Genomic DNA, 72,089 nt, shown 5'->3' with positions numbered 1-72,089 from the left:
CCAACAGTGAACTTCACTGTGTACACCACATACACTCAGCTATAAATACACCCAGCTACCCTCTCCCTCTCCACACACACTCAACACCCTCAACCAAGGCAAACACCCCACCCACTCAGTTACTCCGCTCTGCCGGCTACACGCATAGTGTCGCTTCACCTCCAGTCCACCCTCCTGGTAAGCACCTCCGCTCCACCACCAGTAATATCACAACACCACATGACACAGATTCTACTCAAGACTCTACCCATCCATATATCGCTATTCTGACCACTATACTAAATATTTGTTGGTATAGTTGTTGTTTTGTATGTTTGCTTGTTCATGTTGCATAGTTATCGGAGCGTTCATGTCGTCTCGTGGAGGCCAGATCTGCATGTCTACACCAGACGGTGGAGCCAGAAGCCAGTTCCGCGAGCTCTCCTTCCCCCTTCGCCGGATAAGCACGGCAAGCTCACTGGATCCCTTTGATGCATAAATTACCTATGTTTTTCAACCACAACCCTCATCCTGTTATTTTATGCATGATATGATTTTGAGATAAGTTATTATGGCCACCCAAGCCGCTTGCCGCAATCAATCCTTAATATATTTGTTACAAATGATTTGAGAAAGGGTGTGAGTTTTCAAAAGAAAATGCTTTTCAAAATGTGTATGATGAAGGGTTTTCACCCTTATCACCTTGTGAGTGGGATAATTAGGGACTCCCTGGTTTATGGGAGGGCCTAAGGTGATGGCTCAGCTGGTTTAGGCGTGAGCAGAAGGATTGTCCCCTCGTATAAGGACCGGTTTGTCATCTTTCACTACCTGTACTCATGATAAGTACAACCACTCGAGACTGTGTGGGCAGTCACTCAATCTGAACTCGTACGGTCCAACCCCAGGGTTATGAAGGCTGGGGAGCACCGGGAGGATAAGGAGGGGAATGTTTTGTCCGGTTTGGATATGGCGGTGGCCTGACTCCTTCCGGTATAACCGTTAAGGTTAGGACGTGCGAGGAAAGAAAGAGATTCGGATTCGGGTCTCACTAGCTACGAGATCGTAGAGCCGGACTAGTGGGTAAAGTGTACACCTCTGCGCAGAGTTTGAAAACCTATTCGAATAGTCTGTGTCCACAGGAATGGACGAGTCTGGTATGGTATGGCAATTAATGTTTTGTTTTCAAAAAAGGGTGTGTTTGAGAAAAATGGTTTTTAAAAGGTTCGGCGGTTGAGCCGTTTGCTATGGTGGACGGGAAGTCCACTAGCTGTTTTTGAAAATGAAAACCAGTGGGAAACTGCTGAGATACCTGGATGGTTTAGTCCAGGGGATTTTGTTCTATATTGAAAAACTTCCTGCTCTTTTGGGAGAGGATGCGCTTTGCAAAATACAAAATGTTTTACAAAACAACCTTGCATAAAATATTGTTGTTTCTGCAAAATATCCTGAGCTCCAGATATTCCATGCATTATATCTGATTTCCCCTTTCCGCGGGTGAAGGTGGGCTGCTGAGTACGTTTGTACTCACCCTTGCTTATTTGTTGTTTTTCAGAAAAAGGAGATCGGGTAAGAGTTACGACTATTCCCAACCTTGCCTGTGGCTGTTGGACCGCTAATTTGCTTCGATGCGTATATCGGGCTGCTTCAGCCCCACTCTGATGATATGTCCCGAGTTGTGGACCAACTCTTAAAGTTGTTCGCCACCTTTATAGGTTTGTCTCGTTTAAGCAAATCTGGAATCATCTTATGTATAAATGTGTTTACTAGCCTCCTGGGACTAGTAATTGTATCACATTTGAGTCCCAGAGGATGGGGACGCTTCAATTGCCAAGCCCATGACCTCGCTTCTGGAGAAGGGAAGAGAGTTTAAGTGGGATGAGAAGTGCCAAGATAGCTTTGATCAATTAAAGAAGAGATTGATGTTGCCACCAGTGTTGGTTATGCCAGATCTACAGAAGGGATTTGACATTTATTGTGATGCATGTGGCCAAGGCTTGGGATGTGTGCTCATGCAAGAAGGACATGTGATTGCCTACGCGTCTCGTCAGTTACGGAAACATGAATTGAACTACCCCACACATGACCTAGAACTGGCAGCCGTTGTGCATGCGCTTAAGATTTGGAGACATTATATTATGGGAACCAAGTGCCAAGTGTACACGGATCATAAGAGTTTGAAATATATATTCACACAGAAGGATCTCAACCTTAGGCAACGCCGATGGTTGGAGCTTATTAAGGATTATGATTTGGAGATTCACTATCACCCGGGCAAGGCGAACTTGGTTGCAGATGCCTTGAGTCGAAAAGAGCATGTTCATTCAGCTATAGTTGCCCAGCTACCCGATGAGATTGTTGAGGATTTCAAGAGACTTAACCTGGGATAGTTGCTCACACTAAAGGAGTTACTATTGATGTGGAACCTACTTTGGAGCAAGAAATTCGCAAAGGACAAATTGGCGATGCTAAAATACAAGAGATTAAGGATATGATTACTGAAGGTCGAGGTCCGGAATTCACGGAGGATGAGCAAGGCACCGTATGGTTCAAGGATAGGATATGTGTTCCTGATATTGAAAGCCTTCGTGAGACTATTTTAAAGGAGGCCCATGACTCAGACTATTCTATTCATCCTGGTAGTACCAAGATGTATCAGGATTTGAAACAGAAATACTGGTGGTATGGATTGAAGAGAGATGTGGCTGCACATGTGGCTATGTGCGATGTGTGTCAAAGAGTTAAGGCTGAACACTAGAGGTCAGCTTGACTACTGCACCCACTGAAGATACCCGAGTGGAAGTGGGAAGAGATTGGTATGGATTTCATTACTGGATTGCCTCGCACCCAGAAAGGATATGATGCTATATGGGTGATTGTGGATAGATTGACTAAAGTGGCCCACTTCATTCCTATCAAGACTACTTATAAAGGCTCATAGCTGGCATAGTTATATATGGCTCGGATTGTGTGTTTACATGGAGTACCAAAGAAGATCGTGTCTGATCGAGGTTCACAGTTTACCTTAAGATTCTGGAGAAGCTTCCATGAGAATATGATTACAAAGTTGAACTTTAGTACAACCTATCACCCTCAGACTGATGGACAGACTGAAAGGACTAATCAAGTACTGGAAGATATGTTGAGAGCTTGTGCCCTTCAGCATGGAGGAAGTTGGGATAAAAGTCTACCATTTGCTGAGTTCTCATAATAATAGCTATCAGGTCAGTCTGAAGATGTCACCATTCGAAGCTTTATATGGGAGGAAGTGCAGGACTCCTCTATACTGGGATCAGACTAGAGAAAGACAGTTCTTTGGGCCTGAACTGATTCAAGAGGCAGAAGAACAAGTCCGTATAATTCGAGAAAATTTGAGGGTAGCTCAGACCAGGCAAAAGAGCTATGCTGATAATAGAAGAAGACCACTGGAATTTGAGGAAGGAGATCATGTATACCTCAAGGCATCACCACTTCGTGGAATTTGAGGGTACCCAATTTGTAAACAATCTGAAGAGAGTAGATCTCATTATGTGTTTTTGCCCCCATACTCATTGTAACCTGGTAATAACCATATATAAAGGGAACAAATAATTAATAACACATAAAATAAACCATTGCATCATATTGGATCTTTGTTTATGCATTTAAAACAATAATAATATGAATAAAAATAAAATATAGTGAGAAGACGATTTGAGGAAAAAGGAGAAAAAGAGAAATGATATGAAAATAAATAAATAATATGTATGTAATTATATTTCTAAAATTGGTACTTCTAATTTCATAATATAATGTGAGGATAATTTGGCACAAGATTTGAATTCAAATTGGAATCTGGAAATAAAGAAAGAGAAAATAAAATACAAAAAGAAAAGGGAAAAAGACCTAACTGGGCCTAAGACACCCTATTCGGCCCAATAGCCATTTACCCGCGCGCGCGCAGCCCACTAGCTTGACTCAATCGCGTGACTGACCTGGGTGCAACTGGCGTACCAGGCCTGCCCGCCCTTCACTCGCGCGCCTGGTGAGACTGGCCTACGGGCCCGTGTGGTCGGCGTACCGCGAAGCGGAGACAACCCATGGGTTCTTGCGCGGAGATAACCCATGGGTTCTCGTTGTAGTACCCAAATTGTAATTGTTATGAGATAATGAAAAAGGGGACACAATTTCACTTCATCGATATGTGAGTTTGACTTTTATGCATCATCACATGTGAACACCATCTTTAAAAACAAGTAATAAAAATATATACTACTAAAATATGCATCATGCTGGATATTGTTTTTGTGTGTGCATTTTGTGATAAGGAATATAGTAAAAAAAAGGGGTCCAAAGTGGAATTCAAAACTTAAAAGAGATTCTAAAATTTAGAAAAGAGAAGCAAATAAATATTATGTGATATAGAAATATAAATAATATATAAATATATCTCCAAATGGGAATTTTCATAGCACAATATAATATAAGGATAAAATTGTCACAAGTTTGAATTGAAACTAGAATTTAAATTTGAATTTGGAAAAGATGGAAAGGAAAAATGAAAATATAAAAGAAAAATAAAAAGAAAAACGAATAGGAAGCATGACTGGGCCTTGACGTTGAATTCGGCCCACCTGAAGGAATCCCTCGCGCGGCCCACTCTATTCCCTTTCCCTTTTTCTTTTTCCACCGCGGCGGGTGCTCCTCCCGTCTCGCTGTTCTGTGGACCCGTGCTCTGTGTGACTGGCGTATGGGACCGTCCCGTCAGCAGCGTCACCCACCTCCCGTGATACTCGCGCGCGACCCGCTTCCAGAACTTGGCCATGCGCTTCGCTGGTCAACGGACTGCCGCGAGCTCTGCGAGCGCCGTTAGCCTCGCTACTGCCCCGACCGCGCGTATGGCGCTGATGGTGCACCTGCTCGCGTGAAGACCCGCGCGACTCGCTTGTGCAGACTCCAGTCGCAGGGAAGCTCCAACAACCCGCGCGGGTTTTCCTCTCCTCATACACGCACCGTGGAATAGCCATGGGAATCCAGCCGTGGCGGTTTGGAATCGGTCTGGGGAGTATAAAGACCAAGCCCCGGTCGTGAATATCGCACGTCGCCATGAACTCCGAGCTCGGTTCAACTCAACCCGACGTTGCCGCTGGGAATTTCTCCGAATCCGCCTGCGAAAAGTTCGCCGGTCGTTGCGTGATTGACTCCGCTCCCTTGCGAATATAAAACCGGGCTCCCGTGGCCGCCATCCCCCATCACCTGTGCGCTCATCGGAAGCCCCGGTGTGCGGCGAACCTGCGGTATGGCCTCTCCCTAATCTACCGTTTCTCCTTTCGACGTCCATCCATGCGAAGCCGGGGAAGAGTCTATGGTCGCTCGGTTTATGGCGGTGTCGATGTGTAGGGCCTGGACTGTGCCGGCCGGTAGCTGGGATTGGCTTGGTGTTGCGCATCGCGGCCGACTGGGCGTTCGGGTTGGGCAAATGGTGCCAGGTATACGCGTAGCGTTGGAGAAGAAGATGGGTTGGCCGTTGGATTGGCAACGGAGGGCTGTAATCAGGCGTGCGCATCGTGGGAGCAGGAGTGAATCGGGGCCTTTGGTCTCCGATCCTGTGGATCTGGGCGAGTTTTAATCTGGGCCGTTGATGGATCATCCTGTGGCCCTCACTGCATACCGGTTCGGGTTGATCGGATTTAATCTGGGACGTCCGTTTCTAATCTGACGGCCCATATCAACAGATACCCCTTCGCGGTGTAACATTTTCTAAAGAGACCCCGGAAGAGAGTCAAATCAACCCGCAGTCCTGGCAGAAGTATTCGGAGTCTTAGGAATTCTTCTGTTTTGGCCCCTGTCCTTCCTGGTAAATGAGGCCCAGTCCAGAACCCATTTAATTTGAATAAAAGAAATAGAAAATGGATTTTTAATATGAAAATAACTACTAGAACTTGATAAATTCATAGAAACTTCATACTTGCTCCAAATTAATCCATTCCACTTTCTAAAATTTTGTAATTTTATTATCTATCACTTAGAGCCTCTGTTTTGTCATGAAAACAGTAAGAAAATTTATTTCTCATTTAATTCCATTTCAAACACATAAAACCTTTAAAAATTCATATATTAAAATCTATAACTCCAAAATTAATGATTCCTGTTCCTATAATCTTATTTTAATGTGTAGATTATTATTATGTATTTTGTTTGCATGTTTGGTGTGATGTTAATATTGCCTATACATTGCCTGTTTGTATTGCTACGACTAGCGTGAGGTCGCGAGTCATCTGAAGATCATCCTGGTACCTGGAATCTCAAGTCCCAGGCAAGTTGTGCCCTTGATCACTTCTTTTTACCTACTCATGTTCTGATTAATCATAATGATCTGCATAGGTTAATTTTGATGGGACCCAATAGGTTACCCTAGTTTGATTATCTTTATACCTTGTTTACCACTGAACTTTTTGGGTAGTGCTTGCTAGTGCTTTATGTGGTTTTGGGTATGAAGATACATTATTCATGATCACACTTTTATTATCTGTTTATTATTACTGTTCATGATAAGATCATTATGTTAATTGGAACATGGAGCGACCACCCGGGAAAACAGTGCTACCACAAGGGTTTAATGGGACGCCCTTGGCTGATTAATTAGGAAAGCTAGTGGAAGACTACCTTACCCGAAAGGGGCAAGGGCAGTAGGGGAGTGGTCAGTGTAGGGAGGCCCTCGGGAGGATTTTGCTGCGATGGCGGTCCTGCAAGGGATTCCTGCATTGGAACTTCCTATAAACTGTAGCGGGTTTTCTGAAGCTAGTGGAACTTTGTAAAGGCCTCGTAGTGTTACCCTGCCTCGCCTCCTCGGTAGAGGTGTATGGGAAGTCGCGATCCCTTGGCAGATGGGTAACATGACTTGTGGGTAAAGATGCGCAACCTCTGCAGAGTGTAAAACTGGTATACTAGCCGTGCTCACGGTCATGAGCAGCTCGGACCCTCACATGATTAATCTATGGAACTTAAATTCAATTTGTCATATGCATTGCATCGCAGGTGATGTTGTTACTTCTGTTCTACTATTTAATTGGGTTGGTATTTACTTATACTTAGTAATGGCTAATAAAATTTTGACCAACTTTAAAAGCAATGCTCAGCTTCAGCCATCCTCTTTGGTAAGCCTTACACTTCACGTGAGCTCCCACCTTTGGCGGGTTCATGCACATTATTCCCCACAACTTGTTGAGCGATGAACGTATGTGAGCTCACTCTTGCTGTCTCACACCCCCACAGGTCAAGATCAGGTACCGCAGGATGAGGCGCATGAAGGATGCTGTGACGAGTTCGTGAGAGGTCTAGGTCGTCGTCTCCCAGTCAACTTTGGGTTGCTGGATCATTTCCTCATATGATGTAATTATTTAATTATTTTGTACAGAACTCCTGTTATATAGTAAAGATGTGACATTCGATCCTGTGCCACTATGCATCATATGTGTGAGACTTGGTCCCAGCACACCTGGTGTTTATGTTCGCACCCGGGTTTTGGACCCCTAAAATCCGGGTGTGACAGAAGTGGTATCAGAGGAATGTTGACTGTAGGACGAAACCTAGATAGAACTGGACAACCAATACTTACTTACCTTTGCTACTCTGATTCTTTTCTAAACTTTTCTTAATCTTTTCTCATCTATTTCCGCTTTACTCTGATTATTCTTACCTTTTCCTTCTAAAGACAAAAGTGGATTTCACACTTTGAAATCCCGTGCCTAAAGTGACCTTTAGGAATAGGAGACCTAATCTTAGGAACAAAAACAAAACTATTTTTATGGTTATCTATGCACTTGAATGTTTGTTCTTATGATACTTGTCTGATTTGAATCTTTGATTGAGTATGATGGGTTGTGGAGTAATGTCCACAATTACAACTATATATGCATATATAAAAAAATATACTCAAACAAACTAGATTATCCCTCATTAAAGGATCTAGCCTAACAATATACATCTCATCTTAAAAGATTCTATCCTACACTCATAGGTCCATCTTATCTTAAAAAGATACTCATCTTATCTTGAAAAGATTTTATGTCATGCTAATAGATCTAACTGACCTCAAAAGATTCTATCTTATCTTTATGGATCCATCTTATCCTAATAAGCATACTTATCACCCTAGTTTAACAACCATGATCTAATGCAAATTAATTAGATCTTATCTAGTCAAACTAGTCATACCAATCTAATCTAGATCTCATCTAATCTAATATGATCTAATCTAATGTGGTCTACTTAAACAAATTAGCGATACTGGTAGAAGAGATTATACCCTATTACCAGGCATTAACTTAACCTCGCACATTAGACCAACTCAACCATGAGCAAAAAGATCTAACTCAACCACTAGAGTCATGATGAATTACATAACTGGACTATCCAAACTTTTGACCTACATCATGTAGTCCATCTCACCCATAACTATTCTAACCATTTTTCCCCAACTCCGATAATATACACTAACCTCGAATCAATGAGCTCAAGACCGAAAAAGGAAAAGATCAACCCCGTCAAGGAAGGAGAGAAGTCAAACTCGATCTTTGGATGCACTACCACCCATCACGGAGTTCTTTCTCACCATAAACTTTCTTACTCAAACGATTCTTGCCCTAACCTACCCATCTTTTATCCTACATAAATAGGTGGCTATAAATATATATATATACCTATGCATTCTTAATCACCGGCTAATTGTGTTAAGGACTTGAAAAAAAAAATCTTTTGGTATTAAAACCAACTAGATCATAGACTTCAAACCAATCTCTCTGTATCCCTTAGTAATCTCGGGGACGAGATTATTTTTAAGGGGGGTAGGATTTGTAGTACCCAAATTGTAATTGTTATGAGATAATGAAAAAGGGGACACAATTTCACTTCATCGATATGTGAGTTTGACTTTTATGCATCATCACATGTGAACACCATCTTTAAAAACAAGTAATAAAAATATATACTACTAAAATATGCATCATGCTAGATATTGTTTTTGTGTGTGCATTTTGTGATAAGGAATATAGTAAAAAAAAAGGGGTCCAAAGTGGAATTCAAAACTTAAAAGAGATTCTAAAATTTAGAAAAGAGAAGCAAATAAATATTATGTGATATAGAAATATAAATAATATATAAATATATCTCCAAATGGGAATTTTCATAGCACAATATAATATAAGGATAAAATTGTCACAAGTTTGAATTGAAACTAGAATTTAAATTTGAATTTGGAAAAGATGGAAAGGAAAAATGAAAATATAAAAGAAAAATAAAAAGAAAAACGAATAGGAAGCATGACTGGGCCTTGACGTTGAATTCGGCCCACCTGAAGGAATCCCTCGCGCGGCCCACTCTATTCCCTTTCCCTTTTTCTTTTTCCACCGCGGCGGGTGCTCCTCCCGTCTCGCTGTTCTGTGGACCCGTGCTCTGTGTGACTGGCGTATGGGACCGTCCCGTCAGCAGCGTCACCCACCTCCCGTGATACTCGCGCGCGACCCGCTTCCAGAACTTGGCCATGCGCTTCGCTGGTCAACGGACTGCCGCGAGCTCTGCGAGCGCCGTTAGCCTCGCTACTGCCCCGACCGCGCGTATGGCGCTGATGGTGCACCTGCTCGCGTGAAGACCCGCGCGACTCGCTTGTGCAGACTCCAGTCGCAGGGAAGCTCCAACAACCCGCGCGGGTTTTCCTCTCCTCATACACGCACCGTGGAATAGCCATGGGAATCCAGCCGTGGCGGTTTGGAATCGGTCTGGGGAGTATAAAGACCAAGCCCCGGTCGTGAATATCGCACGTCGCCATGAACTCCGAGCTCGGTTCAACTCAACCCGACGTTGCCGCTGGGAATTTCTCCGAATCCGCCTGCGAAAAGTTCGCCGGTCGTTGCGTGATTGACTCCGCTCCCTTGCGAATATAAAACCGGGCTCCCGTGGCCGCCATCCCCCATCACCTGTGCGCTCATCGGAAGCCCCGGTGTGCGGCGAACCTGCGGTATGGCCTCTCCCTAATCTACCGTTTCTCCTTTCGACGTCCATCCATGCGAAGCCGGGGAAGAGTCTATGGTCGCTCGGTTTATGGCGGTGTCGATGTGTAGGGCCTGGACTGTGCCGGCCGGTAGCTGGGATTGGCTTGGTGTTGCGCATCGCGGCCGACTGGGCGTTCGGGTTGGGCAAATGGTGCCAGGTATACGCGTAGCGTTGGAGAAGAAGATGGGTTGGCCGTTGGATTGGCAACGGAGGGCTGTAATCAGGCGTGCGCATCGTGGGAGCAGGAGTGAATCGGGGCCTTTGGTCTCCGATCCTGTGGATCTGGGCGAGTTTTAATCTGGGCCGTTGATGGATCATCCTGTGGCCCTCACTGCATACCGGTTCGGGTTGATCGGATTTAATCTGGGACGTCCGTTTCTAATCTGACGGCCCATATCAACAGATACCCCTTCGCGGTGTAACATTTTCTAAAGAGACCCCGGAAGAGAGTCAAATCAACCCGCAGTCCTGGCAGAAGTATTCGGAGTCTTAGGAATTCTTCTGTTTTGGCCCCTGTCCTTCCTGGTAAATGAGGCCCAGTCCAGAACCCATTTAATTTGAATAAAAGAAATAGAAAATGGATTTTTAATATGAAAATAACTACTAGAACTTGATAAATTCATAGAAACTTCATACTTGCTCCAAATTAATCCATTCCACTTTCTAAAATTTTGTAATTTTATTATCTATCACTTAGAGCCTCTGTTTTGTCATGAAAACAGTAAGAAAATTTATTTCTCATTTAATTCCATTTCAAACACATAAAACCTTTAAAAATTCATATATTAAAATCTATAACTCCAAAATTAATGATTCCTGTTCCTATAATCTTATTTTAATGTGTAGATTATTATTATGTATTTTGTTTGCATGTTTGGTGTGATGTTAATATTGCCTATACATTGCCTGTTTGTATTGCTACGACTAGCGTGAGGTCGCGAGTCATCTGAAGATCATCCTGGTACCTGGAATCTCAAGTCCCAGGCAAGTTGTGCCCTTGATCACTTCTTTTTACCTACTCATGTTCTGATTAATCATAATGATCTGCATAGGTTAATTTTGATGGGACCCAATAGGTTACCCTAGTTTGATTATCTTTATACCTTGTTTACCACTGAACTTTTTGGGTAGTGCTTGCTAGTGCTTTATGTGGTTTTGGGTATGAAGATACATTATTCATGATCACACTTTTATTATCTGTTTATTATTACTGTTCATGATAAGATCATTATGTTAATTGGAACATGGAGCGACCACCCGGGAAAACAGTGCTACCACAAGGGTTTAATGGGACGCCCTTGGCTGATTAATTAGGAAAGCTAGTGGAAGACTACCTTACCCGAAAGGGGCAAGGGCAGTAGGGGAGTGGTCAGTGTAGGGAGGCCCTCGGGAGGATTTTGCTGCGATGGCGGTCCTGCAAGGGATTCCTGCATTGGAACTTCCTATAAACTGTAGCGGGTTTTCTGAAGCTAGTGGAACTTTGTAAAGGCCTCGTAGTGTTACCCTGCCTCGCCTCCTCGGTAGAGGTGTATGGGAAGTCGCGATCCCTTGGCAGATGGGTAACATGACTTGTGGGTAAAGATGCGCAACCTCTGCAGAGTGTAAAACTGGTATACTAGCCGTGCTCACGGTCATGAGCAGCTCGGACCCTCACATGATTAATCTATGGAACTTAAATTCAATTTGTCATATGCATTGCATCGCAGGTGATGTTGTTACTTCTGTTCTACTATTTAATTGGGTTGGTATTTACTTATACTTAGTAATGGCTAATAAAATTTTGACCAACTTTAAAAGCAATGCTCAGCTTCAGCCATCCTCTTTGGTAAGCCTTACACTTCACGTGAGCTCCCACCTTTGGCGGGTTCATGCACATTATTCCCCACAACTTGTTGAGCGATGAACGTATGTGAGCTCACTCTTGCTGTCTCACACCCCCACAGGTCAAGATCAGGTACCGCAGGATGAGGCGCATGAAGGATGCTGTGACGAGTTCGTGAGAGGTCTAGGTCGTCGTCTCCCAGTCAACTTTGGGTTGCTGGATCATTTCCTCATATGATGTAATTATTTAATTATTTTGTACAGAACTCCTGTTATATAGTAAAGATGTGACATTCGATCCTGTGCCACTATGCATCATATGTGTGAGACTTGGTCCCAGCACACCTGGTGTTTATGTTCGCACCCGGGTTTTGGACCCCTAAAATCCGGGTGTGACACTCGTGGCACGTGCGGGCACTCGGGTAGTACCAATGACAAGCGGGCCCGTGTGCTAGGTCTTCTCCCTCCTCACGATTATCCCGCTGGAATCGCGCGCAGCTAAAAAAATCCTCCGCTCGAATCGCAGAGTCCGTTGTAGCTAAACAGCAAAATCCAGGCGGGCTGGGATCCTCGGCTCGCGGTTTGTTAGGCTCGAGCAATCAGGGGGATAAATACCAGGGGGGTGACCTTGTTGCCGCCGTTACCTTGTCGTGGCCAGTTCTCTCCTTCGCCCAGCCGTTGTAGTGCGTCAATCTGTTCTGGTGTTCTCCGGTGAGGACATCCTCAAGGATCCAACCACGTACTCACCCCTTTCCTTCTGTTGACTTGGCCGATGATGCACTGACGTCCTCCTGGGCCTCGCCCTCTCTGTACTCTCTCCGTCTCTCTTGCCACTCCACCGTCCACCGTCGTCAGGGGGCTACGTGACTTCATTGCCGGTAATAATACCTCCTCAACACTCGCAATGATATACACTTCAAGTTGCACTTGTCAATTTTAGTAATCAAACCTCAACGAGCAAAGTGCGGCATGCGTCGTCGGCGCTCCACCGTAGATTTGGGCGGCGGCGCCGCGTCCGACCGGGGAAAGGGTTGGCGTGCGCAGGGCCGTTGATGTTAGGAGGAGCGCGAGGATTAGAAGTTGGGGGCCAGATCCTATCTCCACCGTTGGATCTGCTACCGACGCGTGTGATTAGATGGTGGGGTAACCATTCGATGTGTTTAGCGCGGGTCGCCGATCAACGGATTGATGGTCCATTACACTCGGTTCTTATCGACCCTAGATCCTAAATCTAACGACCGCCGATGGAGTCCAGTTTGCTTTTAATCATCGTCGTACATCATGGATCCGACGGATCCAGTCATCAGATACCCCTTCGGCCGATACAAATTGCATATGAGCCCCTGCCTTCTTGTTTAAACAACCCGCGGTCCGGGGGAACAGTACACTGTGTCTTTGGAATTTTACCCTGAGACCCCTGGACTTTACAGAAATTGAGGCCCAATCCAGAATAGTATTAAACCCGAGAATTTAAGTTATAAATGGATTTTTATTATATAAATAAGTGCTAGAACTTGTAAAATTCATAGAAATTTCATTTTTAGTCCAAATCAATCCATTCCAGTTTCTAAAATTTTATAATATTATTATCTATCACTTAGAGTCTCTGTTTTGGCATGAAAATAGTAAGGAAATTAATTTCTCACTTAATCCTATTTTAAGCACATGAAACCTTTAGAAATTCACAATTTAATCTTCATAACTCCAAAATTTATGTTTCCTGTTTCTAGGATTTTATTTTAATGTGTAGATTATTTTTATGTATTTTGTTTACATGTTTGGTGTGATGTTAATTTTCTCTATATATTGTGCTTGCTTGTATTGTGGCGAGTAGAAGAGCCTGTGACTGAGGATCCTAGTGACCAGCAGATAGAAGTAGCTGAGCAGGAGCTCATTGAAGGCAAGTTGTGCCCTTGACCACTTTTTATCCAATAATGTTCTTTATAATCATTTACCATGCATAGGCTTAATTTTGATGGGACCCAATAGGTCACCCTAGCTTGTTTATCTCTTTACCTTGTTATCCCTGAACCACTTGGGTAGTTTTCCTATTGCTTTACATGGTTTTGGGATAATATTTCATTATATCCATGTTCCAGTTATTTTGTTATTCTATTTATGTTCATGTCAAGATCATTAATGTTAATTGGAACATGGAGCTTGACTTGAGAAACACGTGCCACCACAAGGGTAGTATGGGATGCCCTTGGTTGACTAATTAGGAAAGCTAGTGGAAGACTACCTTACCCGAAAGGGGCAAGGGCAGTAGGGGAGTTGCATGCAAGGAGGTTCTCGGGTTGATTTTGTTGCGATGGCGGTCAGACGGGGGATTCTTGCAAGTGCTCTTCCCATAAACTGTAGCGGGTTTTTGGAAGCTAGTGGAACTTTGTAAAGGCCTTGTAGTGTTGCCCTGCCTCGCTTCCTTGGTAGAGGTGTATAGGAGTCGCGATCCCTTGGCAGATGGGTAACATGACTTGTGGGTACAGGGTACAACCTCTGCAGAGTGTAAAACTGGTATACTAGTCGTGCTCGCGGTCATGAGCAGCTCAGGACTCTCGCATGATTAATTTATGTAACTTAAATTCAATTTTGTCATTTGCATATGCATGGGATTATTTATTAATTTTGTTCTATTACTTTTATTAAGGTTTGGTATTTAATTACATCTAGTAACTGCTAATAAAATTTTGACCAACTAATTAAAAGCAATGCTCAGCTTCAAGCCATGTTGTTGATTAGCCTTACACATCACATGAACTGCCACCTTTGCTGACTTCATGCCCACTGGTTTCCCCACAACTTGTTGAGCTATGATCATGTGTGAGTGAAAGTTCCCTTTGCCCGGGAACAGGATCTGGATGTCGCCTAGAGGGGGGTGAATAGGCGAATAAAAATTATCACTTTAAAACTTTAGTTCTTACTCTACTCAAAGACCAGATCGCAGTGGAATGAAAGATCCTTCGAGTAGGTTGCAGCGGAATAGAAGATCCTGTCTCAAAATGCCCTGCACTTCAAATATAACTTGTACCACAGATAAGTGTTGAAGTGCAGATATAAAAAGTGAGTAAGACAGAGAGTTAGCACACAATATAGAGCGAAGCACACAGACGCAAGAATTTATCCCGAGGTTCGGCCAAGCCTGAAATGCTTGCCTAGTCCTTGTTGGAGTTAGCCACACCTGGGCTTGGAGTCTATTTCAACTCCTTCCTCCGTTTGCTCAGATCTGTCAGTATGACAGATAAAGCCTTCCACTATGTTGAGTTGGGTTACAACAAAGCCGCGGCTGCTTACAATCTTCTTGACAGCACTCCGGCAGAGTAACAATGTGCTCTAGACTTTGCTCTAGCTCTTTGCAGCACCTCTTCACTCTCTAAATGCTTATAACTTTGCCTTCACACAAACTAGAGAGATATACACGAGAGTGAGAGAGAGAATCGATCCGAGTGATGTATACAATTGTTGGCTGCACTTGTTTTTTTGTTGGAGGTGCCTAGGAGTCCCTTTTATAGACCCAAGGGGCCTAGGAGCCGTTGGAATTCATTTTGGAAGGCAATATTTGCTTTCTGTTGGGTGGCACACCGGACAGTCCGGTGCACCACCGGACAGTCCGGTGCACCACCGGACAGGTCCTGTAGCATGTCCGGTGCGCGATCTCCTTCCAAATCGGGCTCAGCTGACCGTTGGAGCAACGGTCGTCTTGGCTCACCGGACAGTCCAGTCCGCCAACTATTCGTTGGCCCAGGCCACGCGTCGCCCGCTGATCACTCTGCCGACCGTTGGCACAGTCGACCGTTGGCTCACCGGACAGTCCGGTGCACCACCGGACAGTCCGGTGAATTATAGTCGTACGTCGCCAAACTTCTCCCGAGAGCGGCCTGTTCACCGGAGTTCAGCCTGGCACACCGGACACTGTTCGGTGCACCACCGGACAGTCCGGTGAGCCAGAATGAGCAGAGTTTTGGCTGCACCGAGCCAAGACTTTTTGCAATTCTTTTCTCGCTGTTTCTAGCACTTAGACCGAATATGTTAGTGTACTCAAAAACAATTTCACCAAGTCTAGAAACACACCTTGTTCTTGTTTTGCACTTCTTTAGTATTTGGCATGATGGAGATTGATGTTGGACTCATAAACCATCAAGTCAACTTGACTTGATCTAGATTGACATTTCTGAGCTCCAACATCCTGCAAAGGTCACATAGAATATCTCCAAACATAGGAACAACCCAAACTAAAGATCAAGGTGCACTTAGCTCTTTTGGGATGCTTCCAGTTCTGATTTTGACATTGGTTCTCCTTCCAGTGACCTTGTTCACTTTTTGAGTTTGGTCTTGAGCCTTATGACTTACACCACATAATTGTAGATGTTACCTCACTGGTTGTAAGTCATGTCCTTATGTAGTGTTCCTTGATGCACCATAACTTTTCTTAACTCGATCAACCTTGATTCCGCAAGTCTTCTTCTTCACCCCTGGCCTTGGGTTCCTGGTCTCCTTGACTTTCTCCCATGCACTCGGTACCTCGAAGCTCTTCTTGCTTCCATCCTTGGCTTGATCGGTTGTCTCTGAGTTATGCACATCGAGTCACACTTAAGCAATGCCCATCCTTCTTGTGATGTCCATTATCTATAAATAATTCAGTCTTTGGACCATCACACTTGTTCACTTGTGTTGAACCATATTAGCTTTACATAAAGCACCTGTTCAACACTTAGCACACTTGTTAGTCCTTTCATTGGGTTGTCATCCAAACACCAAAACCCACAAGAGAGCTTTCAATCTCCCCCTTTTTGGTGATTGATGGCAACACAATTTAAGCTTACATAAGAGTGAAATTTAAAGCACAAGTTTTGAATTCTAAGTTTATAGAATGCTCCCCCTAAATATGTGCTTACATTTAAAATCTTAACTTTGGCCTTATATGCCAAATTGCACGTACTTAGGCTAATTCGAAGCATTACTACACCTTAGCACCTGTGGGATGCATTGTCGATAATTAAACACATGCACAGAATTAGAGTTAAACACCAATCAATTGAGTGAATATCAATTTAGTGAATATCAATTAGGATACCAATTTAAAACAAATTTAAATCACCATAACCACATGAATATCTATTACATGATAAACAAAGTAGCTACTAATTGATTCATATCAACGGAAGCACTAATCTTGCATTATCAACATATAATACAACAAGAAGCATATGATAAGAATTATCAATACAACACATTCCTTCCTTAAGATCAAAGGAACTCAAGGAAACCTAAGCTTTAATGCACAAAATTTGTACTTTCCATTTTGAGAGGTTAATCTCTAGGAAACTCCTTCACACTTGTGCCTGATCCTTTATCCTGACCTTTTCTTGTTGCTAAGACACCAGACTTAGAACAAGTTATAGTATTGTGGCACAATATGGAGCTTCTATTCTAGTGATTACCAAAAGATATCAATTGAAGCACACTACCACGACTACCAATTGAAAAATCATTACTGTTATAGTTCCATGATAAGCATTTAGTATCACCAAATATTATAGAGCATGAGCAATCTATAAAGATGCAATTACTCACAACTTAAGATACCAAATACTTGACTTATGGAGGTACCCAAATCCTGATTGCTCCATTTCTTGCTCATCTTCCCTTTTTCACCTTGAGACTATACAAGATTACTCAAGAAACAATTAGTCTCAAAAGATACAAGTTATGTGTGCTCCCCCTGAAGTTGTGCATCAAGTATTTGAATGACTTGCACTTTGCACATTCTAGCTTCCTCAGAACTAGAGGGGATCACAACATACCTTGGTCTAGGCATAATATATTCACAAAAAGATACCAATTGAATAGTTGACTTAATACAACAATGCATGCCTCAAGGAGTATAACATTTTACAAGCAACCTAGGCATGCTTCATACATGATAATCATTGCACCACATATACCAATTGAAAACGATAAGATCATGCATATAAGGCGCAATGTCTAAGTACACCATGATTAAGAAGGTTCCTTAGGTACCCCAAAAGAAACAACATTTTAAAGTAAGGAGCACCTAAGCCAAGATACTACCAATTCAAAGGCAAGAACATAGTTGTGATCACAATCAATGGAACTTCAAGATATGAGATTGCATAGTTCCATTCTCCATACCTTTGCCTTTTACCTGAATACCATGAGATCCATTCTTTTAGGTAGTGTAGAGTGAGAGCACCTGTTGTCACCAATTTAGGGCTCCTTTTGCTCATGCACCTCATAACTCAAGAAGGTGCATTAGTGGCACAACATGGATTTGGTATACACATAGTATCAAAATTGGGTAATTATGTGAACATGTACTAAACAAGATGTCATGCTTGCACATAGGTTAATCATTAAAGACAATAGCATGTTTTACAAAAGGTTACAGGTTTATCCATTAACACAAAAAGAGTTAATCATAGTGAATATATCGATTGAAAAGCTACCCATTGAATGATTCAAAAGATATAACATATAGAACACACAATCATGATTAAGCAAGCATCATTATGAACCATTGATAACACAGGCAATCTCAAAAGCATAACTACTCCAAGGATAGGTAGCACAACAAACCAACTTAAGAGCAATACTGATTTGCAATAATGTACTTAAGATACCCGGGTACCATCCTTTGGAGAGCAAGTTGCATATTCTCATCAAGGTCCTTTGCTTGATTCACCAATAATGATTCAAGACCTCTACAACTTATTTAACTTGAGATGAACATGGGATTAGAAATGCACAATTATTCAATCTTGGGTCAATGAATAGACAATAAAAATCAACAGCTTAAGCATAGAGTTTGAATTAACCATCTTAAGCTCTCCCATGGTCTCCAGTCCATCTCGAGGCACCTGCATGGTCTAGTTGGCACAGTTTGGTACCCATCTCGGGATGGGTCCATAATGATCATCCAAAAGAGCCATTGGTACCCAAATAGCAATTGTGCTAGTTCTAGGTGATCTCATTACTGATCTAGCACAAGTGTATGGTTTGAGTCTCCTAAGCGAATAAGATTGAGACAAATTTACTTGCTTAGGAACCTTACCTTTATTACATACCTTAGGTGGATGACCATGCTCACCACACATGTAGCAGAAACGTCGCTCAACCCGACATGACGCTTGTTGTTTATCATTTTCCTTGGTGAGGGTCATCTTGGAGGGTGCACGTCCTTGATTCTTTATGACCGGACATGAGGTGATCATGTGGTCCTTTTCATTGCATCCAAAACATCTCCTTATCCCTTCGTCCTTGTCTTTGTATGGACAAGAAGCAATGAGGTGACCTAATCTCTTGCACTTGAAGCACCTCCTTTTTCCTCTTCTATTTTTGCTTTTGGATGACATAGAGAGATTATTAGTGCAAATAACATGACTAATTGAATCATTACCTTTTTCTTGTCTCTTGTTGATTGCTTCACTTATTGCTTTAGGAACATCTTTCTCAAGGAGTTCGACCCTTGCTGCGGTTTCTCCTTCTCAAGCTTCTTCACCACGTGTTCGTAGATATCTTGAGGAAGTCGAGCAAGGCATCTTCTCCTTAATTGTCTTTGTTTCTTGTTTCCAAGCAATTTCCTTTTTGACCCTACAACTTGTTGCTCATTCAAACATTCGCTTCCTTTTGAGCGACTGGGGTTAGCACATGGTGATATATTATCCAAATGTGCACTTGTGCAAGAATGAGGTTCACATCAATTTAAGTTTGTAATTACAACCTCATGAGCAACATCAAGCATGATATGGTCATCAACTAGTTTACTATGAGAATACGACAACATATCATACTTTTCACCTAGAGCAAGTTTTTCTAAATTTATCATTTCTACTTGACTCTTAAGCATAGAATTCTCAGTTTTAGGTTGAGCAACATCAGATAATACATCATGATTATTTCTTTGCTCAAATAAAACAGATTCATACCGTTGGACCAAATTATCATGAGAGCACATTAGCTCCTCATGTTCTTTGGTCATCTTCTCTAGGCTGTCGTTGGTTTTGATGAGAGTCTCCTCTAGCCTGAGAAGCATCTCGCCTTGTTCCTTGTTCCTCCTCAACAGCTTAACCAAGAGCACTTTGTCTTCTTTGTTGAGATGGGTGTAGAACCGACAAATCTCCTCTTCTTCCACATCGACGGTCTCATTTTCCCTGTCATTATTATCAGTGGAAGCAATATAGGAAAATGTACCTTGTGGTGATGAGGACTCATCCTCGCTATCCTCCTCATATTCCTCCTCAAGATCGCTTTCGTCTCCACCATCATTGTTAGCGATAAGACATTTATTGCCAGTAGAAAACAAACCTGCCGGTGAGGTAGATTCATCGTTTGGTAGCCATCTCTCTCGTTCTTCTCCCTTGGACAAGTTAGTACTACCAGCAATAGAGGGAGCAGAAGCAGTGCATATCGACATAAAAAATTTTAACTTAATTTTGGTCCATAGATCATGAGCATCAACAAATAAATCACTATCACTACTCATGATTGCAAAATAGGCACTTCTAGAAAGTGAGTCAACTAAGATGTTGCAAGCATGGTGATTGAGAGATAGACATCTAAGTTCATCATTAGAAGGATTTTGACTAATATTAGAGGGAAAAATACTTCTGCTAAAGATATGTCTCAACTTAGGATCAACATGCATGAAAGCATTATAAATAGAGCAGACCAAGATTTATAATTAGAACCATCGCCTAGTAGAAGTTCTACAGTTACCTCTTGTGACGACATCGTCATCTTCGGACGGCTAAGCCCACACTGGAGAGGCCTAGCTCCGATACCAATTGAAAGTTCCCTTTGCCCGGAAACAGGATCTGGATGTCGCCTAAAGGGGGGGTGAATAGGCGAATAAAAATTATCACTTTAAAACTTTAGTTCTTATTCTACTCAAAGACCAGATCGTAGTGGAATGAAAGATCCTTCGAGTAGGTTGCAGCGGAATAGAAGATCCTGTCTCAAAATGCCCTGCACTTCAAATATAACTTGTACCACAGATAAGTGTTGAAGTGCAGATATAAAAAGTGAGTAAGACAGAGAGTCAGCACACAATATAGAGCGAAGCACACAGACGCAAGAATTTATCCCGAGGTTCGGCCAAGCCTGAAATGCTTGCCTAGTCCTCGTTGGAGTTAGCCACACCTGGGCTTGGAGTCTATTTCAACTCCTTCCTTCGTTTGCTCAGATCTGTCAGTATGACAGATAGAGCCTTCCACTATGTTGAGTTGGATTACAACAAAGTCGCGGCTGCTTACAATCTTCTTGACAGCACTCCGGCAGAGTAACAATGCGCTCAAGACTTTGCTCTAGCTCTTTGCAGCACCTCTTCACTCTCTAAATGCTTATAACTTTGCCTTCACACAAACTAGAGAGATATACACGAGAGTGAGAGAGAGAATCGATCCGAGTGATGTATACAATTGTTGGCTGCACTTGTTTTTTTGTTGGAGACGCCTAAGAGTCCCTTTTATAGACCCAAGGGGCCTAGGAGCCATTGGAATTCATTTTGGAAGGCAATATTTTCTTTCTGTCGGGCGGCGCACCGGACAGTCCGGTGCACCACCGGACAGGTCCTGTAGCATGTCCGGTGCGCGATCTCCTTCCAAATCGGGCTCAGCTGACCGTTGGAGCAACGGTCGTCTTGGCTCACCGGACACTGTCCGATGCACACCGGACAGTCCGGTGCGCCAACTATCCGTTGGCCTAGGCCACGCGTCGCCCGCTGATCGCTCTGCCGACCGTTGGCACAGTCGACCGTTGGCTCACCGGACAGTCCGGTGCACCATCAGACAGTCCGGTAAATTATAGTCGTACGCCGCCAAACTTCTCCCGAGAGCGGCCTGTTCACCGGAGTTCAGCCTGGCACACCGGACACTGTCCGGTGCACCACCGGACAGTCCGGTGAGCCAGACTGAGTAGAGTTTTGGCTGCACCGAGCCAAGACTTTTTGCAATTCTTTTCTCGCTGTTTCTAGCACTTAGACAGAATATGTTAGTGTACTCAAAAACAATTCACCAAGTCTAGAAACACACCTTGTTCTTGTTTTGCACTTCTTTAGTATTTGGCATGATGGAGATTGATGTTGGACTCATAAACCATCAAGTCAACTTGACTTGATCTAGATTGACATTTCTGAGCTCCAACATCCTGCAAAGGTCACATAGAATATCTCCAAACATAGGAACAACCCAAACTAAAGATCAAGGTGCACTTAGCTCTTTTGGGATGCTTCCAGTTCTGATTTTGACATTGGTTCTCCTTCCAGTGACCTTGTTCACTTTTTGAGTTTGGTCTTGAGCCTTATGACTTACACCACATAATTGTAGATGTTACCTCACTGGTTGTAAGTCATGTCCTTATGTAGTGTTCCTTGATGCACCATAACTTTTCTTAACTCGATCAACCTTGATTCCGCAAGTCTTCTTCTTCACCCCTGGCCTTGGGTTCCTGGTCTCCTTGACTTTCTCCCATGCACTCGGTACCTCGAAGCTCTTCTTGCTTCCATCCTTGGCTTGATCGGTTGTCTCTGAGTTATGCACATCGAGTCACACTTAAGCAATGCCCATCCTTCTTGTGATGTCCATTATCTATAAATAATTCAGTCTTTGGACCATCACACTTGTTCACTTGTGTTGAACCATATTAGCTTTACATAAAGCACCTGTTCAACACTTAGCACACTTGTTAGTCCTTTCATTGGGTTGTCATCCAAACACCAAAACCCACAAGAGAGCTTTCAATGAGCTCACCCTTGCTGTCTCACACCCCCATAGGAGAAGAACAGGTGGTTCAGGAGGAGCCACAAAGTGAGGAGTTTGATCTGATCTAGGTGGCCTTTCCCAGTTGAATTTGGCTCCAAGGATGATCCTTAGTTTGTTTTTATTTATCTTTTATTTTGTAATAAGACTTCCGCTACGTAATAAATACTCTGATGTTATTGTGACATTTATCTCTATACACTCTGTTATTATATATGTTGTCTTCTTGGCGCATGTATGAGATGCACCCGGCTTTGTTCCTTAAAGCCCGGGTGTGACACCTTAGGTTGATCATGGTATGCGGGATAATGAATTATAAAGTAAGTAGGACATAATGGGTTAGAGGACACTTGCCTTCATCAGGTTCCTGCTCAGGGAAGTCTCCTACAACACACTCGGGAACCACAGACTGCTTGTTGTCTACGCAAAGCAATCATTCATTCAACACACTTGGGGAATAACAAAGAACATTGCACTAAACAAATGCAACAGATCAAACACATGTTCAGTAGAAGAGTACGGATACATAAGTGAACTCCATGTTCTAGGGTAGATCACTATGTTTAAGGTTATATTGTTCTTTAACTAATTTTATCTCAGTAGATTACTTCCCTAACTAGGTCTATCTTAATAAATTACTTACTTAACTAAAGTTATTCCACGAATGGGATTATACATTAAATGAGTTTAAGTTTACAAAATCAAGCACTTAAACATTCATTAGGGCTTTACCTTTTATTTAATTCTTAAATAAATATTCTATTACTTTAAGTTAACCTAGAGTCTAGCCACAAAATTAAGACATGAATACAGTGGGTGAATATAATTTAAACAGATAGAGAATAACATTATGAACATTTTGCAATTTGAACCAACTAATTTGGAGGTCATATGCAAAAGATATGAAACACACAAGTTTTGGAATTTAAAACCCTAAATTAGACACCTTTTAATCAAACTAAAGCCCAGGACTCTTTTTGCAGAAGTCTAGGGGCTCGACTGAAAGAAAAAAGGATGGCGGGTTCTAATACCCGAAAACCGAGGGTTCTTTTTACAAAATGGCAAACTAAAGGGGTATCAGATCTCCTCGGCTGTAAGATCTCGGATCAACGACCGAGATTAGAACTGGCGAGCGGGAGCGCGGGCACGGGCGCCTGATAGGTGGGGCTCAAGGCGGGGCGGGACACTGATGCGCGGGGCCCACGGGACAGCGGTGCACCAAAGGCGCGGGGCACTCTGGTCGCTAGATCTTAGATTAACGGCCTTGGTTAAACGAACCACGCGAACTGTTATCCGAAAGCCTGGGCCATCGGATAAGGGGTGGACGGCTTCGAGGGACGAAGGCCTTTAACGTTTGATGAATGTGTTGCCTTGTTCTTGATTCACAGCGATTGAAAACAAGTGACCAACATCGGTTTTTTAGGAATCAACCCACCATCCTGTTTTCTTGCGCCCGAGCTCCTGGTTTCTTGCAGAGATACTCATGGACTTTATTTTAATCACATAAATAGGTTTAAATTAGGGTTTTGAATCCCAAAACTTGTAAATTTCATAACTTTGTCATATGAACTCCAAATAGAATGGTTCAAATTGCAAAATGTTCATCATAATATTTTCTATCTATTTAAATTATGACCATTCACCGTTTCTATAACACCCTGAATTTGGGGTATAAAATTTCTTTCTAATTATCTACCAAATTTAGGTGTTACTCTTGTATCTCTCTCTAGACTTTCTCCCTCTTTTTTTCTTTTAGCTAGAATTGAGTTAATTAGGTGGTAGATTAATTACTTATTTTGTCAAAACAATACGAGTCATGAAATTTTGCATCATGCTGAGCTTCAAATATTATTTGAATTGTTGCACATGTTTGAATTAGTTTGAATTTGAAATTTTGTTTGAAATTGAATTGAAAACCCTAGGGAAAATAAAATAGAAAAGCATTATAAATTCCAGAAAAAAGGGAAAAGCCATTTCGGCCCAAGCCAGCCCAGTCAGCCCAGCCCGCGCGCGCGCCGACGCGCCTGCTTGCCCTGACCAACGCCCCCCGCCTGTCAGCCTATCCCACACGCGCCCCCTCTCCCTCTCTCTTTCGCTGCTCTGTGGGGATGGCCTGTCGGCGCTGATACCCTCGCGCACACACTTGTCCTCTCTCTGCCCCATGGACCCCACTCGTTAGGCCCCTTGTCCCTAACCTCCCGCCCATGCACTCTCGCCATGGACGCGCCCACATCCGCGCATTTCCTGGCCACCTTCGCATGCCCTCGACCTCTTTAGAGCCTGCACCCCGCTCGCCCACTCCCCCTGCTCATTTGCGCCCTCAGCCGAGCACTCTCGCTCTCTCTCACCCTACGCGTGCGCCCAGGAAGTTTCGCCGCTCGCCGTGGTTCTGCCACCATTCTACGGTCGCCGTCGAGTCCCCCACCGTGTCCGTTGCCCCGGTAAGCTCCGCATTATCACCAGCCACCTGAAACGCCCCTCGGTTCATCCTCTCCCCCTCTGATTCGCCTGGTCCGCGCTCACCGGAGTGGTTCTTGCGCAGTCGGAGAGCCGTCGCTGTCGACCTACATCCTCGTTGCGCCCTAGACGCCGTTCGTGAGCCCCTGAGTCTCCACTTGAGGTAACCGTCCTAACCCTACCCTTATTTTCCCCTGCCTTGCACTTTCTCGCCCGCGATTGCTCGCCGGAGTGCCCCCGGTCCACCGAGGACCTCCCCTCCATTGTCCAATTGCCTCACCCCTGTTCCTGGTACCCCAATCTCGCCATGGTGTTCGTCGGGTCCTCCCTAACCTCCCTGGTTACTCAGACCACCCCTAGCGCCCCTAGGAGCCCCAGTCCACTTCGCCGCCAGCGGCTGCGCCGTTGCGGGTGCGTAAGGCACCGCCCATGGCCGACCGGAGAGGACAAAGTCCCTAGCGCCCGATCCTAATCGTCCAGTCTTCATCGGATGGCTCGGATGTGCGGATAATGTTTCGCGTAGACCGTGGAGCCAGAACTATTGATCGACGATGTAGCGGCCATCGCGCCCCGCGCTCTAAGCACCCCGCTGACCCATGGGCCCCATGCGCTAGTGCCTCAGCCCTTCCATGCCCACCTGTCAGTCACGCCCACGTGCTCGCTCGTGGGATTTGATCTTAACCATTTGCTTGTGATCGTGCTGTCAAGATTACCCGATACCCGTTCGCGTGGCAGTTTTACTTAAGAGACCCTCGGGTTTCTGACAATCAACCCACTGTCCTGCGATTTAGCGTGCAGGCCCATGACTTCTTTTAAACAGACCCCTGATCTTTTAAATAATCACAGATTTGGGCTTAGTTTCATATTTTAAACTTCAAAACTTGTTTATTTCATATCTTTTTTCATATGAACTCCAAATTTAGTGGTTCAAATTGCAAAATGTTCATAGAAATATTCTCTGTCCAAATAAATTATGTTCATCCACAGTCTGAGTACTCTAATTTTTGGTCTAAGCTATAGGCTAGTTTATGAGTTGATTGATTTATTTAAGAAAATAAATAAAAAGGAAATGCTAATGGTACTTAAATGTTTAATTTTGTGAGATTAATAAAATGTTGTGTATGAATTGATCCTTGGTATAATTTTGTGTGTCACTAAAATTAGTGGCACTAAACTATATAGTCCATACTATCTAGGGAATCACTAATCTCTATATATATTAATCCCTAGCATCTAAGTCTACCCTTTATGTTCATAGTGTCTTATCAAACTTGTGTTTACTTGATTGTACATGTTTGGTGTGCTGTTCATTTGTAGTTTCCAAATGTATTGAATGTATGATCGCTTTATTTAGACAACGAGTAGCACGTGGTTCCTGAGTGTGTTGCCGAAGATCTTCCTGAGCAACAACCTGGTGAAGGCAAGTGTCCTCTAACCTATTATGTCCTACATACTTTATAATTCACTGTCCCGTATTACATTATTGAAACCTAAGGATTGACTAGTCTGTATTTACTTATCCTTGTTTACCTTTTGGGTTATCATGGTTAGCTCTATGCTATTGCTTTAACTTAATCAATGAACATGATGTGAATATTTATGATACAATGATGTTATCCCGATGATGTTCTTTGATACTTTAGGGGACTCAGGCCATTTTCCTAAGTACCTCTCCGTAAGGACCTGTTTGGGGAGTGACAACCCGGGATAACAGTGCAACCACGAGGGTGGAATGGGACGCCCTTAGCTGATTAATTAGAGGAACCAGAGGAGTAATTGACTTCGCTGTAGGGCCATCAATGGGGTTCGGGCACAGTACTTGCTCTGCCGAGGCTGGTTGTAGAGGTTCTTGATTTGGTTTTGTTAGTCACCCTTCCTTTGGGAAGAGGTACTGTGTTTATCAAACTGGAGAAACCTAACGGGCGGCTATGACCTCTGGGAAATCTTTGTAAAGGCTACGTAGTGATACCCTGCCAGGCCACCTAGGTAGTGGTCAATGGAGATTGGCTCTTGGTATAATTATGATCTCTGGTATTTCCTCTTGGAGGGAGTACATTTGGGTAATAACTTGGTTTATTACTAAAACTTGGCTCTACTTATAGTAATAAATACTTGACCAACTAAAAGCAACTACTTAACCTTAACTCCACATACAGCTAGTCCACTTTAGCCAAATGGGACATTTGCTGAGTACGTTGATGTGTACTCACCCTTGCTTTACAAACCACCCCACCCCAGGTTGTCCCCACTGTACTCGATGCTCAGGAGGAGATGCTGGCAACATGGAGGATTTTGAGGAGTTTCAGGACTACGATGAGTTCTAGTTTATCTTAGTGGCAAACCCCCAGTCATCTGCCTGTGAAGGCCTTATCTTCTACGTTTTGTATTTCCGCACTTTGATGATATTAATGTTAATGACTATGTTATAGACTCAGTGGATGTCTTGGACATCTTGTTGTAATAAAGTACTTTTCCTCTATTTACTTTGAGCAATGTGTGATGATGTCCAATTATGTAATCGCTGTGTACGTGAGTTTCTGATCCTGGCACGTACATGGTTCGCATTCGGTTTACCTTCCAAAATCGGGTGTGACAGTTTCCATGTCTCAATTTTGTGGTTAATCTCTAGGTCTATGTAAGGTTATAGAATCTTAATTGGAAATGAAAATAAAGGTAAAACCATAATGGATGTTCAAATGCCTAACTTTGCAGACTTAATCCCATTTAATCTATGACCCCATCCCTAGAATAAGTTTACTTAAGTATGTAATTTACTGAGATAGACTTAGTTAGAGAACAATAGACGACTAGGCATAGTGTGCTACCCCAAAACCTAGATTGCACCTGTGTGTATTTACCTTGCACTTGTGTTCACTCTGTTGCATATGTTTGGTGTATTGTTCTTTTGTCATCCCCCAAGTGTGTTGAATGAATGAGTGCTTTGCGTAGACAACGAGCAGTCCGTGGTTGTCGAGTGTGTTGCAGGAGAATTCCCTGAGCAGCAACTTGGTGAGGGCAAGTGTCCTCTAACCCATTATGTCCTACTTACTTTATAATTCATTGTCCCACATACTATGATCAACCTAAGGATTGACTAGTGTTCTGTTTTTCCTGTCCTTGGTTATCCTTTAGGAATTGGTTACTATGATTAGTATCATGTTATTGCTTTACTTTAATCAACGAACATGATGAGAATATTTATGATACATTGATGATATCTTGATTATGATGATGAGAATGTGATACTTTAGGGGACTTGGGCTATTTTTTGAGTACATCTCCGTAAGGACCTATTTGCTGGAAGACCACCCGGGAAAACATTACAACCATGAGGGTGGAATGAGACACCCTTAGCTGATTAGTTGGAGGAACTTTGGGGGTGTAGTTTGCTTTGTCGTTGTGCCATCAATGGGGGCTGGGGCATAGTGCTTGCTCTGCTAAGGATGGGTGCCGAGGTTCATTCGATTTGGTTTTGTTAGTCACCCACCTTAGGGAGGAGTGCCGTGTTTGTACGACTAGCGAAACCTAACGGGTAGCTACACACCAGGAGAATCTTTGTAAAGGCTACGAGTGACACCCTGCTAGACCACCTAGGGAGTGATCAATGGGGAGTAGTGCTCCTTGGGCAAAAAAGGGAATCATGACTCATGGGTAAAGTGTACAACCTCTACAAAGTGTTAGAAAACGGTATCAGCCGTGCTCATAGTTATGAGCGGCCTTGGGAGCTCCTTTGATTAGAGTAACTCTGGATACCTTTATGATGATGCTTAATGATGATGATTATATTTATGGTACTTGGTATTTCCTCTTGGAGGGAGTACTATCTGGGTTATTAACTTGGGATTATTGCTAAAACTTGGCTCTTTACTAGTAATAAATACCTGACCAACTAAAAGCAATTGCTTTAAGCTTAACTCCACATACAACTAGTCCACTTTAGCCAAACGGGACATTTGTTGAGTACGTTGATGTGTACTCACCCTTGCTTTAAAACACCAAAAACCCAGGTTGTCCCCATTGCAACCAATGCTTAGGAAAAGATGAAGGCAACATGGAGGACTTTTAGGAGTTTTAGGAATACGACGAGTTCTAGAATAGATTAGTGGAAAACCCTTAGTCAGCTGCCTATGAAGGCCTTATCTTACTGTGTTTCATTTAGCACTTTGATTATGACTTAAGTCAATGACTTTGTTGATGTTTCAGACATCGTGATGTAATAAAGTACTTATTTCTGCTATTATCTTGAGCAATGTGTGATGATGTCCAACTATGTAATTGTTGTGTACATGAATCTCTGATCCTGGCATGTACATGGTTCGCGTTCAGTTTGCCTTCCAAAACCGGGTGTGATAGGTGTCAATCAAATTATGGAGAAGCCCATTGGATAGCTGTGAAGAACATCCTTAAGTACTTAAGAAGAACTAAGGATGCGTTCTTTGTGTTTGGTGGGGAGGAAGAGCTCGTTGTAAGTGGTTGCACCGATGCTAGCTTTCAAACTGACATAGATGATTCTAGATTGCAATCTGGTTTTGTTTTCTATCTCAATGGTGGGGCAGTGAGTTGGAAGAGTTCCAAACAAGGTACAACAGCAAATTCGATTGTGGAAGTTGAGTATATTGCGGCTTCAGAAGCTGCAAAAGTGGTTGTTTGGATCGAAAATTTTGTTTCTGAGTTAGGTGTTGTTCCTAGTGCATCTAGTCCAGTGGATCTCTATTGTGATAATAGTGGAGCCATTGCACAGGCAAAGGAGCCTAGATCTCATTCGAGAGATCATAGAATGAGGTAATGTGAAGATTTGCAAGGTGCACACGAATTCAAATGTTGCAGATCCATTGACGAAACCTCTTTCACAAGCAAAACATGAGGCACACACAAGATCAATGGGTATAAGATGCTCACATCAGTGATTCTAGTGTGAATGTGTGAGAGAGCTATGTCATGACTATGTTTATGTACTATTGAATAAAGTTTTGTTTGAATAACTATCATTTACATCGATTATCAAGTATGTGACTTGTTTGTGAAACTCTTTGTTGATTATGGTGTTATTCTAGATACTCCCTAGTCCATATCGTTATATGAGATAATGAGTACGCACGGACTAGCACATGTATTAATTGATGATCATGTTTCACGGATATGGATACAGAGATATCAGGTTAATAATGTGAACACATGTTAATGAACATGGTGTTGGATTGACCCACCTCGAAACGTTGTTGGGATTGTTATTCTGTATGTGCCATAAGTTGTTTTTGAGTGGTACACCTACTAAATCCTTAGACCTGAGATCACCATTGTTTCTCACTATGTGTAGTTGTGCATTTTGGGACCCCAATCGCTACGCCATAATTGGGTAGTCATAAAAGGAGTCTTCGGGTGTACCATGAAGCATGGAATGCAATATGTGCGGATCAAAATGAGATTTGCCCCTCTTAGATAACAGGAGAGATATCTCTGGGGCCCTCGAGATGGTTGGATTGGAAAGTTCATGGCCATGCCAATATGATTAAAGAGTTAATCATAATGACTAAATGTTATTCATGAATTGAATCCACTATTTGATCGAGTGAATGGTTAAGCTATAACAAGGATGGCACGTACCTTGCCTTGAGCTTGATAGATATCGTGCGAGAAAGGGATTGGTACGTGAATGTATCAAGGTTCAATCGATATGATTTTTAATGTACATTCGGGAGTTAGTATGTCCTGCTAGGTACTTCTACTGACTTGTGGTTTGGAAAGGTTCCATTCACTGCCATCTGAACATGAACCTAACGAGTCACACACTTAAGAGGTTGGAACATTGGAACTTGCCTATATGATTGTATCTAGTGCAAGTGGGAGATTATTAGTGATATGCTCAAGTGGCAATCATACACAATTCAGATTAAGGCCCAATTGGGATAAGAGGTTTAATGGGATGCAGCCCATTAACACGCTCTATAAATATATGGGAAGGGGCTAGGGTTAGAGCTCTCCACCACACATGCAAACCCTAGCCATCGTCTTCCTCATACCTATTCGTGAGACCCTCTGCTACGCGCGCAGTGCTAGCACACCGACGCACGATGTTCCTTCCCCGTACGTGTGGACTACATGGAGATGCAACTGCGACTACTGCACTGACATACTACGGAGGAGGAGGAGGAGACGATCGTGATCGGCTACTTCCTCTCCATCGACGCGCGTCTACGTTGGATCACCGCTCCAACTCGTCTTCCGCTGTGTCGCGTGTCTAGTGGTAACAATCCATGAACTCTTACTTGCAAGTTTCCTGTGTGATATGGTAAATGTGTCTAGCACGTTTCCTAAGATGATTAGCCTATCAGCTAAGCAGACTCTATCCATTTGTAAATATTGACGAAGCTTTGTGGGGGGGAATGGAGCTATAAGAAAGGGCTTCGAAGGCAGAGAAATTGGTGGTAGCAGGTTTGTTGGTCCTTGCTCTCGAACGCTTTACACCAAGAACAAGACAACACAATTGTTAATGGATAAGGACCTTCGTCCTTCGAAACATTATTTCCCTTTGGATATAATGATTTTTAGACAAAGTTCATGAAGGGTGTACCTTCATCATCTCAGTAAATAAATACAGATAAATAAAGAAACATAAAACATACAAGAATGTAAATAATGGCAACATAGAAATAAATTATTTACATTCTCATTTCATTTTATAAACATGAACAAATGCTCATAATATTTATATTTCATTGATACCTTTGGCTTGACAAAAGGTAGTAATGTAAGAGGCGGGAGCAATTATAATGCAGCGTGAACAGTACAATGTTACTGTTCATCTATTTATAGGCACAGGATGCAGCCCGGGCAAAATTACATTCATGTCCCTGACATTTACTGTTGACCATAAGGCAAAATATCAAGGACTAAGTAGTCTTTTCTCCTTTAGGTCGGTTCCATCTTCCACCATCGTCATCATGCTAAGCCGAAGGTCCTTCAGCCACAGCTTCGGCGCTCGTTCACCCTTCCTTCAAACTGCACCTTCATATTACGCACACCTTCATCTCAAACCTGAAGCCTTCTGTAACAGTCTGTTATACTGAAAACATGTTAATTAAGTTTTTGAGGACCTTCGAAAGAGGAAGGCCCCCAACAAGGTTGATGTGAAGCAATAAATTTCGTAAAAATCTGCACAGTCGATCACCTTTTATAGTCTTGTGAAGCGACGAAGCCGAGGGGACGTGCCGCTTCTGCCCGCTGTCCAGTGGGTTGTGGTAACTATTTTCATTCTTTAATAACATGCTCAGGAAAAGTGTTTTTCGGGCCTTTGGTACAAGGCCTTTGTCTATTTCGCGGTCTGAGCTCGTTGTAAAAAGCGAACTAATTCCATGAGGGGCTATTGTTGGGGTCCTCATTAGCTGAAGGTCCTTAAAATGTAATCTCATAAACTATTGGTAAGACTGTTTTAAGGTTAACACGTCAGAATGCCGAAGGGTACCTTGGGCTGAAGAGAGCATGCATATACTGAAGACAAGAAGACGAAGTCAGGAGCTTCGGAGTTTTAGCATATACATATGTCAAAAAAGCTAATCGGAATAAAGCAAAGCCCTTAGGACTTCTTCAGCAAGAATACCAGCGGAAAAGATAGCATTACCCTTAGCTTGCTTGCTAATACAAACTGATTTATCACGATGCCCGATCTTCACGACGTAGGATCAATCTTCAGATAACTAGCTTCAAAGAAGCCAAGATAACTTGCTGCAAGCAGCAATAACTAGTGCAACCTGACAAATAAAACTCGAAGCCAACCACCGTCTTTAACCGGCAGCCTAAATCGAGGATTCGCCCAACCACACTCTCAAAGAACCAACCAACACAACCTACAATCAATCGAGGAGACCTCGAAGGGAGTAGGAGCACCAATTGGGAGCGGATGAAGCCGCCGCTTCTGCAATCCCGCGAAGGAATTCACAAGAGCAAAGGGGTAGAGATCACTCTCAATATTTGTTAGCACACAGCTGAACAAAGGGGTTCTGTTTTAGATTCTCATAAGCTGCCTTACATCATAGACATAGGGGGTATTTATACTAGTAACAACCAGCCTTAGCGAGGTATAAACACGAAACAAAAGTATTTTCACGTGCTAATGTGAAGGAGCCTCTTCGGGAGATCTGCAGAGCTGATTTCCGTGTGGCTGTTTGACTTCTGCGCAGCCTTCAGTATTTTGACAATAACTTCTTCTAGGAATCTTCAAATGACGTGGGACTAGTTGCATTGGAAAGCTAACTTGATAAGATTTCTCACCATATATAGCATGATTAATGAAACTTCGTAGAATGATGCAGTTTAATATGAAAACTTGGTCATCAAGCAGACTGTTGACCTTCTGACCAGTCAGCACTAAAGTAGGTCGGCTGCCTTTCTGGTAGATTTGATTAAGTCGGCTTTAGAAGCATTGGAAACTAGACTTCAAGAGCTTTCCAAAAAGTACTTATGGGCCTTCATAGCTTTTGAGAATCAAAAGATATGACTGTTTCTTCTGGACGGTTCTGTTGCGCTGGACTAACTCGGACATAGCTCTTATTGTTGACTCGTCCTTGATAGGTTTTGTCCTTCCTCTTTGGTGAACCTAAGTAATATCAACATACACGACTTAGGTAGCATAAAGTTCTCATTAGTGTTTAATTGAAATTCATAAAGTAGCGCGTGCACCTCTTGTTGTAGCTTCTTAGCTCGGCTACGTGTAATTGGTCCATCAAAGCCTTGGGTTGGTGATGTTGTTGATTGTACTTGAGTTGATGTAGTATGACTTGGGGGTTGTAATGTGTTGCTTAATGGCATGGTCATATCATCCTCCTCCCCTTGAAAAGGAGTCGTCCTCGACTCTGAAGTGTCTTCACTTGTATATGGTAAGAGGTCAGCAACATTGAACGTGTTGCTCACGCCATAGCTTGGTGGAAGATCTATCTTGTATGCATTATTATTGATCTTGGCAAGAACACGAAACGGACCATCCCCTCGTGGCATCAATTTGGATTTGCGCTGATCAGGAAAACGCTCCTTGCGCAAGTGAATCCAGACCAAGTCCCTCGGTTCAAATAACACTTTCTTCCTATGCTTGTTCATACTTGCAGCCTTGCGCACTGCTTTGAGCTCAATTGCTTCCTTGGTCTTCTCATGTATCTTTTTTATATATGCAGCACGCTTGGAAGCTTCCATATTGGTTCTTTCCTGCAATGGAAAAGGGCAACAAATCTATCGGAGCAATAGGTTTGAACCCATATACAATTTCGAAGGGGCATAAATTAGTTGTAGAATGTACTGCCCTGTTATAAGCAAACTCTACGTGTGGCAAACATTCCTCCCAATCCTTCAAGTTCTTCTTTATCATTGTTCGTAGCAGCATTGACAATGTACGATTCACTACTTCAGTTTGGCCATCAGTTTGGGGGTGGCATGTGGTGGAGAACAAAAGTTTAGTCCCAAGCTTTGTCTATAATGTTTTCCAAAAATAGCTCACAAACTTCACATCACGGTCAGATACGATGGTCTTGGGCACTCCATGTAGCCTTAATATTTCTCTGAAAAACAAATTGGCAACATGTGAAGCATCGTCGCTCTTGTTGCATGGAATAAAATGAGCCATTTTTGAAAATCTATCAACCACAACAAAAATAGAATCTCTCTTTTTTCGAGTCATCGGCAGCCCTAAAATAAAATCCATGCTTATGTCTTCCCAAGGAATTTTAGGAGCGGATAAAGGAGTATATAAACCATGAGGGTTCAGTTTTGACTTAGCTTTGTGACAGGTGACGCAACGCTCCACAAATCTGATGACGTCTCTCCTCATCTTGGGCCAATAGAAATGATCACTGAGCAGTTCATAAGTCTTCTTTTATCCAAAATGACCTGTTAGACCTCCTCCATGTGACTCCTGCAATAAAAGCAATCTAACCGAAGAATTTGGTACACAAAGTTTGTTAGCTCTAAACAAAAATCCATCATGTATATGATATTTTTCCCAACCTTTTCCATCTTTGCAATGATTGTATGGTTCTGAAAATTCAGGATCATCATTATACATTTCTTTCAAATTTTCAAGACCCAAAACTTTTACCTCTAGTTGATTCAACAACACATTCCTTCGAGACAAGGCATCAGCGACCATGAAAGGGAATTAGGCTTACACCTAGTTCCTAAATAATTTTGGTGGTTGAATTGCCCAACACAAATATTGGACTGACTAGTTTGCTCTAGTGTATAAGTTATACAGGTGCAAAAGGTTCACATCTAGCCAATAAAAAGACCAAGTGTTGGATTCAACAAAGGAGCAATAAGGCAACCGAGGGCACCTCTGGCTGGAGGCACCGGACTGTCCGGTGTGCACCGGACAGTGTCCGGTGCGCCCGTAGACTTCGTTTTCTACCCTTCGCCAGAGGACTTCGACTTCAACCCTTCGCCCTCGGGAATTCGTGGAGGCCGGCGCGCTATAATTCACCGGACTGTCCGGTGTGCACCGGACATGTCCGGTGCGCCAACGAACCGCGGCCTCCGGAACTCGTCATCCTCGGGATTTCACGAAGACTGCTCCGCTAAAATTCACCGGACTGTCCGGTGTGCACCGGACTGTCCGGTGTGCCAGCGGAGCAACGGTCATCTGTGCCCAACGGTCGACTCTGACAGTAAACAGTGCAGAACAGTACACGCGGCAGGAGTCAGAGCAGAGGATCAGAGAGGCACCGGACTGTCCGGTGCCACATGAGGACAAAGCCTCCAACGGTCGACCAGCTCCAACCCCAACGGATAGGATGACGTGGCTGGGGCACCGGACATGTCCGGTGTGCACCGGACTGTCCGGTGCGCCCATCGCCAGCAGACTTCATCAACGGCTAGTTTTTGGATGGTGGCTATAAATACCACCCCAACCGGCCACTTCACAAGGAGGGAGTCCAAGCAACATTCCAAGTCATCTAGTTGACATACTCAAGCCCTCCCAACCACATATATTCATTGATACATCCTATACACAAGATCTAGCCCACTACAACCAACACAAGTGCCACAAAAGAGAGAGCGAGCAATTGAGAGCTACTCAATTGAGTTTAGCCCTAGTGCCTTGTGAGATTCATTGAGAGATAGTGTATGCTTCATCTTTGTGTTCATTTGCGCGTGGAGTTTTGACTCCCATTCAAACTTCCTCCAAAGTGTTGGAGGCTTGTAAAAGCTAGCAAGAGACACCAAAGATTGTGGTGGTCCTTGTGGGATCGAGAGTGATCCTTGAGAAGAAGAAGAGCTCGCCGATCCTTGTGTGATCGGGAGAGAGGGAAAGGGTTGAAAAAGACCCGTCCTTAAGTGGACTCCTCAACGGGGACTAGGCCTTCGAGGGCCGAACCTCGGTAAAACAAATCACCCGTGTTCATTGTGCTTTTGCTTGTGATTTGTTTGCTTTCCCTTACTCTAAGTTCTCTTGCACTATTCTTTGCTCATATCATTTGGTGTTGCTTCAAGTTAAAATCTCATTTAAGTGAAGCAACACTCCGCAAGAAAAGAACTTGAGTTAGTGCTCTGTTTTCATCTAAGCTTTCTTGCTTTGTTATCATAGAATTATTAGTTGTATTGATTTATCACTTCCGCTTTATTTGAAAGCTATACTCTTTACCAGCAAGAACTTAGTTTTTATACTCCGATAATTGTTCATCTTGTTCTAACCACTAATCAAAGGATCTAGTTGGGGGATAAAGTTTTAATTTTCAGGTTTCGCCTATCCACCCCCCCCCTCTAGGCGACTTTCAATTGGTATCAGAGCTAGGCACTTCATCTTGAGTCTAACAACTCGAAGTGATGGCTCGTAGAAGATCCCAAAAGAACAAGAAGACTCCTCCAACGAACGCAACTCAAAAGGAGGTAACTCTTGAGATATTACTTGATGATTGTTCTAATTATGATTCATGGTCTACTAGTGTGATAAATGCCTTTAGAACCATACATCCTCAATTAGAACAAATTATTGACAAGAGTATTTTTCCCTCTAGTTTTAATGGAAAAATTAATTCCGAGGAGGATCAAAGATGTTATCGCTTAAACTACCTAGCTTTTGACATCTTAAACAATTCTCTTAGCAAAGAAGATTATCGTGCCTTCATATCAAACTATGACGAATCCATTCCCGATGCGCATGATATTTGGACTAGAATTAAAATCAAGTTTGATGAGTCCAAACATAATAGTTCATTTAATGCCTCAACTTCCTTTAGTTTTTGTGATACTAACCCTTGCAAGGAAGAAGGAGAAAATGAACGATGGAGACCAAACGATGAATCCACCTCTCCAAAAGGTTTGTCTTCCCATTTCGATTCCCACATGTGTTGTGTAGCTAATGAAAATGATAGCGGAAGCACAAACGAGGATGAGGAGGAAGAAAGAAGCTTTGTGCATCTCTACGCTCGCCTAAGCCAAGAAGATAAGGCGGTCATGCTCAAACTTCTAGAAAGAGCGAGAGAACAAAGCGAAGCTCGTCAAAGGCTAGAAGATATTCTCTCCATAAAGATGCAACACTTTGACGAGTTGACTAAAGAACATGAGGAGCTAAAGTGCTCTCATGTTGATTTGGTCCAAAGGTATGAAACTATTTCAATTGAGCAAGATAACGCTTTACATTGTATCGCTCAATTAGTAAATAGGAATACCTTGCTTAAGGACCAAATAGAAAAGCTAAAAGTTGAAAATCTAGCTTTTCAAAATAAATATGATATGCTTCTATGTTCTCATGAAAATCTTATAGATGATCATATCATATTAAACATTGCTCATGAGGTTGTGATAGAAAATTTAAAATCCCAACAACCCCACTCATGCACATGTATTCAAATTGATACTATATTACCATGTGCTAATGCTTGTTGTTTGTCAACAAGCAAATCTTCCTTTGAGCAAGAATTTGCAGGAACAAATGATGATTCATATCAAAAGCTCAAAGAAGAAAATGAGAGGCTAAAGAAGAGCTTGACACAACTAAAAGGGAAATGCATTGCCCAACCTTCTCAAGATAACCGTGATCACATGGTGAAGAAGCTTGAGACGGGAACAACCGTGGCATGCACTACATCCCTTGAAGAAAATGTCAAGGATTTGAGGATTGCCATGAGGAGGAAACAAAAAATGAAATTCAACACCTCCTCCAAAAGCCTCAACCACGCCTCCACAAAAGGTAACATCCAAGGTAATGATCAAGCCACACTTCACATTAAGAGGTGTAGTGAATGCTTTGAAATGGGGCACTTGATTAGGTCATGTCCCTATATTAATGGCTTGATTATTAACAAGGATGATAGACTTTGTTTTAAATGCTCTAAGAAAGGACACTTGCTTAGATCTTGTCCCCATTTAAAACAAAAAGGCATAGGGTTAGAAAAGAAAGTTTTTACTAACCATGTAGCAGGCAACAAGCAAGGAAAGAAGAAAACTTCAAAACTTGAAAAACGCCTATGCTACACATGCCGAAGAAAGGGACATCAATGCAAGGATTGTCCCATTGGTAACAATTCCACTCCTAGCTTGTCAATTAATTTTCATGTAACTAGGCAACCCAAAATTGCAACTTGTGCTAGAAAGGTAACAAGTTTACCAAACGCTAGCACAAAGGACACTTGGGTTCCTAGATCTTTGTTTACTAACCTTAACGGACCCATCAAGCGATGGGTACCAAAATGTGCTTGACAAGATTTGTAGGAGAAGGAGATGATATGAACCTTTGGGGTGTTTGAGGAAGTTAATTCAATTCTTATCAACTCAAGCTATCAATCTTCAGATGATCTACATATTCAAGATTGACCCAAAGTTGTTTCAATATGTTATTCAAAACCCATATCATCTCGGGGAAGATATTGATGTTGTAGGAATTAAAGAATTATCATGTGCGGAATTTCAAAGCCTACAACATGGAGGAGAGTCAAAGGATGGTAACATTTATATTCTTAAGTGCAATTATCTTAATTTGTCATGTGTCTTGTGTAGTCACATAGAAATAGAAAGCACTTAAGGATGTTTTAAAATTATGTCATCATTCTTTGAAGAAATTCCTTTCATATGGTAGATTGTGTATTTATCAATTCTATATTATGACAATCTACATGTTTTAAATTGTTGCAATTTTTCATGGCATGTTTTTACATTAATTATTATTGCCATGTTCAAGATATAGAGAGATATTTCATGTTCTTAAAAGAATAAGGTGTCATGTAAGGAATTCAAATACTTAGGACACTTATAAAAGGAAAGTTCTCTCTATAACTAGAAAAGTGAGACTGATGTTTTTATCTAAAGTAATTTAAGTAGTCTCACTTGTAGAGAATAAGTTTCTCTATGGAAATGCGTATCTCATCATGTCTAGGAAATTCTATCCAATAATTCATGTTGTATCTCTTATTGCTTAATTGGATATGATTCTTCTACATTTATCGCTCTCCATGTCATGAATTAGATTTATTCCCTTAAGTCTCAAGAATTTAACCATGCTTGTTTTATGAGTTAAAACTAGGCATACTTCATGGAATAATCTAGTTCATATTATAAAGTTTCCATGCTTTAGTAATTCACCTTTTCATTCCCTATCAAAATGATTACTAAAAGGAAACTAGTGCTTGTGTTGCTACTAACATTTCTCTTAAGTTCAAATTATGAAAATCTACAAGAAAGAAAGTGCACAAGCCTCATGGGTTGATCTTCACCCAAAGGAAGAAAGGTAAAAGCAAAGGTATGGGAACTCATTCTCTTAAGTTTGGTTCCCATCTCAATGGGTATTTAATCTAAATTATCATATTCTACCCTTGTGAGGAATAGATTCGCTATTGGACCGAAATTAACTAAGTGTGCTTTCAAATATCATTTTCTTAATGCTCATGTCCATTAGAATCTATTTAATGCCTTTGCGATATCTATATATATGTTATCATATTGTTTTACTTCCAAGTAATGATTAACTAAATTCAATATGATAAAGTAAAATCTCCAATGATTATTAAAAAGCTTAAAAGGTGCTCTCTCATATTTCTCAAATGAAATGCACTAATGTTAAGGATTTTACTTCATGTCTGTGTGACTTGTGGATGATGAATTATGTATGCTAATCATCTAAAGCAATCATCTTTCATCATACACTCCCTTGCGCTATTGACATCTCTCTCAAGTATTTTCAATAAGTTTGGAAGGAAAAAGAGACAACTACAAAGGGAGGGCACTCAAATGAAAAAGGAAGAACATCAAGAACAACAACACCTACTTGGACAATAAGGTCTTCACAACAATCAATGGTGTAGTTGTAAGCATTCTAAATCTTTTTCATTGTGAGAATACAAAGCTTAAGTTATTTGTTGCAAAATTTATGAGCCTTGATCAAAATGTATAATGCTTCCCCCTTTATGTCCTTAAAAGTGAATGCATCGAAATCAATTCTTTTAACTACCTGATGCATATCTTTAGGGGGAGTCCATTCTTATATTTTGATTATGTTGAGACTATTGCTTTATCTTAATAATTTCATATAGTCTCTTGCATGAGAATAATGTTTCTCATATAGTATGCTTCTTCACATCAATCCAACTTGTTAAAATAATGTCGCTTTTATCAAAGATTGTTGCTTTCATTTCTAAAGTAGCTTGCTTATTGGATTCTCCTACTTTTAAGCTTGATTGAAAGTTTAATGTCCTTGTTGCTCTCTTGATCGCATATTGGTTGATCATTAAACAACTTCGAGTATCACTTATGTTTCTTAGTGCCTCATGTAATTTCAATTTGATCTCAATTGATAATTTTAATTGACATCTATCTTGATATGCACTAAGGAAAAAGGAGAATTCATGATTCATTTATGCAACTTGTGATTCATTTGATATATGCTAACAATAACTTGAAAAAGATCACTAGTTGTAGAACTCTCTCTTGTGCAAAGTATTTCCACACATTGTCATTGAGCATAGGTCTTAAGCAAACAAGACTAAGGACAAAAGCACAATGAAGAGAGCGTCTACAAGTAAAGGTACAAAATGGGTAAAACTTATTCCTATCATTTACATATGTACCTAAAATCTTCCTCTTATATACACTCTTTGCATATCTTGCATAAAAGGAAGAGAAAGCATGTCCATGCATTTTATCCCTGCTTCATACCTAGTTTAACCTCTTAAAATTTCACTCATGCATTACTGCATCTTTGCTAAAACTAGATGAAGTGATTCTATTGTCAAAGAGCTTAAAGCTTAACCTTGTAACGAGGATAAGCTGCCTTTGTTCCAAAGGTGGATGGTCCTTAAGTCTCTTTGAAATCCTTAAAGGAAAATGCTTAAAATATCTGCAACATGCTTTCATAAGTGCATAAACTGTCTTGAGCATCACTCATATACTATGACACAATGCACTTCACTTTCTCTATGATATAGACTTGTTCTCATTAACCTAATTATGTGCACTTGGCATTTAAGGCCAAAATATGTATTCCTCTCAAGGCACATATTTAGGGGGAGAAATCTATATTATATAGAACTTTGATCATACTTAATTGACATATATCTTGATCATATCTCTTTCATTTTGGTACAAATGCATATATCCTATTTTTCCCGTACCATGACTACGACTAATATGTTTCCAAGTATATTACTATGCTAAGTCGTAGATTGAAAGGGAAATGGAGTCTTCGGCGAAAACAAAGGCTTCCACTCCGTAAATCATACTTCGCCATCACTCCAAGCAACTCTCTATTCTTTGGGGGAGAAATGAGCATCAAAGAAAAGGACTTCGTCTCTGGAAGAGAGTAAGAGCCCAAAGCTAAAAGACCGAACCTCGCCTTTAGTATAATCTTAACTCATTTATTTATGCCCAAAGGGGAAGATAGCACTTCGAGGGCTCTAATGATTCCGTTTTTGGCGATTCATGCCAAAAAGGGGGAGAAATGAGCCCAAAGCAAAAGGACCGCACCACCACCACCAAATTCAAAAACTTAGTGCTTTCCAAAAGTCTTTATCATTTGGTATCCTATTGTGTTCAAAAGGGGGAGAAAGTAGTATTTCAAAAATGGTATATCAAAACCCTCTTGAACACTAAGAGGTGGATCTCTTTTAGGGGGAGTTTTGTTTAGTCAAAGGAAAAGCATTTGAAATAGGGGGAGACAATTTCAAATCTTGAAAATGCTTTGCAAACTCTTATTCATGTACCTTTGACTATTTGCAAAAGATCTTTGAAATGGATCTACAAAAAGAATTTGCAAAAACAAAACATGTGGTGCAAACGTGGTCCAAAATGTTATATAAGAAAGAAACATTCCTTGCATATCTTGTAAGTAGTTATATTGGCTCAATTCCAAGTAAACTTTGCACTTACATTATGTAAACTAGTTCAATTATGCACTTCTATATTTGCTTTGGTTTGTGTTGGCATCAATCACCAAAAAGGGGGAGATTGAAAGGGAATTAGGCTTACACCTAGTTCCTAAATAATTTTGGTGGTTGAATTGCCCAACACAAATATTGGACTGACTAGTTTGCTCTAGTGTATAAGTTATACAGGTGCAAAAGGTTCACATCTAGCCAATAAAAAGACCAAGTGTTGGATTCAACAAAGGAGCAATAAGGCAACCGAGGGCACCTCTGGCTGGAGGCACCGGACTGTCCGGTGTGCACCGGACAGTGTCCGGTGCGCCCGTAGACTTCGTTTTCTACCCTTCGCCAGAGGACTTCGACTTCAACCCTTCGCCCTCGGGAATTCGCGGAGGCCGGCGCGCTATAATTCACCGGACTGTCCGGTGTGCACCGGACATGTCCGGTGCGCCAACGAACCGCGGCCTCCGGAACTCGTCATCCTCGGGATTTCACGAAGACTGCTCCGCTAAAATTCACCGGACTGTCCGGTGTGCACCGGACTGTCCGGTGTGCCAGCGGAGCAACGGTCATCTGTGCCCAACGGTCGACTCTGACAGTAAACAGTGCAGAACAGTACACGCGGCAGGAGTCAGAGCAGAGGATCAGAGAGGCACCGGACTGTCCGGTGTGCACCAGACTGTCCGGTGCCACATGAGGACAAAGCCTCCAACGGTCGACCAGCTCCAACCCCAACGGATAGGATGACGTGGCTGGGGCACCGGACATGTCCGGTGTGCACCGGACTGTCCGGTGCGCCCATCGCCAGCAGACTTCATCAACGGCTAGTTTTTGGATGGTGGCTATAAATACCACCCCAACCGGCCACTTCACAAGGAGGGAGTCCAAGCAACATTCCAAGTCATCTAGTTGACATACTCAAGCCCTCCCAACCACATATATTCATTGATACATCCTATACACAAGATCTAGCCCACTACAACCAACACAAGTGCCACAAAAGAGAGAGCGAGCAATTGAGAGCTACTCAATTGAGTTTAGCCCTAGTGCCTTGTGAGATTCATTGAGAGATAGTGTATGCTTCATCTTTGTGTTCATTTGCGCGTGGAGTTTTGACTCCCATTCAAACTTCCTCCAAAGTGTTGGAGGCTTGTAAAAGCTAGCAAGAGACACCAAAGATTGTGGTGGTCCTTGTGGGATCGAGAGTGATCCTTGAGAAGAAGAAGAGCTCGCCGATCCTTGTGTGATCGGGAGAGAGGGAAAGGGTTGAAAAAGACCCGTCCTTAAGTGGACTCCTCAACGGGGACTAGGCCTTCGAGGGCCGAACCTCGGTAAAACAAATCACCCGTGTTCATTGTGCTTTTGCTTGTGATTTGTTTGCTTTCCCTTACTCTAAGTTCTCTTGCACTATTCTTTGCTCATATCATTTGGTGTTGCTTCAAGTTAAAATCTCATTTAAGTGAAGCAACACTCCGCAAGAAAAGAACTTGAGTTAGTGCTCTGTTTTCATCTAAGCTTTCTTGCTTTGTTATCATAGAATTATTAGTTGTATTGATTTATCACTTCCGCTTTATTTGAAAGCTATACTCTTTACCAGCAAGAACTTAGTTTTTATACTCCGATAATTGTTCATCTTGTTCTAACCACTAATCAAAGGATCTAGTTGGGGGATAAAGTTTTAATTTTCAGGTTTCGCCTATCCACCCCCCCCTCTAGGCGACTTTCAGACCACATTGTCCTTACCTTTCTTATATTTCACAATGTATGGAAATGTTTCGATAAACTCAACCCATTTGGCATGGCGACGGTTCAGTTTGGCTTGCCCTTTCAAATACTTCAAAGCTTCATGTTCGGAATGAATAACAAACTCTTTTGGCCATAAGTAGTGCTGCCATGTTTCAAGCGCTCGGACCAAAACATACAATTATTTGTCATACACAGAATAATTTAATTGAGCACCTCCCAATTTTTCACTAAAATATGCTATAGGTTTTCCTTGTTGCATTAAAACTCCTCCTATCCCAATCCCACTAGCATCACATTCTACTTCAGAAGTTTTAATGAAATCAGGAAGAATAAGTACAGGTGTTTCAGTCAAACGTTTCTTCAATTCTTGAAAAGCATTTTCTTGTGAGTTTCCCCATTTAAATTCAACACCTTTCTTTGTCAATTCATTTAAAGGAGAAGCGATGGTACTGAAATCTCGCACAAATCTTCTATAAAAACCAGCAAGAACATGAAAACTTCTTACTTGACTTACATTCGTTGGAGCTGGCCAATCCTTGATGGCTTTCACCTTGGATTCATCCACCTCTATTCCTTTTGCTGAAACAACAAAGCCAAGAAACACAACATGGTCTGTGCAAAAACTGCACTTCTCAAGATTAGCAAATAATTTCTCCTTTCTGAGCTCATCTAAAACTTGTCGAATGTGTTTCACATGTTCATCAAAAGACTTGATGTAAATTAGAATATCATCGAAGTAGACAACAACAAATTTTCCAATGAAAGTTCTTAAGACATGGTTCATTAATCTCATAAAAGTACTAGGAGCATTAGTCAACCCAAAGGGCATCACTAACCATTCATACAACCCAAATTTTGTTTTAAATGCAGTCTTCCATTCATCTCCGATTTTCATTCTTATTTGATGGTATCCACTTCTCAAATCAATTTTAGTAAAAATTGTGGAACCACTTAATTCATCAAGCATATCATCTAGCCATGGAATAGGATGGCGATAGCGAACGGTAATATTATTTATAGCTCTACAATCAACACACATCCTCCAAGATCTATCTTTCTTAGGTACTAAAATCACAGGAACAGCACAAGGGCTTAAGCTTTCACGAACAAAACCTTTATCAAGAAGTTCTTTCACTTGCCTTTGTATTTCCTTAGTTTCTTCAGGATTGGTTCGATATGGTGGACGGTTAGGAAGCGCAACCCCTGGAATAAGATCGATTTGATGCTCAATCCCTCGAATTGGAGGTAGTCCAGCCGGTGTTTCTTGTGGAAACACGTCTTCAAAGTCCTGCAAAAGATCAGCCACAACACTAGGAAGAGATGTTATGTCGTTAGGAGAAATCAAAACATCTTTGTTCACAAGTACAAAGAGTACTTGATATGGGTTGTTCCTCACTTCTCTCAGCTCAGATTTTGTGGCTAGCATAACTAGATGTTCTCCCTCTTCCTTCCTTTTATCTCTTGAATTTGGCTTGTAGCACTCGCTCACCGAATTGTGGACGACACTCAATTTATTTTGCTCTTCTCCTCCTCTACTTGTTGTACTAATTTCAGTTTTCTTTTGTAAAAACTAGGTGAGTGCCCGTGCGTTGCAACGGAACCGTATAATGACACGATAATTTATATACATATGTGTGTTATATTGTTATAGATATGTGTCCGTGTGTTGCAAAGGAAGTAAAAGATTTGTATGAAACATTGATACGGAACGACAAACATCACTATGATAGACTCTATTGTAGAGTATTTTTTTCTCTTCTCATTTCCCATTATCGTTATCACTTCTCTTTCCCCAGTTTAAGTTACAGAAAGGATCAAATTCCAAAACATATTACAGAAAGAATCATGTTGGTGGTAGTACGGGTAACAGAGTAGAAGAATTCCACCACACAATTCGCAGAAACAATCAGTGTACACAAGTCAACGGAATCTAGAACTCGTCGTTGGAGCAGACAGACGACAAAACAACAGTTCCCTCTCTGATTCTGCACGAGCTCAAGTGGCTGCTGTTTGGAACCTCGACAGCTTCACGGCAACCTTCCTCTCCTTCCCAGTCTGGGAAGGTGGTGGTGCCGGAAGGCCTCTGCGCAAACGGAAAGTGAAGAGAAATGTGTGTGTCAGGTCTGCCAGCGGTACAACGGAGTGTTAACCGCCAGTGTGAGGAGTTCAGCAAAGAAGTCCTGCAAACCTTGCTGGTTTGGTTGTTCGTGTTGGCGATGCAGCCCTAGAAACTCTCTCCGGTTCCACAGCTTTGCGCTGGATGCCGTTGTTGAAGGCCGGCCTAGGCTCACCGAGCTGCTGAGCCGTTACATCAATCTGGGCGCTTTGTTTCTTCTGAACATAGATGGTGAAAGCATAGGTCAGCATGAGCGGTCGTACTTGAATTTGAGTAGGAAGCATTTGGCAACATCAGTGCTCACCTGTTTCTTGCCGCAGGTCGTCGACTTGTCTTATCCAAGAAGAAACACGAGCCCTCATCGTCAGGTGTTGTTGACAATGAATGGAATGTTAAAAAGCAAGCATCTAGATCTTGTAGCGTAGGTCATGTTGGTATCCGGTATATGGGATACCTGCAATCAACTTTCATTGGATAAGACAGCTATGTAACTAATGAACCAATAGCTAAAGGAGTTAAGGCAAGTACCGGGCTACAGAGATCCAACTGGACGGGAGAAGATCACAGCTCTTGTATGTATTTAGATCAGGAAACTTACATGCAAATACTGAAATCTGTAGGTATTAATAAAATATAACTGTCAGCTAGGTTACAAATACTACATTTGGTTGCACAAGAACCGAAAAAGACATACCATATCTGCTAATGGTTGTCTTCCATATGGTGCATCATGCTCCATATATTGGAAAACAGGGGGAGGTTCCTGGTTACTGGAATCACAGTCATCACTGGACAGCATTTCTTGATCGGTGCAAATATTTTGTGCTAAACATTGGGTTGTTCTTCCAATAGACCTTGCATTGTCATTGTCATTGTCACTCTCATTGCTTACATCACTGCTTGTTTTTGGAGCATTGTCACTGTCACTGCTTCATTAAGGTATCTGCAGCTGAAAACAAAAAAACAGTTCCAAAAGATCATAATTATCTAAGGGAATGTTTTTAAGGAATGTCCAAGAGAAAGTTGACCATAAGAGTACACAATAATAGTAACAATTGATGTATTCATGCATTACTGAAAAATGAACATTATTTCTAAGACGTCTCTGCTAGTCTAATTCATAGAAAGCTGAAACAGTCATGCATTCTGATTTATTGTTTCACCACAAAATAACTTCTTTTATCTGAACAAACCAGTTTGTGTCAATTCAGAATTGTGGATGCATGACACCACCTACCAAGGTTCAAATCCTAGTACCCACATTTTTAAGTAGCACTTCATCCCTAGTTTTTGCTGAAACCAGAGATTACCTCAATTATCTAAAAAAACTCCTCAAATAAGAAACATAAGGGAACACCAAGTGCCGGAGGCTCCCACATGAATGGGATTTGGGAAAGGATAAACCAAGGCAAACCTTCCCTTAGCAAATGCGTAGAGGCTGCTTCGAACCTGTGACCTGATGGTTCAGAGGCTTGCCGCAAATAATCTACTATTGCCATAAAATAACAACAGGCCTCAAGTACAATGTCCTGAACAATGCGTACATGTCACCAACACTACTCTACTGTATAATGGAAGCATCATCCCTCGTATCATCCAAGTCGCTAGGGAAAACACGGTGCGAAAACAATCAAGCTACTTCCCTTGCGTCATCCAAAAATATGCGGACAGTGCGGTGTCCATGAATAATGAAGAGTTAGTGCAATGTAGATTGATCTCACCTTGGCAAATATTAGCAATGCTAATAAGTTAATCATTGCGTAACAGAGGAAAGAAGGTAACGTAAGTCGATAGTCGTATCGATCCTGAGCACAAGTGGGGGCAAGCACGCAGGCACATACGACTTTTTCTATGTGCAAGTTAACCAGGTTGAGATCAGATATCAGATAATCCAAGAACATGAAAACATCAATGTTTACTGGATACTGCTAGTAACAGTATCCTTTGGTTAGAAGACCGTTTGACAAATTCAGCAAGCAGATCCTAAAGCAACCAGCACAACATTATAGAAATGCACTTGTGCACAAGGAGTATATAGGACAAAAATAAACCGTGCAACATAGCAAGCATAGAATGACTAAATCAAGCCATCTAACTATTTATGAAGTGGATGTAAGATGAGAAGTGGAGAAAAAGAATAGTATGGTATTACTCTATAGAATTTAGAGATTATGGACTCACCTTTTATTGTTGTACAGAGTTGACGACCATCAAAGCATAATAAAAAGGTGTGAGATCATCCCCATCAGTATAACTCAAGGGCATAGCAACATAGCTGGTTCACAACAAGATAATGACAAATATTCCATCCCAAACAAGACACAGCTCAAGTAGAAAACATAGTTCTCTAATCAGGTTCATGTCATGTCTTCTAACATTGTTAACAAAGCTATACTCAAACTCGAACTTGAGATTTGCTGCAACGGTTATTGGAGAATGCAATAACTATAAGCATCATTTTCATAGCACATCTAGTTCCCCACTCGTGGATTCGACTACCAGGAGAGAATGGATTGTTCAGACAAAAAGGCAATAGGCATGAAACAGTTACTACTATGAAAGTCATCGAAATGAACCCAACACTTCGTGCCTAACAGAAGCAGTTGGTATTTTTGTTAGGGGAAGACAAATTGGTCTGTTTATTTGGCTGTCAGAAACAAACTGTTGAATTGAGTGGTTGAAAACGATTATGTCTTGTAGAATATCAACTACATTCAGTTGGAGAGGGACTTCTGAGTGTCAACTTCAGACGGAAAGTACAACATCAATGAATAGCAAACAAAATAACTCAAGATAGTTCTATGTTCAGCTGGAGTAACATGTGAGGGTTTTTCCGAACAATAAGGCTAGTTTGGCAACCCTACTTTTTTAAGGGGTTTCCATTTTCCGAAGGAAAATTAGTTCAAGCAAATATGCGGCCTAGGGAGTTGTCGTTCCCACTGGCCAAGCTCTTGAGGGTTGTTTAGGTTCAAAATTTTTGGGAAGTTTGCTTGAGTTTTTTCCTCTAAAAGGACTACCATAATCTGGACTATAGGTGATTAACAGTGGCATAGCTACACATCTTGATTAATCAAGGGCAAAATCAGAAAATGATGCACCCAAAAAGAATACATGATGCAGCGGTGCATGCCTGATTACCTGAAACAAATGCTAAGAACAAACAAAAAATGTAAGTGGTGAAAATCAAGAAACAAAGGACTGCACAAGCATTGCTTGAGGCTCACCAAATTGCACGCAGAAAGCCAAAAACACCATGTTAAAGCTGTAAAGCCATACTTTCAAAATGAGCCATCAAATTCTTTTTTTGGAATGCTGACGGAATAAATGATAACAAAAGGGAATGGGATATCATTCTACAATGTTTAGTAAAGTAAATAGCCATCAAGGTTTATACATCCTCACTACATTGTCCAGTAACAGAGTAACCGCTACCCAAAACTGGCATATCTTTGTGTTGGCGCATGATCCTGTAAAACTTTAAAAAGAAAAGGAAAACAATCAGTTGATATTATTCACGAATCATTAACAATAGCTGCCAAGAACTTAGACTCTACTTGAGACAACGCATACACCATTGTTTTTTTCAAAATCATCAATCTAGATTTTTTGAAAGTTGGCACATGATATTGACACGAACCAAGATTATATAAAAAAGCAGAGAGCTTTTCTTAAGACGCAAGTTATGAGTGAAACATGAAGCAGAGAGTTGACAATTGACACGAACCTTAGAGCCCCGTGCGTGCGTCGTTGGCCATCGACCCCGCTCGCGAGCGGCAAGGCCCTCCTCCTACGGTCCTACCAACATCGCCAGCACGGTGTGTCGCCACTGCGGCGGCGCGACAGAGACCAATGGTGCCCCCGCACCCTTGAGCGGTGCCACACACCCTCTCTCCTACCATGTCGTATCCCCATGGGCGGAGGCACCGCTACCACCAACAGCTTCGGGGACGACGGATATTGTGAATTTGGACAATGCAGCCAAAGTAGCCAAATCGTTTTTAGCAGCTTGGTAACATCACCAGCAGAAGATGAGTTAAAAGAAAGAATGACAACACCAGATATTGTGAATTTGGACAATTTTCCTTTCAGGGTTCCTGCGCCCTCGCCGATGGGACGACGACTCCACGGTGCTTTATGGGCCGACAACACAGTCTCTCACCGGTGGTCAGGCACCCGGTAGGTCTCGACGGTGATCTCCGACAGCCACAAGCCGGGGAGGAGCATATGGGGACGCAAGGTTTTACGAAATTTACATATGAGTCCCTGGAGTGGAACAGGGTAAAGGGACGGAGGAGGCCGGAGGGAGCGGGTACTCACATCGAGCTGTTTCTGCACGGGGCAAGGCCGCCGCCTAGGGCGGCGGCGAGGCCGCGCGCCTGTCACGGAGTAGATGTCCTCCTCGATCTCCTCGCTTGTAGAGGCCCATCACGGAGTAGAGGCCGCGCGCCCATCACGGAGAATCGTGCCCGGTCAAGAGCCTCTGCGCCATGGTGCAAACGAGCTTGGTGCGGCGTGTCGATGGCGCCATGGCGGGTCAGATGGGAAGATCCCGTTCGGATTAGGGGAGAAGGCGGTGAGGTCAGAGATGGCTGGGGAGGTGGATTAGAGGTGGAGGTGGTGAGGGCGCCAAGCGCATCGCAAAGACGGACAGGAATGGGTGCGGGATGGGAGAGGGTCCGGACGACGCTGGAACTCGGGGGGCGGGGGCATATGGAGGTGTGGACGCGAGCGGAGCGGAGACGGACCTTCCGTCGACTGCGCAGAGGCTGCCTTTCCATCGACCCAGCGCCATTATAGTTGGGTGAGGAGGCGAGAAGGCGGGGTGAGGGCGAGGGTGGAAGGCAGCGCTGATGGCGTGGGTGGAGGAGGCGAGATTTCCACGGGGGGCGAGGGAGTGCGACTGACCGTGGTGAAAGAGCGCGATTTGTGGGGGAGGCGTCTGTGCGCGGAGGGAGCGGCGGTGGGGGAGGCGCGGTGGCAGAACTGGCGCACGGTGGTGTGGACGCGCGGAGGGGAATGCGGGCACGGCGGGGACTGCGAGCGTTGCTGGCGCGAGGACAGCGGCGGGGACTGCGGGCGCGGGGAGGAGAATCGAAACGCGCGATGGCAGAACACACAACTGTGGACGCCTACACTAAACACATAAGGAGTAGTAGAGATGTTCAGCCATGATTTGTTGAGGGGTCATAGGCTTGAGTACAAACTTCCTCCCTTTCAGATCTAGCGTGTATTGATTTGTTCTTCCACAATGCTGAGAATATCGGTCATATTGCCAAGGTCTTCCTAGCAGCATATGACACACAGACTTGGGTGCAACATCGCACTCCACTGTGTCAACATACTCTCCAATCTTGAACGGAACTTTCACCTTATAACCAATCTTGATATCTCCCGATTCATTCAACCATTGGACATGATATGGATGAGGGTGTCGCTACAACTTCAAACCAAGCTTTTCAACCATCTCACGACTTGCAAGATTATGGCAGCTCCCTCCATCAATGATCACCTTTACTACTTTGTCTTGCACTTTTGCTCATGTTTGAAAAAGATTATGTCGTTGTCCAATTTCAGCTTCTTTCATTTGAACACTCAAGATTTGTGTAACCACAAGAGTAGTACCATACTCAAATTCACATCCCGTATGTTCTTCGGATTTATCAATGTCATCTTCGTTTCCTGCTTCAGCTTCTTCTTCACTAGCTGATGTATATTCTCCATCATCAGTCACAAGGATCACTCGATTATTTGGACACTCCTTTATGACATGACCACGACCTCCACACTTGAAGCACTGAATACCACTACTCTTGGTTGTTGAACCCACTGATGTTGAGGTGGATGCGGCTGGTTTATAACTCGTGTTTGGAGCAGCACCGTTCTTTCCACTAGAATTGCCTTGAATATTGGATCGCAAGCCTCCAGTTGAACCTTTTGTTGCTGAGGATGCAACAGTAAACCTTGAGATCGATTTGCTTCCTCCAGTCATGGTTCGTGCACCATATGACAAGGGCTTGCTGCTCTTAGCATCTTGTTGCAGCTGGCGTTCAGCTTTGGTGGCTTGATGTACCAAATCAATAAGACTTTGGTACGGCTGAAACTCAACAATACGCTGAATGTTGCGGTGTAACCCAGCCATGAAACGTGCAATGGTTTGCTCTTCGTCTGAACAACAAGAGCTTTGGTTGGTAAGAGTGGTGAGGTTGTTCACTTGCTCTTATAGAATAATTTCCTTTATCTTCTTCCCCATCTTCATCATGGTTTCTTACACCGTCGGGGAGTCGACAACGACCTCTGATTTCAGCCATAAGTGTCTGAAGATCTTGTGCCAACAGATCTTGCTTGGCTTCTATGCTTTGTTTGAGCTCATTGAATTGTATCAGGGTGGCACATTCTTCAATCTCAACGTTGGGATCCATCTTCCTGCGAAGTTAGTGGCAACAAGGCAACAAATATAGGTGGAATATGAAGCTATATAGAATCTCACAACCTCACCACTCTTACCAACCAAAGCTCTTATGAGTTCCCTGCGGGTTGCAAGAAAATGTGTGGTGGTAACAAGAAAGTGGTGGTTAAGCAAATACAAGACCAGATTACCGATTGCGATGGCTTATATGTGGAGCTTGGTGGGGAATAATAAACAAGGGATGCAATCTGAATCCTAGTTATTGTAAAGTTAAATAACCATCCAACTAGAAGTTCCCTGCCTAGTGCTGACCACAAGATACGAGTGATGTAAATAGATCAAACACACGCGCAAGAAATTTCAGATTTGATGCAGACAAGGAGTATGATTGGAATGCAAGTGTTGCAATCAGATCCAACCAAAATTTTGCACCAAATGACAATAGCAAACTGGTTGAAAAACTTGATAAAATTTTCAGCACTTGTGCACATAAACAAACTGATTGTTCTACTTTTCTTTCACAATCTTGTTCAACACTTTTCTTTGGTACTTTTCTTTCTTCTCTTTTTTTGATACTTTTTTTATAGAACTAAACACAGAGATCTGATATGATATTGCACACTTTATAATACTTAACAAAGAACTCAACCAGCAGCTATAACTTAAATAGGATCAAAGTTAACGCGAAGGCAATGATGAGGTTTTTTTTTCAGAATACTCTTTTTGTGGATATTTTCAGATATATATATATATATAAGAGGCTCAAAGGAAACACAAAGGATAGAGTGACCAGCAACTAAACAAAGATTCTAAGGACTGAAACTTAACAAAACTCACTGGAACAACAGATTGAAAGAAAAGGCTATGGCAAAAATATTTTATGGCTTTTTGGTGGATAGGACGAACACAAAATATATGTAGCTAAGGGTAAAGAATCCTACCATGGCAACTGAGGCTTTGATACCAGATGATGCGTCACGATGCCCGATCTTCACGACGTAGGATCAATCTTTAGATAACTAGCTTCAAAGAAGCCAAGATAACTTGCTGCAAGCAGCAATAACTAGTGCAACCTGACAAATAAAACTCGAAGCCAACCACCGTCTTTAACCGGCAGCCTGAATCGAGGATTCGCCCAACCACACTCTCAAAGAACCAACCAACACAACCTACAATCAATCGAGGAGACCTCAAAGGGAGTAGGAGCACCAATTGGGAGCGGATGAAGCCGCCGCTTCTGCAATCCCGCGAAGGAATTCACAAGAGCAAAGGGGTAGAGATCACTCTCAATATTTGTTAGCACACAGCTGAACAAAGGGGTTCTGTTTTAGATTCTCATAAGCTGCCTTACATCATAGACATAGGGGGGTATTTATACTAGTAACAACCAGCCTTAGCGAGGTATAAACATGAAACAAAAGTATTTTCACGTGCTAATGTGAAGGAGCCTCTTCGGGAGATCTGCAGAGCTGATTTCCGTGTGGCTGTTTGACTTCTGCGCAACCTTCAGTATTTTGACAATAACTTCTTCTAGGAATCTTCAAATGACGTGGGACTGGTTGCATTGGAAAGCTAACTTGATAAAATTTCTCACCATATATAGCATGATTAATGAAACTTCGTAGAATGATAAAGTTTAATACGAAAACTTGGTCATCAAGCAGACTGTTGAACTTCTGACCAGTCAGCACTAAAGTAGGTCGGCTGCCTTTCTGGTAGATTTGATTAAGTCGGCTTTAAAAGCATTGGAAACTAGACTTCAAGAGCTTTCTAAAAAGTACTTATGGGCCTTCATAGCTTTTGAGAATCAAAAGATATGACTGTTTCTTCTGGACGGTTCTGTTGCGCTGGACTGACTCGGACATAGCTCTTCTTGTTGACTCGTCCTTGATACGTTGTCCTTCCTCTTTGGTGAACCTAAGTAATATCAACATACACGACTTAGGTAGCATAAAGTTCTCATTAGTGTTTAATTGAAATTCATAAAGTAGCGCGTGCACCTCTTGCTGTAGCTTCTTAGCTCGGCTACGTGTAATTGGTCCATCAAAGGCTTGGGTTGGTGATGTTATTGATTGTACTTGAGTTGATGTAGTATGACTTGGGGGTTGTAATGTGTTGCTTAATGGCATGGTCATATCACAAACGTATAGGCTTAAGGGCATAATTGTAATTTTTTTGAAATTGTACCTCGCTTCTATAAATAGAGGAACAATGCGATACATTATGGGTGCTTTTTAGCCTAGGGAAAATTATTTTGCTCTGCCTACGAAGTTGTATCTCTCTTACCTTTGCATTGTAACTTCAAGTAGCCGAAGGTATATTTATAATCCTTTATTAAAGAATAAAATGAAAAAGGAAGCATTGCCCATCAAGGTTGAATCATATGTTTCACCTTTACACTACATCATCTTCATTCTTAATGATCAACATTTGTTTTCTGTTAACTCTCAACATCTTAGTCCTTCATTCTATCTTTCCTTCGAGATAGACAGAATGAAGGGTGAAGGTGAAGCTTAATTTAATTGTGTTGCCTTGTTTTTTTGTCTCTTAAAGGAATAAAAAACGAGTGAACAACAATGGTTTTCTCCGCTGCATAGCCATGGAGTAGGAAACCACCTAGAGAACGCATGTGTTGTTTAGATCGGCCAACAAATCCCCTATGGCGTGGGCGAGATTCGTGAAACAGGACATGCAAATGCAACTCACTAAAATTATATAAATTGGCCCACTAGCCAGCCAATAACTTATATTTTATCTCTATGATTCTATCTCTACTATATTTAAGTGTCAATAATCTTCCTGCGTACATCTCCTCTCTCATGCGAGCGGTGATACTAGGTGCCAGGGTTCCCCACATCGAGCGTGGAGAAACAAAAAATATAACCAGCCCGTCGTCCAAGGACATAACACTCAATTGTTAACCAATACATTTCATTTGCAGTTGTGTTTTAGAAATGATAGATATTAAGAATATTATGCTACACAAAAGATAAATATTGTAAATACATATTTATGCAATATTTATCTATATAATATATATATAAAACATAGCAATGTACAAATAACTAACTCATCATAAATAATATTGGAAACACCGATTGGCTGCGAAGGCAAATATGAACGTAGGAAAAAATCAGAAGAATCCGGCATCAGCACGTCGCCTTTGGCCCGGTAACGCACGCAAACTAGTAGGATTTTTATTAATTTACCAAAACAAAATAAAAATCTGCAATGTCTGGACGGCCGTGATGCGGCTGCTGTGGGGACAGAGATAGTTGACCGCATTTGTGAACCGTCCGATGCACACACGTCGGCATGACGCCGTTGGCATTTTGCTTACGGCGCAAGGAAACAAGCGGGGCAACTTGGCATCCAAGTTCGAGCCGCGCGTACCCGCGCCCAGGTGGGTCCGGGCCCATGCGTCGGAGAGCGCTTGAGGACGAAGGGCGGTGGGTGAAACGCAATTGCTAATAATGCAAGTGGGGTCACGGCAAAGGTGTGGCGCGTGCGTGGACCTCGCCCTCATCTCGTCTCCTCCGGCGGTCCGGCCTGTCCAATAATTCTAGTATTCCACCGCCGCACACCTCCTGTCTTCCTTCACCTTCGCGCTCCGCCGCCGCCGTCGATTCGTGCTGCTCTCACCCCTAACCTGTCCAACATCGCCGGGGAGGGAAGCAGCAGAAGAAGCTCCCCTTACCTCCGGCTATCGCCTGAGGATAAAGTGGGGTCTGTAGGGGAGTCTTAGGGGGGAGCAAAAGGGATAGGATAGGGAGAGATGAAGCAATCAATTTCTTCGTCCGCCTTCGCCCCTGCTTACGTCCCCGCTACTAACCCTAGGTAAGCATCGTCGATCGACGGATCTGCATCTGCTCCTCTGACTGTCTGATTGCTCGCCGAAGATGATCCCCTTGTATATATGTGTAGTTTCGATCTAGAAACTTTAGCCCTCCCATGTTGGATATGCTGGATGTCAGTTAGATGTACTATGAAGATGTAAATTGTTGTGGCTAAAGCAGATTTGAGATTATTGTTGACTTTTCAAAATTACAATTTTTAAAGTTCCTGTGACTGCTGTCCTGTTTAATTACTTGTTAAATTATGTGAAATCCTTGCGTGAACGTGTGGATCACTAACCATGGGGGAAACTGATTGAATTTTGTCAGAACTTCGCTGAATCTTACCATATGCACCTTATTCTGATATTACTTTTATTACTTGATGAGTCGCTCACTCTCCTTCCATGTACTATGCGATGGATATGGTCTAAGATACAAGTTTTCTTACTCCATGTTCAGTTAAATTCATGGTTAACTACTAATTTGTGCATGAAAGATAATTTTTTGTGTTTTAATTCATCACTCAATAGATTATTTCATAACTATGCCATCAAGGTTAGTACAAGTACCATGTTCCCTCTTGCCGCAGACCTTCATGACTAATAACAATACGAGTAAAAGCCTCTGTATCTGTCTGTATGCTTGCAGCACACCCTAGGCATCTTTGGTCAATCGGTTGACTTATTTTGCGTGGAAAGACATTGTTGCACCATGACAAAAGATACGTGCACTTTTGTCCATGATTAATATATAACAGCTAGTGACAACATTAAGATTTGTTTTTCTAGGGTCTTACTGCAAAATTGATACCATAGTTAATCCTTTTCTGAGTGTCCTGCTGTAATCCAATATTGTTCTGTTGTATATATTTCAAATGCAGCAAAAATGTATCTTACTGCATTCTGTCGATTTTCTCTTTGCAGGATCATTCTGTCTTTTCTCGTTTCTTATCCGACTCTTCTTCGTTTTATGCCTATCAGTTATGAGGTTGAACGCCTTCAGAAGCTTCTCTACTAGATTAGTGTAAATAGTAGACTTGTTCGAGTTTAGCTTGGCTGGAAGAATTAGTCTCTGGTCCGTGTTTATATCTGCTAGCAATAATGGCTGCGATGAACGGAGAGGTATTGGGTGAATGTGGAAGGAACATAAATAGTCTCAAGAGAAAGCGGGAGAGCCCCGCTGCATATGCTGCTGGCGTATTCTGCACCTCTGAATTGCATCAGCATACTGTCAATGATTCTGCTGTTAGGTTTCATCTTGATAAAGACCGTAAGGCAAAGATCGTGTGCCACTTCAACAAGCAGGTTTTGCAGAGCTATAAGAAATTCATGAGTAGTGCACCACCTAAGCGTATTTTGCTTCGCCAAGGTGCTGTCTGGAAAGACTTTCCAGAAAAGATTGTCAAATTGGCCCAAGCTGACTTCAGGGCAAAAAAGATGATCACAGAAACAGGATATCAGAACCAGCTATTTTTGCTGGATTTTGCCCATATGACATTCATAGACACAAAGACAGGTTTTCAGAGGCCAATTGCTTGGATCGATGAAAATGAAAAGTGCTACTTCCCGGAATCATTTATACAAGATCAGAAGTTATTTATGAAGAAAGATTTTGGCAACGGAAATCATGAGTACATTAGTGAAGAGCGAAATGGGACACGAGAAACGAATCACCAGTTTGGAGCATCAGAAAGTTCTGCTGAAAGCTCAAACTTTGAGTCAAGTATTGGAGATGTTTCTAGTCCTAAGAGAGCTAGGGCTGAAAAGAATTTCATTGTAAAAAAATATTGTGATATGGGAGAAGCTATTGGAGAAAATGAGTCATGCACTTTGTTGCCTACAGCCTGTAACCTACTACCACACCAAGCTAATCTGGGTGAGGTATCCCGTGCTCAGCGCACTATTGAAGCCGTGGAGAAGCTGTTGCTGCAGGGGATGGGTTCAGTTATTGAATCCAAGGACATTATTGGAATCTACAGGACTCCATTATTGGATGACCACGGACAAGTCCGTTACCATATTCACCAAAAGCAAGTACAGGTTACCGGATGTCATCGTGGAAACGCAAATGTCCGTTATGCATGGCTTCCTTGCTCCAAAAGCACTGTGCATGTAATGATGCTGAATGGTGTTTTGCAAGTTGATAAGCCTCCCAATAAGTGTGCAGCCTATGGAGAGGGCACTCTCCTTACACCAGCAAATCGTTCGGATGCCTGGTATGTTCTTGATATATCAATTATTACATATATGTCAGGATTTTTTTCTCCCCCCTTCCTAAAGTGTTGCTGGCACCTAACTCTCGTATCTTCTTATCTATGCTTCGTAGCCATTCACATTTTCTGAGTTCTGTTATGTTTGCATCTATGACTCAGATGTTTGCACACACTTTTTGATAGATAACAACAACTAAATACTGTTTCATTTTGTTATTCTCTTTCCTCACCAAGTTCATTTCCCTTCCTCTAACCGTTGCCAATTCAATATTTGTATTACTTTTTGCAGTGTGAAATACTCTGATGTTGATGAAAATGGCATTGTCCGTATGATGTTGTGCCGTGTAATAATGGGGAACGTAGAAATAGTTCACCCTGGATCTAAGCAGTGCCAACCTAGTAATAAGTATTTTGATAGTGGAGTAGACGACCTTAAAAATCCACGGCATTACGTTGTGTGGGATATGAATCTGAATAGTCATATCTATTCTGAGTTTGTAGTCACTGTCAAATTGCCTTCTAAAACCAAAGGTAACTAACTGCAGCTACCGTGGCTTCAGTTTGTTTGACTTATTTGTTTCTTAATCTGTGGCATCCCAATTTTTCTTACTACTAAGCATTTTCTGTGTCAGATTCCTTTGTATCGCAAGAAAACTGTCAGAATTCGTCTGATCTATCACTGGTGTTGAACTCTAGTTCACCTGATTGTATTTCACAGGTAAGATGCTTTACATGGGGTATTAACAAGATAGTACTGTAACACTAGAGACAACTGTTGCTAACTTGATATACAGAAGAGTTCCACTGTTGGAGCAGCAAGAGTGCAGTAATTCAGATTCTGTGATTTGACTCAATAATTGACATGATTGCATTATTGAGATTATAACTTGGAGCTGATTATATTCGTTATCTATGATAGAAACCTCCAAATATGATAAGTTTCCCTGTGAAACCATGCTATTTTAGCCACGCTGGAGTTGGTTAAAGCACCAGTTAACAACTTCCTTTTATGCATAAAACAGGAGATGAACCTGGAGGCACCTCCAGCATTGGGAGGTGGATGTGCAGCCCCCATGCTAGGAGATTCGATGGAAAAGGCTCCAAGCTCACCTTGGATGCCTTTCTCCATGCTGTTTGCAGCGATCTCTACCAAAGTGTCTCCTGAGAATATGGACGTGATTATTGGTTGCTATGAAGAGTTTAAGGTCTGGTACACTTTTTTCATCTTTTGACCTGAAGTCACCTTCCCTTGTGTGGTATCCAAAATCACTTGTAGACTGTATTTGCCAGAGCAAGAAAATAAGCCGAGGTGAACTAGTGAAGAAGCTGAGGCATGTAGTTGGTGATAGAGTGCTAATATCGACGATAATGCGTCTCCAAGATAAGGTGTGAATTGTTCTGCTTGAACCTTGCTGATACAGTTATCTTGGATTCTTTTTGGAAGACTGAAATCCTTTTAGCCGTAAGGTGTGTCAGCTGGTGGGGTTCTGGGATGGACCGCCAGTCCGCCACGCACCGAACTTCTGAAGGCCTATATCTTTTGCTGTGAACAAGCTACTTTTCAAGAGCATCAGAACAGCAGTGGTTTGATAACCTGATTCTTTTTACACTGTTTTCTGAGGAAATGCTTCTTTTGTGTGTGTCTATTTGGCAGCAGTTACCTCCAGTGGATAAGCGTGAGGAACCAGACACATCGGCGTCCAAGGTGGTGGCGGAACCATGAGATGGGTGTCAGGAGGTGGGCGAGGAATGCAGAAAGGGAGGAACCAGCCGACTTGACATAGAAAACCCTGTGGGAAGCAGCAACTATGAAGCCTCTTGCATCAGTCTTGTGCATGGAGGCTGCTGTTTGTTCTCTGTATCGTAGGTGTCTACGTTTGCGAGGAAATTGTATCCGGTGTTTCTCTTTCTTCAAATTAAACCACGCACATGCAGCTGCCGTACTTTTTGGACCATTGAAGTGTTTCGTCCGTGAAAAAGGCTCCTTTTACCTTCCCGTTTGCCTTCCTAAGAGCATCTCCAGTAGTTTTGTAAAATAAAACTCCCTAAAAGACGATGTAGAGAGTTGCTAAATAATAATAGAGAGTAAAAAATTGCATGTTCTTCAATAGTTCTCTATTTTCAGTTGCTAAATTTTTTAAATAATGCCAACTCAACTTAATTGAAAGGGCCTTTTTTAAATGGGTCTAGTTTGTCTTGATCCAGGCAAGCACGTAGATGAAATCACGATCAGCTTCATCTGTGTGTAAGGTCTTAGCTCATTGGTTTTGCTCCTTCATCAGATATTCAGGTAGTACTACATACTCGCAGCATGTGGTAGTTTAATTGTCACTAAGTACTAGTTGCTAGTCTACATGTGTTTCATAAAAGAAATCAGTGCCCCATGAATTATTTCAACTGCGATCAGATTGTACAGCAGGACGGCCACGATCAGATTGCACATACCTAGAATTCAAGAGTTCTATGTAAACTAAAAACACATACAATTCTATCTGAATTTTAGCCACAGATACACATGAAACTAATTTAGAAACCGTATATAGGAGCAGAACATACAACTAAAAATCCATATGTTATTCATATATAAGTATACTCCATGAAACTAAATAATATAAAATTAGCATGGCCGCCATTGGAAGCGTGGGAAACATGGGGGAAGAAATAACGCGCGAAATAGAAAAGAAAATAGGCTTCGATTTCGTGTGGAATGAGCTTTGGGAAGTCCCTTTGAGTTTGCCACATGTAGCAATAAGGAAGAAAAATGTAGCAACTTTATAAATTTACCAACAACATTTATAATACCATTGGAGATGAGTTTTTTCTAATAACTCTTTAAACTAAGATTTAGGAATCTGTTTACATAACCACTGGAGATGCTCTAAGATAACAAAGTTGAGCATTGTTAATTAATGTTGGTCTTGCTCTTGCACATATAGAATAAATTGAGGTTTTCCTTTGGCTGATTCTGAAGAATTAAATCTTTTCCAAAGAAAACTTTAAAAACAGAAATTATAAAGGTGCCACAGATTGTTGCGCCTGTTGCCTTTTTGAATTAACAAAACATATGTTCTTTGATTGTCCAGTAGCCAAATACATTTGGAGTAGATTGCTTTAAATTTGCAGTCGGTAACGAATGATGTTAATGTGCCGTTTGGTTTATGAAATATAATATAAATGGAAATAGTAATGATTCACACTTGATTTGCTTCACGAAATATAACATAAAAGACAATAATAATGATTTATACTCTCCATTACTAATGTTAACAAGTTTGAATATAACTGAATATAATAGTATCAATTTCTAGTGTGATATCTGATTACGGTTGGATTTAACAAACATGATTTTGGCATCAGTTTCTAGTGTGATATTTGATTACGGTTGGACTTAAACAAACATAATTTTAATATTATCGGTGTTACGGTTTATGTTACAAAACACTTAAGTCTTTATTTGGTAACAAGCTGGACAGTTTTAATAAAGATCTTTGAAGGCTGATCATGTTAGGGTGTGGGGCAGTGCTATCTGCTTTAATAATAAATTGATCTACGATTTGTGATGTTGTTTTCCTCTATTGTCATTGGTTGGAATATTGGACTATTCTCTAGAAAAAGAAGCAAAAAAAAGACCGTGGAGGCCGGAAGCCTTCGAGTCAGAAGGTTGGCAAAGGAGGCATTTATCCATCACTCAGTTGGGCGCTGACGTCTAGAAGGCTTCTTAGCTGATGTCAGGATACTTTCATGGATCATTGTTTCTGTCTTGTCTGTTGCTGGAATAGGCTTTTGTTATATTGCAGGCTTCTGCTCGTTATGTCTGCTCTTTCGCCTCAGTTGAGATGATTGTAGTTACCTGTTTGTTACGTTTAGATGTCGTTTGGTTTACATATTTGTAATATGATCGGTAACTGATAACATTAGATTATGTTTGTTTAGATCAAACGTAATCAGATACCATACTAGAAACTAATACCATCCTATTTAAATTTGTTATCATTGGTACTAAGTGTGAATCATTACCATTACCATTTACGTTATATTTTATAAATTAAACAGTACATGCTTTTACAATTATCAGTTGCACATTGCTTCGGGCAAAGGTATCCTTCATCAATCACCCGCTTAAGCCTGAAATAAACTTAGAAATAATTTTTGAATCAATGTTTTGAGGACCTTCAGCTGAGAAAGGCCCCCCAACAGCCGACCCTCGCGGAATTAGTTCTGTATGGAAAATGGACCGTGACCCATTTGATTAAGGATTTTGGTGGTTGATGATCAACATAACCTTGTGGACTAATGTTCTCCAAGTGTATGTGTTTTGTAGTTCACAGGATGCAAAGTGAATTGGACTGAGGCTCTGAGGATGCAACACCTCAAAGGAAAGCCTAAAAAGACTCCAAGAAGATCAACATATACTCAGCAAAAGTCCAAGACACAAGACCAAAAATAGCCCAAGAAGAAAGAGTGAAGAAATCCTAAGGAGGGCTGTCAGCTGGTGCATCGATGGCTCACTGGACAACTTACGCAGAGAGCACCGCAAAACAAGCTCTCGGACAACTGATGGACCAGACAGTCTGGTGCATACCAGACTGTTTTATATAAACAAGTTTTCTAATGCTTAGCCTTGCTTTAGAAAATAAAATGTTTTGTTTTAAAACAAAAGGTGATGCTTCACACTGGATGGAGATTTTTACATAGAAAAGACTTATGATGGTGAACCCATCATGGCCATGATGGGTTCAACATCTGAAAAGTGTACCTCTGTCAGGTACCAAACTTTGGGTTTTAAATAATAAAGATGAGACCAGGCGGGTGACTTACACGAGAAGGGAGTCTCAGTGTAGTGTCTCCATCTGAGTCGTTTAAGGACCGAGCCGATGTAGGCTTGATGATTGAGGACCTTTTAACTGGCCACATGCCTCATCATGGGTAATCTTTGCCTCATCATGGATTGATCGAGATACAGGTAACCGGACCTGCCAAGCCATTGTGCGCACCTGCATGACTGTCTAAGATCCTTAGGACAAGGATATCTGTAGGTGGGCCTAATACCTTGGGAGGTTTCTTGACAGAAGTATGGCTGAAGGGTGACCGAGAGATAGCTGATGAAGCAATTAGGAAGAAAGAGAAAGAATCTCATGACGCCTTGGAAGAGGCCCGAAGAACATGGCTTCGTGAATTATTTTAGCTTCGTTAGTAACATACACTTGTACTGTGGTACAACTGAGCTTTCTCTCCCTCTGGACCCATACGACCCTAAAGCTGATCCATCTCTGAAGGGGGCGCTCGATGTAATTAGGATTGCTAATGAAGCCGTTGACGAAGCTGTCAACAGACTACTGAACGAAGCTGCCGATAAAGTTTTAAAAGAGGATGACTAGAGCTTATTTGCTAAGAATTTAGATTCTCTGTATACAAGTTTTCTTTTGTAAGAAACACTTATCAACTATCTGTATATTTAATGATGTAATATATTTCTTTGTGAGGCGTGAAATCTTCTTACGTACCGTTTTTGAGCCGTAGGCGGAAAAAACACCTTCCCTTCTTTTCACACTTTATAAAGAAAGAAAGAAATCCCCCTTCTTTGCCAAAGCGACTCTAAAGCTCTCGCCATAAATGTTGCATAATAATACCATTGTCGAAGGTATATACCCCGTATGTCAATACCTCTGTCAAAAGCATGGATCTTACTCTATTGATACGTTCTTTCATGAGTCTTTACTGAAGCTAGACTTAACCTCTGGGTTAGCCGGTATGTTTGAAGGAGCAATTTTCCTTCTTTTTTAACTTTTGTGTCAATGCAAAATGATGTATGATGCGATGTCGTGCAATATGATGTGATGGTATGATGCAAATGGCGTTGATGCACAAAAGATAAAAATAAGTCTCTGCATCCCCTTAGGAACGACTTTGAAGTCTCTTCACCTTTTACTTAGGTGGTATTTTGGCTCTGCATTCCCTTAGGAATGACTTAGGAGCTAAGCTCTGTATCCCCTTAGGAACGACTTTGGAGCTTCTTCACCTTTTAATTAGGTGGTATTTTAGCTCTGCATTCCCTTAGGAACGACTTTGGAGCTAAGCTTTGCATCCCCTTAGGAATGACTTTGGAGCTTCTTCACCTTTTACTTAGGTGGTATTTTAGCTTTGCATTCCCTTAGGAATGACTTTGAAGCTAAGCTCTGCATCCCCTTAGGAATGACTTTGGAGCTTCGTCACCCTTCCTGTTACACTCGATAGTGTAACCCAAGACTCATCACAACAGGGCGAAGGTTGAACCTTCTTATATTGTCTTCGGGGAAAAATATAAAGACAGAAAAGTAAAGAGTACATTAAGTATGAAAATTCTCTGATCGTGCCTCTGTATTGCTTCAGTAAATGTGCCTTGACTTGGGCACAGTGTTGTTGACTGTGCGAGCTGCAGGCTCTTCACATGTGTCACGCTGTTGCTGCACTTGGTGGTGCCCTTCTGGCTGCTGATTATGGGTCAAAGTTGGTACCATAGGTGGTGGTGGTGGTGGTGGTAGCGGAGCCCATGCAGCTTGAGAATGACTTTCCAAAGCAACTGATGATGTGGGCTGCTGGTTGCCCACATACTGGGGAATGTATGGACAATAGCACAAAGCAGTGTACAGGACCTGCTTCGGGTGATTCTGCCGCGCTTTGGCTTCATCTATTTCTTTTTTGCTTCTGGATCGTGACTTAGCACATCCTTGTTGTATGTCCCTTTTCCTCCCCACAGAATAAACAGAACAACCTTCTGGGTTGGGAACTGAACCTTCCTCTGAAGCTTCTTCCTCCTCTGCCTCTTGGGGCTGGTGGCTGGTATGAACTTTGTTGTATCCCTAAAGACTAGGAGCTTTGCTGTTGGCCTTGAGCGTGGTTTCCTCTGTCGTCGCTTGTGCTAGGATTGTGGATTATTATGACATGTCTAGAGTGGAGCCTTCCTCTGAAGCCCTATTCATCTCGGAGTATCTTTAGGCCTCTTCCCTTCTCTGCCGAAAGTCATTATTAGCCATGATGTACTCGTCCATCTTCTAGAGGAGCTTTTCCAAAGTTTGTGGTGGCTTCCTGGCAAAATACTGCATCCTTGGTCCTAGTCAAAGCCCCTTGATCATAGTTTCAATGGCAATCTCGTTTGGCACCATGGGCGCTTGGGCTCTGAGATGTAAAGACCTTCAGACATACGCTTGTAGATATTTCTCATGGTCTTGCGTACACTGGAACAAAGCTTGGGTAGTTACTGGCTTCGTCTGGAAACCCTAAAAGCTAGTTACCAGCATGTCCTTCAGCTTTTGCCACGACGTGATCGTTCTCGGTCGAAGGGAAGAATACCACGTCTGAGCCACGCTCCTAACTGCCATGACAAAGGATTTCGCTATGACAACCGTGTTACCACCATATGATGATATGGTTGCCTCATAGCTCACGAGGAACTGCTTCGGATCAGAATGCCCATCATACATGGGAAGTTGTGGTGGCTTGTAGGATGGTGGCCATGGGGTAGCCTACAGTTCTGCTGCTAGAGGAGAAGCATCATCAAAAGCAAAGTTACCATGATGAAAATCATCATACCATTTGTCGTCATTGCTTGGGCTTCTTTGACGAAGTTCTCTCTGTTGTGGCCTTCGTCCTTAGTCATCTTGCATGATATGACGCATTTTTCGGTAGCTTCATCAATCTTTCTCTGAAGTTCAGCTAGCCGAAGCATCTTCTCCCTCTTTCTCTGCACTTGCTGGTGTATAGCCTCCAAGTCTCTGATCTCTTGGTCCAGCTCTTCCTCCTACGATGTTGGGCTGGTAGCCTTCCTTTTTTGGCTTCGGGTTTCTCTCAGAGAGAGAGCCTCTTGGTTGATGTCCAGTGGCTGAAGGGCAGCCCCTGGCACTGTTGCCTTCTTTGGTGGCATGACGAAGGTGAATGCTTGAGATGTTGTCGAAAGTGGTCGTTTGAGTTCACCGGAGGTGGGCACCAATGTTGGTCACTTGCTCTCGAATGCTGTGAATCAAGAACAAGGCAACATAATTGTTAAAGATTAAGGACCTTCGTCTTCCGAAGCATTATTTTCTTTTAGATATAATGATCTTTAGACAAAGGCCATGAAGGATACACCTTCATGATTTAAGAGAATATGAATCCATAGAGATGATGTATGTGATCCATTCATTCATACACATATGTATTTCATAATATACACATGAACATCAATAGAATTTATATTACATTGATACCTTTGGCTTGCTTGAAGGTGTTGACGCGAGAGCAATTACAATCCAATGTGAACAGTACGGCGGCACTGTTCACCTATTTATAGGCATGGGACACAACCCAGGTAAAAGTACATTTATGACCTTACATTTATTCATAATTGTAACATAAATCATTAGGGATTAGCTAGTCTTTTCCTCTTCGGCTCAGCTTCATGTTTGATCTTCGACATCACTTTAAGCCAAAGTTGCTGAAAGGGAAATAGGCTTACACCTTTTCCTAAATAGATTTTGGTGGTTGAATTGCCCAACACAAATAATTGGACTAACTAGTTTGCTCTAGTCTATAAGTTTTACAGGTGCCAAAGGTTCACAATAGACCAATAAAAAGACCAAGAAAGGGTTCAAACAAAGAGAGCTAAAGAAATCCCAAAGGCACCCTGGTCTGGCGCACCGGACTATCCGGTGTGCCACCGGACAGTGTCCGGTGCACCAGGGAACTCGACGCTGAACTCCTCACCTTCGGGGAAAATCAGAGGGCGCTCCGCTATAATTCACCGGACCGGTGAGGCACCGGACAGTGTCCGGTGGCACACCAGACTGTCCGGTGTGCCAGCGGAGCAACGGCTACTTCAAGCACAACGGTCGACTGCAACGCATTAAATGCGCGCCAGCGCGCGCAGAGGTCAGAGCATGTGCAGTTGGCGCACCGGACAGTCTACAGGAGATGTCCGGTGCACCACCGGACAGCCCAGAGGCCCCACCAGTCAGAGCTCCAACGGTTGAACCCTAACGGCCGGGTGACGTGGCTGGCGCACCGGACAGTGTCCGGTGGCACACCGGACTGTCCGGTGTGCCCGTCGACAGCAGCCTCCACCAAACGGCTAGTTTGGTGGTTGGGGCTATAAATATCCCAACCACCCCACATTCAATATCATCCAAGTTTCTACACTTCTACACCTTACAAGAGCTATAGCATTCAATACAAGACACACCAAAGAGATCAAATCCTCTCCCAACTCCACACAAAGCTTTAGTAATTAGAGAGAGAGATTTGTTGTGTTCATTTGAGCTCTTGTGCTTGGATTGCTTCTTTTCTTTCTCATTCCTCTCGTGATCAAACTCAATTGTAACCGAGGCAAGAGACACCAATTGTGTGGTGGTCCTTGCGGGGACTTTGTGTCCCGTGTGATTGAGAAGAGAAGCTCACTCGGTCTAAGTGACCGTTTGAGAGAGGGAAAGGGTTGAAAGAGACCCGGTCTTTGTGACCACCTCAACGGGGAGTAGGTTTGCAAGAACCGAACCTCGGTAAAACAAATCCTTGTGTCTCATTCCTTATTTGCTTGCGATTTGTTTTCACCCTCTCTCTCGGACTCGATTATATTTATAATGCTAACCCAGCTTGTAGCTGTGATTAACTTTGTAAATTTCAGTTTCGCCCTATTCACCCCCCTCTAGGCGACTTTCAATTGGTATCAAAGCCCGGTGCTTCATTAGAGCCTAACCGCTCGAAGTGATGTCGGGAGATCACGCCAAGAAGGAGATGGAGACCGGCGACAAGCCCGCTACAAGCCACGGGAAGGCTTCATCGGAAGAGTCCCGCAACAAGGGGAAGGGGAAGGAGAAGAAATCCTCTTCCCACAAGTCGCATCGGAGTGGCGACAAGAAAAAGAAGATGAGGAAGGTGGTCTACTACGAGACCGATTCTTCATCGCCTTCCACCTCCGGCTCCGACGTGCCATCCATTACTTCTAAGCGCCATGAGCGCAAGAAGTATAGTAAGATTCCCCTACGCTACCCCCGTATTTCAAAGCGTACTCCTTTACTCTCGGTTCCATTAGGCAAACCACCGGTTTTTGACGGTGAAGATTATAACATGTGGAGTGACAAAATGAGGTATCATCTAACCTCACTCCACACAAGCATTTGGAATGTTGTTGAGTTTGGTGTACAGATACCATCCGTAGGGGATGAAGACTACGACTCTGACGAAGTGGCCCAAATCCACCACTTTAACTCCCAAGCCACCACTATACTCCTCGCCTCTCTAAGTCGAGAGGAGTATAATATGGTGCAAGGGTTAAAGAGTGTGAAGGAAATTTGGGACGTACTCAAGACCGCACACGAAGGAGACGAGGTGACCAAAATCACCAAGCGGGAGACGATCGAGGGGGAGCTCGGTCGGTTCCGACTCAACCAAGGCGAGGACCCTCAAGCCATGTACAACCGCTTGAAGACCTTGGTGAACCAAGTGCGCAACCTCGGGAGCACCAAATGGGATGACCATGAGATGGTCAAGGTTATTCTAAGATCCCTCGTTTTTCTTAACCCTACGCAAGTTCAATTAATTCGAGGAAATCCTAGATATACACAATTGTCTCCCGAGGAAGTAATAGGTAATTTTGTGAGCTTTGAGTTGATGATCAAAGGCTCAAAGAAAATTATCGAGCTAGATGGTCCCTCCACGTCCGAAGCACAACCGGTCGCATTCAAGGTAACGGAGGAGAAAAAAGGAGGAGTCTACATCAAGTAGACAACCCATCGATGCCTCCAAGCTCGACAACGAGGAAATGGCGCTCATCATCAAGAGTTTCCGCCAAATCCTCAAGCAAAGGAGGGGGAAGGATTACAAGCCCCGCTCCAAGAAGGTTTGCTACAAGTGTGGTAAGCCCGGTCACTTTATTGCCAAATGTCCTATTTCTAGTGACAGTGACAGGGGCAACGACAAGAAGGGGAGAAGAAAGGAAAAAAAGAGGTACCACAAGAAGAAGGGCGGCGATGCCCATGTGTGCCGCGAGTGGGACTCCGACGAGAGCTCCACCGACTCCTCCTCCGACGAGGACACCGCCAACATCGCCGTCACCAAGGGCCTTCTCTTCCCCAACGTCGGCCACAAATGCCTCATGGCAAAGGACGGCAAGAGAAAGAAGGTTAAATCTAAATCCTCCACTAAATATGCATCCTCTAGTGATGAAGATAATTCTAGTAATGAGGAGGATAATTTGCTTACTCTTTTTGCCAACCTTAACATGGAACAAAAAGAAAAATTAAATGAATTGATTAGCGCCATTCATGATAAGGATGAACTCTTGGATAGCCAAGAGGACTTCCTAATTAAGGAAAATAAGAAACATGTTAAGGTTAAGAATGCTTATGCCCTAGAAAGGGAAAAATGTGAAAAATTATCTAGTGAGCTAAACACTTGTCATGATGTTATTGCCAACCTTAGAAATGAAAATGCTAGATTAATTGCTAAGGTTGATTCAAATGTTTGTGATGATTCAAATGTCAATCTTAGAAATGATCATGATATTTCTATTGCTAAGATTGAAAAATTGAATGCCTCTCTTGCTAGCCTTAGATGTGAAAATGAAAAATTGATTGCTAAGGCTAAAGAATTAGATGTTTCAATGCTTCCATTTCCGATCTTAGAAGTGAAAATGATATTTTACATGCTAAGATTGTTGAACTAAAAACTTGCAAACCCTCTACATCTACCGTTGAGCATGTTTCTATTTGCACTAGATGTAGAGATATTGATATTGATGCTATTCATGATCATATGGTCTTAATTAAACAACAAAATGATCATATAGCAAAATTAGATGCTAAAATTGCCGAGCACGAACTTGAAAGTGAAAAATTTAAATTTGCTCGTAGTATGCTTTATAATGGGAGACGCTCTGGCATCAAGGATGGCATTGGCTTCCAAAAGGGAGACAATGTCAAACTTAATACCCCTCCTAATAAATTGTCTATCTTTGTTAAGGGCAAGGCTCCCATGCCTCAGGATAACGAGGGTTATATTTTGTACCATGCCGGTTATCCCGAGCACAAAATTAGGAGAATTCACTCTAGGAAGTCTCACTCTAGCCCTAATCATGCTTTTATGTATAAGGGTGAGACATCTAGCTCTAGGCAATCAACCCGTTCTAAATTGCCTAAGAGGAAAGCTCCTATTTGAAAGGGAAATGTGCCCTTGGGCCATTTCTAAGTATTTTGGTGATTTAGTGTTCAACACACATGCTTAAGTGTTAAACTATGACAAATGGTGGACAAAGTGCAAATCAATACAAAGGTATGATTCTGGACTTAGTACATTGGTTTTTGTGTACTAACATATTTGTCTAAGTGCTAGAATCAGAGAAAATACATTTGGATAAGTCTTGGCTCGAGCAGCTAAGACTCTGCTCGGTCTGGGTGCACCGGACTGTCCGGTGGTGCACCGGACAGTGTCTGGTGCGCCAGGCTGGCTCTGGTGAAATGGCTGCTCTCGGGTCTCGACGGCGGCGTACGGCTATAAATCATCGGACTGTCCGGTTGTGCACCGGACAGTGTCCGGTGAGTCGGCTGCGGCGAAGTCGCTGCTCTCGGGAACCAAGTCAACAGCGTACAACTATAATTCACCAGACTGTCCGGTGAGGCACCGGACTGTCCGATGAGCCAACGGTCGAGCACGTCAACGGTCGGCCGCGGAATCCGCGCGTGACGCGTGGCCGAACCAACGGTCAGAAGGGGGCACCGGACTGTCCGGTGTGCACCGGACAGTGTCTGGTGCGCCAACGTCTCCAACTCTTCAACGGTCGGTTGTGCCAGAATAGGAAATAAATCAGCACCGGACAGTGTTCGGTGGTGCACCGGACTGTCCGGTGCGCCAGTCGACAGAAGGCAAGAATTGCCTTCCTGGATTGCTCTCAACGGCTCCTAGCTGCCTTGGGGCTATAAAAGGGACCCCTAGGCGCATGGAGGAGTACACTAAGCACACTTTGAGCATTCTTGATCATTCACACTTCATCTTTGCGCACTTGTTCGACATTCTTAGTGATTTGAGCTCCGTTCTAGTGAGAACTTTGTGATATTCATTAGAGCTCAAGTCTTGGCCGTGTGTGTGTGCGTATTTGCTGTGGACTTGTGTGTGTTGCTCATCCCATCCTTACTTCTGTGTTCATTTGTGATCATATTTTGTAAGGGCGAGAGACTCCAAGTTGTGGAGATTCCTCGCAAACGGGAGATAGTGAAAGGAAAAGAAACATCATGGTATTCAAGTGGATCTTTGGATCACTTGAGAGGGGTTGAGTGCAACCCTCGTCCATTGGGACGCCACAACGTGGAGTAGGCAAGTTTTGACTTGACCGAACCACGGGATAAACCACTATGCCTCTCTGTGTTGATATCTTTGTGGTTATT

General features: G+C 42.5%; 1 protein-coding gene across 10 annotated transcripts; it reads left to right on the top strand.

The window, feature by feature from the left end:
* The first annotated feature begins 56,063 nt into the window (after positions 1-56,063).
* On the top strand, positions 56,064-60,809 carry LOC101027199 (putative inactive poly [ADP-ribose] polymerase SRO1). Of its 10 annotated transcripts, none has more exons than XR_004849261.1 (7): positions 56,064-56,493; positions 57,416-58,707; positions 58,994-59,235; positions 59,337-59,422; positions 59,499-59,909; positions 59,995-60,090; positions 60,362-60,700. XR_004849261.1 is itself a non-coding variant. In XM_020537534.2 (7 exons), the coding sequence occupies exons 2-7, from the start codon at positions 57,593-57,595 to the stop codon at positions 60,425-60,427; spliced, it is 1,788 nt and encodes a 595-aa protein (XP_020393123.1). In that variant the 5' UTR covers positions 56,092-56,493; positions 57,473-57,592; the 3' UTR covers positions 60,428-60,700. The 10 variants fall into 10 exon arrangements, 6 of the variants coding, with proteins under 6 accessions (XP_020393123.1, XP_008644250.1, XP_035814681.1 ...); XR_004849262.1 differs by having other exon boundaries at positions 60,359-60,700; XM_020537534.2 differs by having other exon boundaries at positions 56,092-56,493; positions 57,473-58,707; positions 59,727-59,909.
* The last annotated feature ends 11,280 nt before the right edge of the window (positions 60,810-72,089 follow it).

Source organism: Zea mays, chromosome 5 (assembly GCF_902167145.1).
Source record: "Zea mays cultivar B73 chromosome 5, Zm-B73-REFERENCE-NAM-5.0, whole genome shotgun sequence".
Taxonomy (NCBI): Eukaryota; Viridiplantae; Streptophyta; class Magnoliopsida; order Poales; family Poaceae; genus Zea; species Zea mays.
The sequence above is the reverse complement of the archived record's forward strand: the minus strand, read 5'-3'. Positions and strand labels throughout refer to the sequence as shown.

What these genes read in the sequence shown, in the direction of transcription:
- LOC101027199 (XM_008646026.3), top strand. Translation starts at nt 57,593, where the DNA reads ATGGCTGCGATGAACGGAGAGGTATTGGGTGAATGTGGAAGGAACATA. An exon ending in ATTGCCTTCTAAAACCAAAG is followed by an intron (nt 59,236 to 59,336) that starts GTAACTAACTGC and finishes TTTCTGTGTCAG; the next exon opens with ATTCCTTTGTATCGCAAGAA. An exon ending in TAATGCGTCTCCAAGATAAG is followed by an intron (nt 60,091 to 60,358) that starts GTGTGAATTGTT and finishes TCTATTTGGCAG; the next exon opens with CAGTTACCTCCAGTGGATAA.